The following is a 72,089-nucleotide window of genomic DNA, read 5'->3' as shown; positions in this document are numbered from 1 at the left end:
CAAGTCCACTGACAGGGGAGGTTCTTCTCTCCTTTCTGATCTTAGTCTATCAGTTCTCTTCAAACATGGCTGCATTGTCCTCTTCTGTGGCCTAGTAGAGCTGCTCCCCCTCAGGAGGAGGTGATCAAAGAGCAGGCCAATCAGATTATGTCAGAGGCAGTCGCTCTTCCCATTACTAGGTAACCCACTTGGACACTGACCTGCCATGGGCTACATCTGTGCAAGGGTTCTGGGTTATCTCCATGAATAGTCCTTGGTTGGAGTATGGGTCTCTGGGAAGTTCCCTGTGTTAAAATTTTCTTGTTCTGTTGTTCTCCATGTGGAGTTCCTGTCCTCTCCAGCTCTTATTATTTCCCATTTCTTACATAAAATTCCATTCACTCTGCCTGACAGTTGGCCATCAGGCCCAGCATCTGCTTTGATAGTTTGTAGGGCAGAGGCTTTCAGAGGCCCTCTGTGGTATGTTCCTAGCTTGTTTCCTGATTTCTTCTTCTGGCTTTCAGAGGCCCTCTGTAACAGGTTTCTAGGTTGTTTCCTATTTTCTTCTTCTTCTGATGTCCATCCTCTTTGCTTTCAGGTGGGGATTGAACATTTTAGTTAGGGTCCTCTCTCTTGCTTAGTTTCTTTAGATACATAGATTTTGGTGGGTTTGTCCTATATTGTATGTCTATATGAGTGAGTATATACCGTGTGTGTCTTTTTGCTTCTGGGACAACTCACTCAGGATGATCCTTTCCAGGTCCCACCGTTTTCCCGCAAATTTCATGATTTCCTTCTTTTTTATTTCTGAGTAGTATTCCATTGTATAGATGTACCACAATTTTTGCATCCATTCTTCAGTTGAGGGGCATCTGGGTTGTTTCCAGCTTCTGGCTATTACAAATAAAGCTGCTACAAACATGGTTGAGCAAATGTTCTTTCAGTGTACTTGAGCCTCTTTTGGATATATGCCTAGGAGTGGTATGGCTGGATCTTGAGGCAGCACTATTCCTAGTAGTCTGTGATAGCACCAGATTGCTTTCCAGAGTGGTTGTACAAGTTTACATTCCCGCCAGCAGTGGAGAAGGGTTCCCCTTTCTCCACAACCTCTCCAGCATGTGTTGTCACTTGAGTTTTTGATCTTGAACATTCTCATGGGTGTAAGGTGAAATCTCAGGGTTGTTTTGATTTGCATTTCCCTAATGGCTAGTGAGGTTGAGCATTTCTTTAAGTGCTTCTCTGCCATTCAATATTGCTCTATTGAGAAATCTCTGTTTAGCTCTGTTCCCCATTTTTTAAGTGGATTACTTGGTTTGCTGCTTTTCAGCTTGTTTAGTTCTTTATATATACTGGATATGAGTCCTCTGTCAGATAAAGGGTTGGTGAAGAATCTTTCCCAATCTGTAGGTAGTCATTTTGTTTTGATGATGGTGTCCTTTGCTTTACAGAATCTCTTTAGTTTCATGAGGTCCCATTTATTGATTGTTGCTCTTAGAGCCTGTGCTGTTGGTGTTCTGTTCAGGAAGTTGTCTCCTGTGCCAACAAGTTCAAGGGTATCCCCCACTTTTTCTTCCAACCGATTTAATGTGTCTGAATTTATGTTGAGGTCTTTGATCCACTTGGACTTTAGTTTTGTGCAGGGTGATAAGCATGGATCTATTTGCATTTTTCTACATGTAGACATCCAGTTAGACCAGCACCATTTGTTGAAGATGCTATCTTTTTTCCATTGTATGGTTTTGGCATCTTTGTCAAAGATCAGGTGTCCATAAGTGTGTGGGTTTATTTCTGGGTCCTCTGTTCAGTTCCATTGATCCACCATTCTGTTTCTATGCCAGTACCATGCAGTTTTTAAAACTGTAGCTCTATAGTACAACTTAAGATCAGGGATAGATATACCGCCAGAAGATTTTTTATTGTAGAGGATTGTTTTAGCAATTCTGGGTTTCTTGTTATTCCATATGAAGTTGAGAATTTTTCTTTCCAGATCTGTAAAGAATTGTGTTGGTAATTTGATAGGAATTGCATTGAATCTGTAGATTGCTTTTGGTAAGATGGCCATTTTTACTATGTTAATCCTGCCAAGCCATGAGCATGGGAGATCGTTCCAGCTTCTCATATCTTCTTCTAATTCTTTCTTCAGAGACTGGAAATTTTTTTCATACAAGTCTTTGACTTCCTTGGTTAGGGTTACTCCAAGGTACCTTATGTCATTTGTGGCTATTGTGAAGGGTGTTGTTTCCCTAATTTCATTTTCAGCCCTTTTGTCTTTTGTATACAGGAGAGCTACTGATTTTTTTGAGTTAATTTTGTATCTGGCCACTTTGCTGAATGTGTATATCAGCTGTAGGAGTTCCCTGGTGGAGTTTTTGGGGTCACTCACATATACTATCATATCATCTGCAAATAGTGATAATTTGACTTCTTCTTTTCCAATGTGTATCCCCTTGATCTCCTTCAACTGTCTTATTGCTCTAGCAAGGACTTCCAGCACTATGTTGAAGAGATATGGGGAGAGTGGGCAGCCTTGCCTTGTCCCTGATTTTAGTGGGATTGCTTTAAGTTTCTCTCCGTTTAGTATGATGTTGGCTATAGGCTTGCTGTACATCGCCTTTACTATGTTTAGATATGTGCCTTGTATCCCTGATCTCTCCAATACTTTAAACATGAATGGATGTTGGATTTTGTCAAATGCTTTTTCAGCATCTAGGGAGATAATCATGTTGTTTTTTTCTTTCAGTTTGTTAATATGATGGATCAAATTGATGGATTTCTGTATATTGAACCACCCCTGCATACCTGGGATGAAGCCTACTTGGTCATAATGGATAATATCTTTCAGGTGTTCTTGGATTCGGTATGTAAGTATTGTGTTAAGTGTTTTTGCATCAATGTTCATAAGGGAGATTGGCCTGAAATTCTCTTTCTTTGTTGAGTCTTTGTGAGGTTTAGGTACCAAGGTGACTGTGGCTTCATAGAATGAGTTTGGTAATGTTCCTTCTGTTTCTATTTTGTGGAATAGTTTGAAGAGAATTAATGTTAGCTCTTCTTTGAAGGTCTGGTAGAATTCTGTGCTGAAGCCATCTGGTCCTGGGCTTTTTTTGGATGGGAGACTTTTGATGACCGCTTCTATTTCTTTGGGGTATATAGGACTATTTAGTTGATTTTCCTGGTCCTGGTTCAGCTTTGGTAAGTCAAATCGATCAAGAAAATTGTCCATTTCATTTAGATTTTCAAATTTTGTGGCATATAGACTTTTGAAGTAAGTCCTAAAGATTGTTTGGATTTCCTCAGTGTCTGTAGTTATGTCCCCCTTTTCATTTCTGATTTTGTTGATTTGGGTGGAGTCTCTCTGCCTTTTAGTTAGCTTGGCTAAGGGTTTGTCGATCTTGTTGATTTTCTCAAAGAACCAGCTCTTGGTTTCATTGATTCTTTGAATTGTTTCATTTGTTTCCAATTGATTGATTTCAGCCCCGAATTTGATTATTTCCAGCCCTCTGCTCCTTCTTGGTCTGTCTGCTTCTTCTTTTTCTAGGGTTTTTAAGTGAGCCATTAAGTTGCTTGAATGAGCTGTCTCGAATTTCTTCTTGAAGGTACTTAGTGCTATGAACTTTCCTCTTTGCACTGCTTTCATTGTGTCCCACAAGTTTGGGTATGTTGTGTCTTCATTTTCATTGAGTTCTTGGAAGATTTTAATTTCTTTCTTTATTTCTTCCCTGACCCAGCTGTCATTCAGTAGCAAGTTGTTCAGTTTCCATGTGTGTGTAGGCTTTTTGCTATTTCTGTTATTATTGAGGTCCAGCTTTATTCCATGGTGATGAGACAAGATACAAGGGATTATTTCAATCTTCTTGTATCTGTTGAGGCTTGCTTTGTGACCAACTATATGGTCTATTTTGGAGAAGGTTCCATGAGGTGCTGAGAAGAAGGTAAATTCTTTTGTGTTTGGGTGTAAAGTTCTGTAAATGTCTGTTAGGTCCATTTGTTTCATGACCTCTGTCAGAGACATTGTTTCTTTGTTTAATTTCTGTTTTGTTGACCTGTCTTTTGATGAGAGTGGGGTGTTGAAGTCTCCCACTATTAATGTGTGGGGATCTATATGTGGTTTAAATTTTATCAATGTTTCTTTAACAAATGTGGGTGCTCTTGTATTTGGGGCATAGATGTTGAGGATTGTGATGTGTTCCTGGTGGAGTTTTCCTTTGATGAACATGTAGTGTCCTTCCCCATCTCTTTTTATTAATTTTGGTTGAAAGTTTATTTTAACAGATATTAGAATGGCTACTGCTGCTTGTTTCTTGGGTCCGTTTGCTTGGAATGTCGTCTTCCAACCCTTTACCCTCAGGTAATGTCTATCTTTGTGACTTAGGTGTGTTTTTTGTATGTAACAGATTGCTGGGTTTTGTTTACGTATCCATTCTGTTAATCTGTGTCTTTTTATTGGAGAGTGGAGTCCATTGATGTTGAGAGAGATTAATGACCAGTGGCTGTTAGATCCCTTGATTTTGATGTTGGCTGTGGTCATCAGGTTGTGTGCTTGGTTGCTTTTTGTTTTACTGTAGTATGGTTAACTATTCCCCGTGTTTTCTTGAAAGAAGCTACTTTTTGGGGGGTTGTATTTTCCTTTCCAGTGTCTTCTGTTATGCTGGATTTGTTTGTAGGTATTGTTGAAATTTGTTTTTGTCATTGAATATCTTGTTTTCTCCATCTATGAGGACGGAGAGTTTTGCAGGGTATAGTAGCCTGGGCTGACATCTGTGTTCTCTTAGGTTCTGCATGATATCTGTCCAGGCCCTTCTGGCTTTCATAGTCTGTGTTGAAAAGTCAGATGTGATTCTCATGGGTTTGCCATTATATGTTACTTGGCCTTTTTCCCTTGCAGCTTTTAGTATTTTTTCTTTGTTCTGTATACTTACTGTTTTGATTATTATGTGGCGGGAGGATTTTCTTTTCTGGTCAAATTTGTTGGGTGTTCTGTAGGCTTCATGTATTCTTATTGGCTTCTCCTTTAACTTGGGGAAATTTTCTTCAATGATTTTGTTGAAAATATTTTTTGGGCCTTGGAGAAGGGAGTCTTCTTTTTCCTCTCTACCTATTATTCTTAGGTTTTGTCTTTTCATATTGTCTTGGATTTCTTGGATGGTCTATGTCAGGAATTTTTTGGATTTAACATTTTCTTTGACAGATACATCGATTTCTTCCATTGTATCTTCTACTCCTGAGATTCTTTCTTCCATCTCTTGTAGTCTGTTGGTTATGCTTACCTCTGTAGTTCCTGTTTTCTTCCCTAGATTCTTCCTCTCCATTATTTCCTCCATCTGTGTTTTCTTTAATTTTTCCAATTCTATCTTCTGGTCTTGAGTTGTTTTGTTTACTTCCTTCACCTGTCTGATTGTACTTTCCTTTTTTTCTTTTAGTTCCTTTTCTTTTAGTTCCTTCTTCTGTTTCTTTTATTTCATTTAGTGCTTTAAGCATTTCGTTTCTAAAGGCCATAAACTGTTTGGCTGCAGCTTCCTCTATTTCTTTATGGATGGCAATATTCTGTTTCAGTTTATCTTCCTCTATGTCTTTATGTATCTTATTTGTTTCCTCTGTTATCATCTTCATGAGCATAGTTGTTAGGTCATCTACTTGGATTTCAGTTATGCTGGAGTGTCCAGGGCTACTTGCCCCTAGGTAACTGGGTTCTGGAGATGCCATATTGCTCTGTCTTTTGTTGCTTGAAATTTTACACTGGCCTCTACCCATTGTGCTATCTTAGGTGTTTGGGGTAATTTTCTGGTGGTTCCTGGGGATCCTATGGTGGAGAGAATCCCCTTTGCAGAAAGCTGGTTTTTCCTGAAGGATGTCTTCTCAGCTTTTTGGGTATAGTCCCTGGATGGCTGGCATTTTTTCAGGAGTTGCTGCTGCTCACCTCAGGGATAGAGACCTGAGTGGTAACTGTGGTCTTTGTTAGTCTAGAGGGTTCTCCTCTCACCCAGGGAAGTCCTGAGGACAGCTGCCCTGTTTCTGGGTTTCTTGCTGTAAATTTAATGATCAGCTGCTGTGACCCAGTTGGACATCTGGCACACAGCAACTGTTTGTGTCTGTGTCTGGAGCACAGCTGAGTGATGGCGGCTCGGTCCCGCTGGTCTCTGCTAGACTTTTTCCAGGGAAGGATTGGGTGATTTAAGTCAGTACAATTTTCTTCCTTCCCTGTGGATTCTCTGGAGACAGGGACTCTCAGTCTCTCTTTTTTTTTTTTTTTTTTTTTTGCCCTGGTATGCACTGCTCTGTCTCCATCAGCTGGCTGGCCACAGAATCTACCTGTGTCTGGAGCACAGCTTAGTGATGGCTGCTCAGTCTCCGCCTTTCCGGCCTTTGGGAGCCTGAGTGTTTGCCTAAACTGGGTAATTTTCCCGAGTCCTTTTCAGGGTGGGGGTGTCGGCTGAGTGCTCTGAGATCAGACCAGCCATTTCCCTCCCTGTGTGTTTGCACCAGACAGTGAAAACGCAGTCTCTGGTGCCCTGGTGCCCACAGTTCTATCTGACGAGTCGAATCTGGCGCACAGGCAGGCAGGGCTCTGTGCTGGAGCCTGTGTCCCTGGTTCTGGCTCCAGGCTGGCTCCTGGTGCGCCCTTGGAACCCAAGTCTTTTCCAGGGGATGTCTAGGTGACCTAAGGTCGGTCCCAATCATTTCCTGTACCGTGGGGTTATCTCTTGACTGAAAATTCCAGTCTCTGATAGTGTGGTGTGCACAGTTCATACTGGGACCGTGACCAGATACACTGGCTTGTGGCTCTGGGCTGGGGCTGGGGCTGGCGGCCGGCAGCCAAGCGTGTGGCAGAACCGGGATCTTTTCCGAGGTTTCGCTGGGTGAGTTAAAAGCTGATTGAATTCCCCACCGTGGGGTATCCTCTCACCTGGGAAACACAATGACTGTGTTTTATGGCCGCGAGTTCTGATTGCTGGTCACTGTGCTGATTCTGCTGCTTCTGCTCAGAATGAGAGTCCTCCCAGCGCTGCCATCTTGCCCCTCCTCCTCGCGTTCCTATTTCTATTTCCTTGATTTTTTTAGTTGTCTTATTGCTCAAGCTAGGACTTCAAGTACTAAATTGAAGCAATATGTAGAGAGTGGGCAGCCTTGCCTTGTCCCTGATTTTGGTGGAATTGGTTTGAGTTTCTCTCCATTGAATTTGATGTCGGCTATAGGCTTGTTGTATATTGCCTTTACTATGTTTAGGTACGTGCAGGTGGACACCAAGACTTGCTGCTTCAGCAACACTGAGCTTACTGTTAGCCTATACCTGCATTTGCCCCAGCAGAATCAAATCAGAGAGTAGAGAACAAGAGGACTGGTTCCAACTGGTTCTGCAAGGGAGAGAGTGTGCCTTCAAGGGAGTGTTTGCAGAGCCCTAGATCCAGGGCCCCTCTATGCAAGCCACCATGCACTAGATCCCTACCATCCACACCCCTAGTGTGGGTATCTTAAGGATTCATGAGACAGCAATGCCAACACTGAAGCCTCTGCTCTGCAGGGCTACCAGTGAATTCCAGGCAAACAATTCCTGTATCCTAGACAGAGCTGCATACCAGTGTCCTGTGGGCCACTGCAATAATTAGGGAATCCACGCTTCTACTCTGCATCCACTAAAAGCATCTGCGAATAGAGCCAGGGTCACATTCCTCACTTAGGTAAAGCTGAAACCACAATGCACACTCCCAAACTGGTGAACCTCTCTCATCTTCCTGAAAAACAGTCCAGAAAAGAGAAAGAAATTGTTATGGCCTGAAGTACAGACTCCAGGAACAAACAGTGAGGGTTACAGATAAGCAGATGGCCAGAGGTCAATGTAAGAAAACACCCAACAAAAATCAGTACATTATGACTTCTCCAGCAACCCCCCAAATCAATGGACACTTCAAATCACTAGATAAATAAGAAAACAACTTTAAAACTATGCTTTTCCAGCTATTAGATGTTCATAAAGAGGAAATGAACAAATCTGTCAGAGAAATGCCCAAACAATTTGAGGCAGACAAAGAGGAAATGAACAAAGCTCTCAAAGAAATACAGAAATACAGGCAAATACAGCCAAACAAGTAGAGGCACAATTAGCAATATGTAGAAAGGAAACAAACAAAAAATAGAAGCAATCATTGAAAAGCAGGACTCCAAATTCAAACAGATAAAGGAAGTGGTCTAAGACATGAAAACAGAATTAGAATCAATAAAGAATACACAAACAGAGAAAAACTTGGAGCTGGAGAACATAGAGAAAAGATCAGGAACCACAAATGTAAGCATCACCAACAGAATACAAGAGCTGGAAGAGAGAATATCAGTGGTGAAGATATAATTGCAGATATTGATACATCTCTCAAAAAATAAAAACTAAAATCAGAAAAGTTCCAAACACAAAACATCCAAGAAATCAAGAACACCATGAAAAGACAAAATCTAAGAATAGGAGTAGATGAAAAAGAAGATATCAGGCTCCAAGTTCTGGAAAATATTTTCAAGAACCATAGAAGAAAGTTTTCCCAACTTAAAGAAAGGGATGTCTGTAAACATACAAGAGACCTAGAGAACACCAAATAGACTAGACCAGAAAAGAAATTCTTACCTCACATCATAGTCAAAACACTGAACCTACAGAACAAAGAAAAAATATTAAATGAAGCAAGGGAAAAATGCCAAGTAACATTTGAAGGTAGACCTATCAGAATCATACCATATTTCTCAACAGAACCTATGAAAGCCAGAAGAGCCTGAGCAGAAATCATGCAGACCTTAAGGGACCACAGATGCCAAACCAGACTACTATACCCAGCAAAACTTTCAATCAACATAGATGGAGAATTCAAAATATCGCATGACAAAACCAAATTTAAACAATATGTACATAGTAACCGAACAGAAGTTACCGGAAGGGAAATTCAAAACCAAGGAAAACAACGACATCCAAGGAAACATAGGACATAGATAACTACAGAACAAAAAAATATCAAAAGAATACAAACAATAAAACACAGCAATACCACCAACCCCACATCAAGAGAAAGTAACATTCATTGGTCACTAGAATCTATCAACATCAACAGACTCAGCTCTCCAATAAAAAGACACATACTAACAGAATGGTTGTGAAAACAAGATCCAACATTCTGTTGCATTCAAGAAAGACACCTGTGCAACAAAGATAAACACTACCTCAGAGTAAAGGGCTGGAAAAAATCTTTTTCAAGCAAATGGATCCAGAAAACAAACTGCAGTAGCTATCCTAATATCTAATAAAATACTTTCAACCAAAATTAAGCAAAAAAGACAAGGAGGGGCACTACATTCTCATCAAAGGAAAAACCCACCAAGAGGACATCTGAACATCTATGCCCCAAATACAAGAGCATATATATTCATAAATGAAACATTACGAAAGCTTAAATCACACATTGATCACAATACCTTAATAGTGGGAGACTTCATCACCCTACTTTCACCAAGGTTCAGATCAACTAGACAGAAACCAAATAGGGAAATAAAGGCACTTAAATCAAATGGACCTAATAGACGTCTACAGATCTTTTCACCCAAACTCAAAAAAGTATACCATCTTTGCAGCACCTCATGGAACCTTCTCCAAAATAGACCATATAGTTGGTCACAAAGCAAGCTTTAATAGATACAAGAATATTGAAATAATCCCCTGTATTCTATGTGACCACTATGGACTAAAGATGGACATCAACAACAAGGGAAATAACAAAAAGCATACACACATATGGAAACTGAACAACTTGCTACTCAATTACAGCTGGGTTAAGGAAGAAATAAAGAAAGAAATTAAAGGCTTCACCTAGAATTCAATGAAAATGAAGATACAACATACCCAAATTTATGCGACACATTGAAAGCAATGCTCAGAGGAAAATTCATAGCACTAAGTGCCTTCAAGAAGAAATTTACAACATCACATACAAGCAACTTAATGGCCCAGCAGAAAAAAACTAGAAAAAAAAAAAAAAGGAAGCACATACACCCAAGAGAAGCAGATGGCTGGAAATAACCAAACTCAGGGCTGAAATCAATCAATTAGAAACAAATAAAACTATCCAAAGAATCAATTAAACAAAAAGCTGGTTCTTTGAGAAAATCAACAAGATAGACAAGCCCTTAGCCAAACTAACCAAAAGCAGAGAGAATCTATCCAATCAATAACATCAGAAATGAAAAGGGTGACAAAATTACAGACACTGAGGAAATTCAAAAAATCATTAGGTCATACTACAAAAGCGTACATTCCACAAAATTTGAAAATATAAATGAAATGGACAATTTTCTTGATAGATTTCATCTACCATAATTAAGTCAAGATCAGGTACAAAAATAGAATAGCCCTATATCCCCAAAGGAAAGTGAAGCAGTCATCAACAGTCTCCCCTTCCAAAAAAAAAAAGCCCTGGGACAGATGGTTTCAGTGCAGAATTCTACCAGACCTCCAAAGAAGTGCTAACATCAATACTCCTCAAATTATTCCAGAAAATAGAAACAGAAGGAACATTACCAAACTCATTCTATGAAGCCACAGTCACCTTGGTACCTAAACCACACAAAGACCCTACAAAACACAGAGAACTGCAGACCTATCTCTCTTATGAACATTGATGCAAAAATAATCAATAAAATACTGGCAAACCGAATTCAAGAACACAGAAAAGATATCATACCCCATGACCAAATAGGCTTCATCCCAGGCATGCAAGAGTGGTTCAATATACAGAAATCCATCAATGTAATCCACCATATAAACAAACTGAAGGAGAAAAACCACATGATCATCTCATTAGATGCTGAAAAAATCATTGGACAAAATCCAACCCCCATTCATGTTTAAAGTCTTGAGAGATCAGGGATATAAGGCACATAAAGTGTGGTCTTATTTAGAATTACTATTGTTATGATAAAACATTGTGACCAAAAGCAACTGGAAAGGATGGGGAAATTTATTCTTCTTACACTTCCAGGTAACATCATTGAGGAAAGTCAGGGCTAGGATTCAAACAAAGAAGGAACCCAGAGGCAGAAGCTGAGCAGAGGCCATGGAGGAGTGCTGCTTACTGGATTCCTCATCATGACTTCCTCAGGTTGCTCGATTGCAGGACTAAAGGTCATTATCATTAGGTGGCATCACCTACAATGGACTGGATCTTCCCCCATCAATTGCTAATTAAGAAAATTCCCGACAGGTTTGCCCAATGCCCAGTAGTACTAAGGCTTTTTCTCATTTGGGGTTTGTCCTCAGATGATTCTAGTTTATGTCAATTTGACATAAAAACTGATCAGTATTGGATATAGCTAGGGTTGTATAGCATAATATTGAAATAAGATTGCTTTTACAAAATCCATCATTATGTGTAATGAGTATAGGTCAGCACAGTTAAATTTTCAACAAGGATAGGATGACATGCAGGGTAAGTAGGCAGATGCTCTCTGGAGCTCTGCTATTACCCATGTGTGTTCTGTCCATATACAAAATACATGGAGTCTGTTGGATTTAGACAGGTAAATGTGCATCAGTTTCATAGTTTACTTATGCAGGGTCTGCCAAATTTTTGATGTATTTCTGCCTAGCTCAAGTGTACATTCATGTAACATAATTCCTTCTGATATCTGTGAGTACTTTCAGTATTACTAAATAGCTCAGACATGAAAAAATTTGCATACAAGTAATATTTATTCATAAGTATATCAAAAATTCAATACAGAAAAATTTGATCATTACTAAAATTTAAAGAATATCTATTTAAAGACTAACCATGATTAATATGAAAGAAAAAAATTTAGTTTTTTCCAAATTACTTATTCTGTCAGTGAACACAACCATAAAAATTAGAATATTTTAAGTCAAGTCACCTTTAAAATCAAGCTATCAAGAGAGGCAAAAGTGGTAAAAAATAATTATTTAACCTTGACTCAAAGTAGTATCTCCCATAAAAGATTAAAGTACCCAGTGGTCCTTGAATGCTCTCCAAGACTTGCAAGTCTAGTTGAGTAAGTCAAGATTCACTGATATTCACTGATCATTGGACAGAGAGGACAGTGCTTCTTTTCCAAATGTTGGTGTCCTTGTATTTGTGGCATAGATGTTTAGGATTTTGAAGTTCTCCTAGGGGAATTTTTGTTTGAAGAAAATGGACTGTCTTTCTCCATCTCTTTTGAATAATTTTAGTTGAAGGTCTATTTCATTAGGTATTTTCATAGCAACTCCAACTTGCTTGCCAGCCTTTAGTCTGTGGTGTATCTAACTTTGTTGCTGAGCTGTGTTTCTTGAATGCAGCAGAACGTTGGATCCTGTTTCTGCAACTATTCTGTTAGCCTGTCTTTTTATTGAAGAGTTGAGTCTACTGATGTTGATAGCTATTAGTGACCAATGAATGTTAGTTCATTTTGTAGAATTGGTGGTGATAGCCTGTTTGTATGCTTGTTTTCTTTTGCTTTTACTGTTCTGAAGATATCTATATCCTGTGTATTCTTGGATCTAATTGACCTCATTGGTTTGGAGTTTCCTTTATTCTATCTTCTGTAGAGCTGTGTTGGTTGATAAATATTGTTTAAATTTAGTTTGTGATGGAATATCTTGTTTTCTCCATCTATGGTGATTGAAAGTTTTGCTGGGTATAGTCATCTTGGTTGGCATCTGTGGTCTCTTAGTGTCTGCATGACATTTGCCCAGGTCCTTCTGGCTTTCACAGTCTCTGTTGAGAAGTCAGATGTGATTCTAATAGGTATCTTTACATGTTACTTGACCTTTTTCCCTTACCAATTTTAATATTCCTTCTATAGATTGTTCTGTAGGTTTACTGTTTTGATTATTATGTGGTGGGAGGAATTTCTCTTCTGGGCTAGTCTGCTTAGTGTTCTGTAAGCCTCCTGTGTGTAAGTTCTATAAGCATTTTTCAATATCTTATTTGTTTATATTAATTACAGGTTATTTACTTTGTATCCCAGTCATAGCCCCTTTCCTCATTCCCTCCCAATCCTACCCTCCCACCCTCGTCTCCTCCCTGCCCCTTTCCAAGTCCCCTGATAGGGGAGGACCTCCTCCCCTTCCATTTGACTCTAGCTTATCAAGTTTCTTCAGGACTGGCTGCAATGTCCTCTTCTCTAGGCTAGCAGGGCTGTTCCTCCCTCTGGGGGAGGTGGTGTCAAAGATCTCACCATTGAGTTCATGTCAGAAATAGTCCCTGTTCCCCTTACTGGAGAACCCACTTGTATACTGAGCAACCATGGGCTATATCCAGGCAGGGGTTCTAGCTTATATCCGGACATGGCCCTTGGTTGGAGAAACAGCCTCATGAAAGACCCCTGTGCCCTGATATACTTGGTCCTTGTGAAGCTCCTGTACTCTCCAGGTCTTACTCCCTGTTCTTTCATATGATTCCCTGTACTATGCTGAAGGTTTGGTTATGAATCTTAATATCTGCTTTGGTACACTGCTAGGTAGAGTCTTTCAGAGGCCCTCTGTGGTAGGTTCCTGTCCTGTTACATGTTTTCTCCTACCTCCAATGTCCATCCCATTTGTCTTTCTGAGTGAGGATTGATTATCTTACCCCGTGTCCTCTTTCTTGTTTGTCTTCTTTAGATGTAGAGATTTCAGTATGTTTATCCTATCTTATAGGTCTATATACGCGAGTATATACCATGTGTGTATTTCTGCTTTTGGGATACATCATTCAGGATGATCGTTTCTAGATCCCACCATTTGCCTGAAAATTTCATGATATTCTCATTTTTAATTTTTGAGTATAAGCTTTTTGTATGCATCTCCTTTTTTTTAGGTTGGGGAAATTTTCTTATATGATTTTCTTGAAAATGTTTTATGGAACTTGGAGTCTGGAACCTTTTATTTTTCATCTTTTTTTTATGACATTTCATGGTGTCCTTGATTCCTTAAATATTTTGTGTCAGGAACTTTTCTGACTTAATGTTTTCTTTGAGAGATTTGTTGATTTATTCAGTTGTATCTTCAGCACCTGAGATTTTCTCCTCCATCTCTTGTATTCTGTTTTTGATGCTTACCTTTGTAGTTCCTGATATCTTCTTTAAGTTTTCCATTTTCAAGGTTTTCTAGCTAGTTTTTTTTTTTTTATTTTCTTTCTGTTTTCAGTTCTTGAACTGTTTTATACATTTCCTTCACTTGTCTGATTATGGTTTCCTGAATGCTCTTGATGGCCTCTACTTGTTTGGGTGTGATTTTTTTGTATCTCTTTGCAACATTTATTTGTTTCTTATTTATATGCCCTCTAATCACTGCAAGATCACAGCTGTAAGCTCATTTTCCTGAGTTTCAGCTGAATTAAAATATCCATTGTTTTTTATGTTTTCTGATAGAGCCATGATGTGCTAATTTGTGTGGACTGTGTTCTGACACTGGCCTTTAGTCATCTGGGTATCCATAGCCTTAGATTTTGTTCCTTGAACCTGTACCTATGACTGGATCTGTCTGTCTCTGGTGTCTGGAATACTATTCATGATAATGGGAGAGTTCCAGAGAAACACAAATGGGTGCTGGTGTTTTAGAAGCAGCCATGCTGGGGTGGGTATTTCAGAAGGCAGGGCTCTCAGGCATGGGTGCCTTGGAGGGCAGGGCCCAGGTGTCTCAGGTGGTAGCTGGAGTGGGGAGGGCTTCAGGTTGCACATGCAGGGGATATGGTGACTCAGAGACAGCTGAGCTGCAGCTTACAGGCCTACCAAACACTGTAAGCCAAGTTGGAGGTTCCACCAGCTGCTTGCTGTTCAGGCACAGTCTGGGACAGTAATTTGTAGTGAGGTAACCCATTCCTGGCATTGAGATTCTTCTGTAATGACCCATGTTGTCTGACAGCATTCTTGCTCACTAAATCTTGAAAACTCCAATTTAACATACATTTTAATTAATGTGCAAACTATTAGGGTTAATGTTTTCAATGACACAACCCTATTACTCCTTCCTTAATACTTCTTTTCACATTTCCACTTAAACATTTATTCCCACTATTTCCCCATCCTTATTTTTTATATCACATGTGTTATATTATACCCTCATATTTTTAACTTTAATTGCAAAATCACAGGTTTACAAGTGGCTTCTTCATTTATACTTTGCTTGGAGTAACCTTATGACTATCCCTTCATTTCCCTACTGCTTCCCCTAATACTTACTGAACCCTTCTGCCTCTACCATCGTCCTTTTCTACTTTCATTCAACCTATAAGCTACTATTTTTCTTCCTAAATGGATGCCCCACCAAAAGCCCATTTCTAGTTTCCAAGAAGATACATGTACTCCCCAATAACACAGAATATAGAAGGTTTGAAGCTAGGACCCTCATATGAGAGAATACATGTGATGTTTGTCTTCTGGGATCTTGATGGAATCAGCATATTTTTTTTCATTTCATCCACTCATTTTAAAATTTCATAATCCCATTTTACTTTATAGCTGATTTAAAAATGAGGCTGCATTCTGAACATAACATGGCTATTGCATACATGAACTCATACTAGCTGTTTTTGTCTACACATGGTCAAGCTAGTCAAAATTCTTGTAAGATGATAAATTGACAGTTGATGTCTACTGAGAGAGGGAGAGGAAAAAGGCTTCTCATGACTTCATGGGTGGCCACATGGCTATATGGACAGCACTAACCAGACTAGGGAAATTGTTAATAATGAACAAAAGGGGAATAAACCTTGAAGGAGAATGGAACAGGGAGGAGTTGGAAGAAGGTAGCTGTGTACAAATATGAACAATATAATATATTTGAACATCTAGAACCAAAGAAAAAAATACTATTTAGAAAATAATAAAGATATATGCCTAGGAGTGGTATAGCTGGATCTTGAGGTAGCAATACTCCTAATCTTCTGAGAAATCACCAGATTGATTTGCAAAGTGGTTGTACAAGTTTACAGTCCCACCAGAAATGGAAGAAGGTTTCCCTTTCTCCACATCCTCTATAGCATGTATTGTCACTTTAGTTTTTGATCTTAGCCATCTGATGGATGTAAGGTGAAATCTCAGGTTGCTTTGATTTGCATTTCCCTGATGACTAAAGACCTTGAGCATTTATTTAAGTGTTTCTCTGCCATTCCATATTTTTCTATTGAGAATTCTCTGTTGGGGAGAGGCATGGGAGGAGGAAAGGGAGGAGGTTACAGCTGTGATACAAAGTACATAAATAGTAATAAAATAAAAAATAAAGGATCTTGAATATAGGAGCTGAAAGACACATAATAAATACCTACAAATCAATAACAATAAAAGTAGGAACAATGTGAAACCACTTAGCTTGGCATTTCCTGTTCCATAGCCTACAGGCTAAGAAATTCTGGGAGAAGCTAGCATGCTAGTACATGTAATAAATCACAGATTTTCTTGAAATATTTTCACTTCGTATGCCCAGGTAATACATAAAAAAAAGAAAATGCAAAGTGGTACTCACATTTCCAGAAAACTAAGAGAACTTATGTAAATTGAAGGAAAAAGAAAAATGCCAAGTGTGGTACCCATACGTTAATCCCCAGTGCTCTGGAACAGAAGCAAACAAGCATCTGTGAGTTCAAGGCTAGGCTGTCTACATAGTGAGCTCCAGGCAACCAGAGCTACATAATGACACCTTGTCTCAAAAACAGAACAAAACAAATAAAGCTTAGGGTAATAGTGTTAGCTGGTGTGGAAGGACTCTGTTTTCTCAAGGGGCTTGCTACTGGCAGTTTCACCATGCTTCAGTAAGAAAATAGGCAACACAAATAGAATTGTTTTCTTTAATTTCTCTTTGGAGCTTGTAGAAACTACAAACAGGTAAAGAAGCAAATCTGGGAGTACTGGGAAGAGAGTATAATCAGGGTTCATGGTGTGAAGTTCCCAAATAATCAATAAAAATATTACGAAAAAAGTATTAGCCAGCATCTGAAAGTCAGATCATTAACAATGTGTTTAATTATTTTACTTTTAAATGAGTGTGGAAAGTTTCCTTTAAGTTTTATATCATTGTCTAACTACAAAAATTACTAATTCTGAAAAACTTTTTTAAGAAATGGTAGTAGGGACATCATTTTTAGTGAGACTACTGTTTAATTACAAGATGTACAAGGGAAACAATACCCTCATGAGCTTGAAAATTTTCTGTTTTGTACTTTCCCTCCTTTTTCAAACAAGCCTTCTGCAGACCCCTAGTTGAGATATCTCATGGGAAAGACATCTGAGACACTAGGCTTCAGTGTACAACAAACATTGGAAGGTTTTTGCTTTGACATGGAGGGCTGTGAGAGGAAGTTCTAATCCCTGCTGACAATAGTAGGTTGCAACAACATCAGCTTCCACAGGATGGATGGTGAGGGTAAAGTTTAATTCAGCCTCATCAAAGCTGAACCTGGCAGGGACCCCAGACTCTAAATTGAACACATTAAAGATCAGGAGTTTGGGAGGCTATCCTGGTTACTGTTGATACCAATGCGTAAGATTTTTGCCAAATTAATTGACACTCTCCCTGGCCCTGCAGGAGATGGTGGCTTTTTGTCCTAGAGACACAGTCAAGGAAGCTGGAAATTGAGTCAGAAAATGTTCCTAGTGGAACCCTTATCGATAAACACATAAAACTACTGTTGCAGGTATACTGATCTCAGTGTGAGGAAAGTGACTCCTATGACAGTAATCACGCACATCACTCTGAGCTGTGAGAAAATATAAGGGATCCTGGGGAAAAAAAATCAGATACTGTAATTCCAATGATGTCAGAGGCATGGAAAGCATCCACAGCTACAGCAGATGTTTTTAACACTTCCCTGCACCCTCTCACCTCATACCCAGAACAGCAGCATCCACAGCAGGAGAGCCACTGACCCCATCTCTGAGAGCTGGACTAAAGACTGCTTCTTAAGACACTGACAAGCTGCTCTTAAAGATGTTTGAACAGTGTGGACCATTGGCTCTTGACACAATATGCAAAGCAACTCAGTAAATCTAGTGCTCAGCGGGACACCTGCTCTTGTTTCAGGAGTCCTTGGAATAGGCAAAACCATTCATAGAGCATCTCAACTCATCCTAAGGGATATCATGCCTGCCTAAAGGAATATTGGTGCCATTTCTTTAAAATAATTGTGTACAAAACATTTTGATTGTTTGTCTTCATCCAACTCTTTCTAGATCTTTCCCATCTCCTTCCCACCCAAATTGATATTCTCCCCACCACTTCTCTCTCTCTCCTCTGTCTTTCTCTCTTTTTTTCTCTTCTGTCTCAAAAAAATCAGAACAAATAAAATAAAATAAGTATGATAAAAAGTACTGTGTGGATGATCTATTGTAAAGAACAGAAAATTTTTAGGATCATTATGAAATTTCAGTAATATCAAACTCATCAAAAAACAGTGCATTTCACATTGGGATCTTTAGCAGGCATAGAAAGCAACTGGATTTTAGGCAATAAAGAGAGAATATGGATTTCTTTGGTTTCAAGGGAATTTGTATCACTAAGTACCCATCAGGTTAAGTCAATAAATATCCTCAGGAGCTAACACCTTAAGAGACATGAGCAGGGAACACAGATCAGTGTGAATACACAGGGTCATACCATATGACAGTCCAAAATCCAATGGTGGACCTAAAAGATACCCTAATGGCAAAGCAGCTATCCTACTGGGACATATTCAGAGTGGAGACCTCCTATTCACCCAGCTGAAACTTTTCCTGTTCTTGTCACTAGAAGTTAGAACTGAGGAATCTAAGTTATCTTTCACAAGATCTGGTGCCCCAAATATTAGGAACTACTATTAGATTGGTTTTCAGAACATTGAATCTAAAATATTAAATTTAAAACATATCCAAGAATATAAGAAATTACCTAATTTTTTTTAATTAATTACACTTTATTCATTTTTTATCTCAGCTGTAGCCCATACTATCATACCCTCACTTTCTCCCTCTTCTCCTCCCATTCCCCTACCTCAAACCACTGATAGGGGAGGTCGTCCTCCCCTTCCATCTGACACTATCCTATCAGGTCTCATCAGGACTATCTGCATAGTCTTCCTCTATGGCTGGTAAGGCTGCTCCTAACCTCAGGGGGAAGTGATCTAAGAGCCAGTCACTGAGTTCATGTCAGAGACAGCTCCCATTCCCCTTACTGGGAAACCCACTAGGACACTGAGCTGCCATAGTCTACATCTGTGCAAAGGTTCTAGGTTATCTCCATGCATAGTCCTTATTTGGAGTTTCGGTTTCAGAAAAGACCTCTGGGCCCAGATTTTTGGGTTCTACTTTATTTACTCATTCTATAATATACTCATGGAAAAACACATCAACCATCATAAAAATTTTCAACTATTGGAGTCTTTGCAACGGATGGAAAGCAAAAGAGAAAAATACAACCAATCTAAATTCAGAGTTGTCAAGCCAAGTCCCAATGAAACTTCTACCAAAAAAACAAAACAAAACAAAACAAAAAAAAAATCACTCACCTAAAGCTAAGAGTGATCAGAAATATTGTAAGAGCAGAGGATCAGTAGTTTGTTATGAGGTTAGTGTGTAGTGTGCTCAGAAGCTATGCCAATAATGTCTCATCCACATGACTGCATGAACACAAGCTGAACAAGAATAAAAACAATAGACAGGCTAATGGTAGCTGAAGAAAGACCACAAGGCCTCAACCCTATAGGCAACCCTGTAAGAACTACAGGCAACTTAGGAATGCTTAGTTGGGAGAGTATTCACTAGGGAAGAGCACACGAATTGATACCAAATGGTCAGTGCTGAAAATATACATACAAGCAGACTGAGCAGATTGTATTTAGGAAAAGAGAGACAGAGAGAGAGATTATAGATAGATAGATAGATAGATAGATAGATAGATAGATAGATAGATAGATATCTAACAAAAATTAATGAAAAAAAGACCTTTAATTTGAAAAAGGTAAGAGTGATATATGGAATAGTTTATAGGGAAGAAGGAAATTATGTAATTATATTCTCCAAAAATAAGAAGTAATAAAAAGTTGTATCTTACTACAATAATTGGCCAATTGGTTGCATGTGACTTTTCAAATTGTAATATAACTTTTATGTGTGTGTGTGTATGTGCATAATATCTATATCTATCTATCTACCTATCTATCTATCTATCCATCTATCTATAAATATATATCATATACATATAATTTTCCAAAATGTCATGTTTTCTTAATTAAATCTTTATTTTTTATATTAGTTACAGTTTATTTACTTTGTATCCCAGCTGTAGCCCCCTCTCTCATTCCCTCTGAAAAAGACACTGTTGTCAGAAGAAAGTGACAGCCTACAGACTAGGAAAAGATCATCACCAACCCCATATCTGACAGAGGGCTGATATCCAGAATATATAAAAAAATAAAAAAGTTAAAAAGCAACAACTCAAGCGACCAATTAGAAAATAGGGTATGGAGCTAAACAGAGAATTGTCTGTAGAGGAAAATAAAATGGCAGATAAACATTTAAATATGTCATGTTTTTTAAATGAACAAAATGTTAGGCACAATCACGAAAGAAATGAAGTGAATGACACAAACTAATTTCAGCCAACTTGAACCAAAATTAAAGTTTTACATTTTGCCATGTTTCTCCTCATGCATATGTGTGTGTGGTATGTCAGACAGAAATTAAACCCATATATATCACCTTCCACAAAACTAACTTCAAATGGATCAAATACTTAAAATACAAACCCAGAAAGTACTAGAAAAAAAGCACAGACAATACCCTAAATGATAAGCTATAAAAAAGGACTTCTGAATAAGAATATGCTTGCATAAATATTAAAGTCAACTATTAACAAGTGAAATATCATAAAATTAAAAACTTCCTAGACTGCTAAAGAAAACAACAACTGAGTTAAGAAGCCCACAAAGAGACAACCTTTGCCAGCTAAACACCTAATACAGCACAAAGAGCTCAAAAAAAAAAAGAGTAAAAAGAAATATAACAATCAAACAGTAAGAGCTCACTCAAAAAATTGGCTCCCACCAGCAGTGGAGGAGGGTTCCCCTTTCTTCACAACCTCTCCAGCATGTGTTATCACTTGAATTATTCATCTTAGTCATTCTGATGGGTGTAAGGTGAAATCTCAGGGTCATTTTGATTTGCATTTCCTTGATAACTAAGGACATTGAACATTTCTTTAAGTGTTTCTCTGCCATTTGATATTCCACTATTGAGAATTCTCTGTTTAGCTCTGTACCCCATTTTTTAAATTGGATTACTTGATTTGCTGCTGTTTAACTTCTTGAGTTCTTTATATAGTCTGGATAGTAGCCCTCTGTCAGATATTAGGTTGATGAAGATCCTTTCCCAGTCTGTAGGCTGTAGTTTGGTTCTGATGACAGTGTTCTTTGCTTTACAGAAGCTTTTCAGTTTCATGAGGTCGCAATTATTAATTGTTGCTCTTAGAGCCTGTGCTGTTGGTGTTCTGTTCAGGAAGTTGTCTCATAAACCAGTGAATTCAAGGCTCTTCCCCACCTTTTCTTCTATCAGATTTAGTGTGTCTGAGTCTGACTTTGTAATGAGGTCTTTGGACACTTTGACTTCAGTTTTGTGCAGGGTGATAACTATGGTTCTACTTTCATTTTTCTATATGTAGACAACCAGTTGGTCCAGCACCATTTGTTGAAGGTGCTATCTTTTTTCCATTGTATGGTTTTGGCATCTTTGTCAAAAATGAAGTGTTCATAAATGTGTGGGTATATTTCTGGGTCTTCTATTTGATTCCATTGATCCACCATTCTGTTTCTATGCCAGTACCATTGACTTTTTATTACTATTACTCTATAGTAAAGCTTGAGATCAGGGATGGAGATATCTCCAGAAGATCTTTTATTGTGGAAGTTTCTTGTTATTCTGGGTTTCTTGTTATTCCATATGAAGTTAAGAATTTTTCTTTCCAGGACTGTGAAAATTGTGTTGGTAATTTGATGGGATTTGCATTGCATCTGTAGATTGCTCTTGGTAAGATAAACTTATACAACCACTTTGAAAATCAATCTGGTACTTTCTCAGACAATTAGGAGTAGCACTTCCTCAAGATCCAGGTATAGCACTTCTAGGCATGTATCTAAAGACTCTCCAGTATACAACAGGACATCTGCTCAACAATGTTTGTAGCAGCTTTATTTGTAAAAGCCAAAAGCTGGAAACAGCCCAGATGCCCCTCAGTTGAGGAATAGATACAGAAATTGTGGTACATCTACACAATGGAATATTACTCAGTGATAAAAAAACAAGGAAATTATGAAATTTGTAGGTAAATGTGGGAACTGGAAAAGATCATCCTGAGAGAGGTATCTCAGAAGCAGAAAGACACACAGGGTATATACTCACTCAGAAGTGGATAGTAAACATATAATATAGGATAAACATACTAAAATCTGTACAGCTAAGGAAGCTAATCAAGAAAAAAGACTCTGGCTAAGATGTTCAACCTCCATTCAAAAATGCAAAGAGGATGGACATTGAAGGAGGGAGAAAACAGGGAACAGGACAGGAACCTACCACAGAGGGCCTCTGAAAGGCTCTACCCTGCAGGGTATCTAGGCAGATGCTGAGACTCATAGCCAAACTTTACACAGAGTGCAGAGAACCTTATGAAAGAAGTGGGATATAGTAAGACCTGGAGAGGACAGGAGCTCCTCAAGGACAGCAACAGATCCAAAATGTCTGGACACAGGGGTCTTTTCTGAAACTGATACTCCAGTCAAGGACCACTCATGGAGATGGCCTGGAACCCCTGCACAGAGGTAGCCTGTGGCAGTTCAGTATCCAAGTGGCCTCCATAGTATTGGGGACAGGAACTGTCTCTGACAGGAATTGATTGGCCTGCTCTTTGACCACCATCACCTAAGGGGGGGAGCAGCTTTACCAGGCCACAGAAGAAGAAAATGCAGCCACTCTTGATGAGACCTGACAGACAAGGATTAGAGGGAATGGGAGGAGGACCTCCCTAATCAGTGGACTGGGAGAGGGACACAGGTTAGGTAGAGAGAGGGTGAGATTGGGAAGTGAGGATGGAAGGAAGTAGAGGGGTGATACAAAGTGAATAAACTGTAATTAATAAAAATAATTAAATAATAAGAAAAGAAAAAGCAGAACCAAAAAAATTTGGCTTGAGATCTAAACAGAGACTTCTCAAAAGTAGAAATAAAAATGGCTAAAAAGAGTCTTTAAACTTTATCATTCCTAACAAATTAGAGAAATGCAAATCAAAAAACTTTTTAGATTTCATCTTATCCTAGACATAGTGACAATGACCAATGAAACAACCAACCTCAAATGCTGGAGAGAACATGGAGAAAAGGGAACTCTCACACATTTTCATGGGAATTGCAAACTAGGCTACTCACTCTGGAAATTGTTGGGGAGAACCAAATAAAGCTACTGAATATATCTACTATATGAACCAACTATTCTGTTCCTTCCATATGTCCAAAGAACTCTCAATACAAAGCTCCACAGATACTTGCTCAGTCATGTTCACTGGAAATAACCTGAATGCCATTTAACTGACACATGGATAAATACAATTTTGCACACATACACTATGTAACATTGTTCAGCTATAAAGAAAAATGACTTTGGAAGATACTGGAAGGAACTAGTAAAGTTCATATTGATGGAGGTAACCTACACATTGAAAGACAAATGGCACAGGTTCCCTCTCATTGGAAGTTCCTAGCTGCAAATGAACATATAACCAAGAGTAACTGCAGAAACTATGAAGGTAAAAGTCAGAGCTGGAGAGATGGCTTCAGTGGTTCAGAGCAATATCTAATCTTCCAGAGGTTCTGAGTTCAATTTTCAGACAACACAAGGCAACTCACAACCATCTGTAGTGGGATCCCTTGCCCTCCTCTCGCATGCATACGTGCAAACAGAGTACTCAAAAATGTAAATACATAAATCCTCTGAGGGGAAAAGCAACAGGTAGGAGAATAGAATGGTAAAAGTGACTTTTAATGAAAAATAGGTGCTTTAGCTAGGTGGGGAGTGAGAAAAATATAGAAAGAGATCAGAGAGTAACATAACAGTAATGGTGTCTGGGAAAGTCATAAGAAAACAAATAATAAAATATCTATAAAATATCTACCTAAAAATACCTATAAAACCTGTAAGTAGTTTAAGTGAAATTTCCCTGTTTAGGTTGATAACCTTCTGCCTAAGATCCATAGTACCTCTAAGAAAAAAATCATATAAATATATATGTATATATATGATTCTATATATACATATATATGCTCTTTTGTTTTGTTTTGTTTTTTGTCCTTTTATTTATTTATTCACTTTACATCTTGATCACGGCACCCCTACTCTCCTCAAAGCCCCCACCTACACTCACACTTCTCTCACATCTTTCCTTCCTCTTTACCTCAGAGAAGGTGGAAGTCCCCCATGGATAGCCACCCACCCTGGCACATTAAGTTGATGCAGGACTAGACACATCCTCTCACACTAATGCAAGACATGGCATCCAAGTTACAGGACAGAGATAAAAAAGGCAGGTATGAGAGTCAGAAACAGCCTTGCTCCAATTGTTGGGGGAAGAACACAAAGACAAACCTATGCATGTGCTACATATATGCAGGGTCCTAGGACCAGTTTATGAATGGCCTTTGGTTGGTCATTCAGTCTCTGTGAGCTCCCATTGCCCATGGTAGTTGACTATGTAGATCTTTCTGTGGAGTCTTGTACCACTCTGGCTCTCTCAGTCATTCCCTCAGTTCTGCCATAGGACTCAGAGAGCAATGTCTACTGTTTGGTTGTGGCTCTCTGCATGTGTAAAGCCTCTCAGGGGAATTGTATTAATTTCATGTCTACAAGCATAGCAGAGTAACATTAACAGTGTCAGGGATTGGTTTTCACTCATGGGCTGGTTCTCAAGTAGGGTCAGGCTTTAGTTGACCAGTTTCTCAGATTTTGTTCCATCGTTGTCCCTACATATCTTGAAGGAAGAAAATATTTTGAATCGAAGACTTTGTGGGTAGGTTTGTGTTATTATTCCTCCACTGGAAGTCTTGCCTGTCTACAGAAGGTAGCCATTGAGGTTCCATATGCTAGAAGCCTCAGCTGGGTGACCCCATAAGCTTCCTGGACCCTCTCCTATGTCAGGACTCTGGCACATCCCAGAGATACCATCTTCCTCTGTTTTCTTTTCTCTTACACAGGCCTCTCTGCCCTGTTCTCCTAATACTAATCTCCACCCATGCTCACTAACAATTCTCCCCTCCTATCCAGTTTGCTCACTCCATCTACATACAGCTACTATTTTATTTCCCTTTTTGAGTGAAAATCAAACATCTTCCCTTGCTACCTCCTTTTTACACAGCTTCTTTGGGTCTAGAGATTGTAGCATGATAACCTTTAATTTATTAATAATAAAAAACAAACAAAAACAGAATAGCTAAAACTATCCTGAACAATAAATGATTTTCTGGGGTTATAACCATCCCTTATTTCAAGCAATAGCAATAATAGTAATAGTAACTTCAGAGCAATAGTAATAAAACCTCTGTTATATTTGCATATAAACAGACAAGTTGATCAAAAGAATCAAACTGAAATTCCAGAAATAAACCCACAAACCAGTGAAAACTTAATTTTTTTTACAAAGAATGCATAACCACAGAATGGAGTGGAGAAAGTATCTTCAACAAATGCTGCTGGACTAATTGGATGTCTGCATGCAGAAGAGTGTAATTAGATCCATCTTTATCACACTGTACAAAACAAATGTCCAAGTGGATCAAAGACCTCAACATCGAACCAGACAAATCTGTCAAAAGACAAAAAAAAAAAAAAAAGGAAGAGCCTTGATATCACTGACACATTCATAAACACAACACTAACAACCAAAGAACTAAGATCAACAATTAATAAATGGAACCCCATGAAACTGAAAAGCTTCTAAAAGGCAAAGGACACTTTGGACTAAATGGTAGCTAAGACCCTTTACCCAAAAGAAGGCCAATACATAAAATATATAATGAAATCAAAAATTAAAAACCAACAATCCAAGTAATCCAATTAAAAATGGGGTACAGAAATAAACAGAGAATTCTCCACAGAGGAATCCCTAATGGCTGTGAAACACTTACAGAAATGTTCAGCATCCTTAGTCATCAGAGGAATGCAAATCAAAACTACTCTGAGATTCCATCTTACACCCATCTGAATGGCTAAGACCCAAAACCCAAGTGACAGCACGTGCTGGTAAGGTTGTGGAGAAAGGGAAATACTCCTCTGCTGCTGGTTAGGAGTACAAACTTGTACAACAACTGTCAAAATCAATCTGGGGCTTTCTCAGGAAATTGAGAATAGTTCTAACTCAAGACCCAGCTATACGACTCCTGGCCATATACCTAAAAGAAGCTCCTCCATACCACAAGGACACTTGCTCAACTGTGTTCATAGCAGCTTTATTCAAAAACTGGAAAAACTCAGATGCTCCTCAACCAAAAAAAGAAAGAAAGAAAGAAAGAAAGAAAGAAAGAAAGAAAGAAAGAAAGAAAGAAAGAAAGAAAGAAATGGAATTCCATCAGTATACAATGGAATCCTTCTCAGGTCTTACAAACAAAGATATCAAGAAATTTACAGATGAACAGATGGAAATATAGAAAATATCATCCTAAGTGAGGGAACCCAAACCCAAAAAAGATATACATGGTATATACTCACTTATAAGTGAATAGAAATTTCTCTTTATACTGCAAGCTATTGTTGTTTCCCTTGTGTGTCACCCAGAGGTAGAAAAAGCTAAGTCCCTATTGCACTTTGGAAAAAGGACCTGAAAAACTCAAGTGACCTTAAAATGCACTCTCTGAGGACTACCTTTCATGGTACCAGAAGACATCATACAAGATTCTAAATGAGGAGTGGAATCAATAATAATTTCCAGGGGGCTGGAGAGATGGCTCAGTGGTTAAGAGCACACTCTTCCAAAGGGCCTGGGTTCAATTCCCAGCTTCCACATGGCAGCTCACAACTCTCTGTAACTCCAGGTCCAGGATATCTAACACCCTCACACATACAAGCTAGCAAGCAGAACACCAATGTACATATAATAAAAGTAAATAATAAAATAAATAATGAATAAAAATTTTAATTAAAATAAATAATAAAATTATCATTTCCACTTATAATTCCTATGAACCAAAACAATGACCCACATACATGAAACCACTAAGGGTGGAATAATGACATACATACTCTGATTGAACTTAAAGTTCATTCAACAAGGGGTAAAGGAAGCTTAGTATTCAAAACCTATCCAACTACCTGGGGCTAATTAATTCATGGATATTGGAGGAGAACAACTGGGCCTTGTCTGAAACCTCACCAGAGCAGCCTTGGGCCTTATACTTCAGTCACTGTTGCAGCTAAGGTCTGCTGATGTCCCCACTCTGCAGAGGTGTTAATTCCTAAGAGCAATCTCCCTGGGACCCAGACTGCTGTTTACCCTAGAGGTGGCAGTGGCTGTCACACAATAAGCACAGCACCTGTGGCACTACCAGAGGAAATCCTCAGGGATAATGGTAAAGGCAGGCAATAGATGGAAGGTTGAGGTTAACACCAGAGGTAGGGGTGACCACAGCCCTCCATACCCTTGCTCAGCCTTCATCCTCATTGAGTTTGCATTAACATATCTCACTGGCCCCTGGCTGTGATCAGGAATTACAAATGGAGCCTTTTGTTGGTCCAGAGCATTCTCTGAAGCTTGAGAGGCATCAAGAAGGTGGCAGCTCACCTCCTCATCCTTCTACTCCTATGTGCCCCAGGTGAAATAACATGCCAAGATGACCTTGACCTCACAGATGCTTTGGAGATAGGTAAGGAGGAAAAGCCATTTGCAGCACAGGTCTGGCAGGTTCTGGCCTTCTGATAGTGAGAATCCCTGCTCTAACATCTCTCACAAACTCTGTATCCCCTGTACCTCTGATCACAGCTTTTAATGGGAAGAACATGCTCATCAAGTCAGCAGATTCCCTTCAGGTTTCTCAAGGAGAGAAAGTCTTCATCATCTGCAGGGCCATTCAGAGCCTCCTCTACACAGATGGTACCTATCCTGGGACCAGAATAGTCCAGGACAGACCATCAAGGCCCTCATTTACCACACTTCAGTCAAGATTAGAGGAGTCCCAACCAGTTTCTTTGGCAGCAGATCTCGGACAAACTTCACCTGGTCATTATTGCAGACTGTCAGCCTGAGTATTGTGCATTTTCCCACTATCTTGAAAGACTGAAAAGGCTTCCCACAGTGATTGATTTCTGAACAATAACTCCCCACAAACCTGCTTTATCCACCATCCCTGGACTCAGGGACTCCTCTGAGAGAAACAGCTGAGCATTTGTTGTGTGGACAGTGAAGAACAGCATAAGGGCACCAACACAGACAACTACATGGAGTTGTCTTGTCTCCTTAGTCTCCTCTGTGGTCTTCAGTGCTTTTCACAGAAAAGACATGTGATCAAAATAACTAAAAAATGTAAGAGAGAGAGACAGGGAAAGAGAGAGAGAGAGAGAAGGAAAAATGCAGGTTGGTTTAGTTCACATTCATTCTCTTTCACGCCCCCATTGTTCTCCTTCCTCTCCCACACATTTTCTCTATTAATCTCCTCTGGATACTGGGGCATCTCCACCTCACAGTCACTTTCGAACTTCTCTCAGGCACTCATTTCGGGATAGGCATTCCTTACCTGAGGGTTTGGTCCTTCATGATGTTGCATCCTGTTGGGACGCTGTAAAGCCACAACTCGGGCATAAGAAAATCATGTCCAGGATGCAGTATTCCCCAGAGTAATAGAAACTCTGCTGTTCCCCTGAGTCTTGTACACAGCAAAGGACTCTAAAGTAGAGAGGAGGTGAGCAACAGAACCCAAAATATCTGAGCACAGGAGTCTTTCCTGAGACTGATACTCCAACCAAGGACCATGCATGGAGATAACCTAAGACCCCTGCACAGATGTAGCCCATGGCAGTTCAGTATCCAAGTGGGTTCCATAATAATAGAAACAGGGGACTGTCTCTGACATGAACTGATTGGCCTGCTCTTAAATCACCTGACGGGGGAGCAACCTTACCAGGTCACAGAAGAAGACAATGCAGCCACTCCTGTTGAGACCTAATTGACTAAGATCAGAAAGAAGGAAAAGAAGACCTCCGGTATCAGTGGACTTGGGGAGAGGCATGTGTGCAGAGGGGGAGGAAGGGAGGGATTGGGACAAGAGGAGGGAGGGAACCACAGGGGGAATACAAAGTGAATAAATTGTAATTAATAAAGAATTAAAACATACTTTCCTCATGCCTCCTTCACATAGCAACTACAAGTTTGTCTTGGAGATTGTTAATCTGCTAACAGTAATCAATAAATCTTTTGATTATAACTGAACTGAGTCTATTGTCTTGTCCCAACAATCAGAAACCCATGAATATTGTTATATAGAGTAGTGCCCACTGAGCATCTCCCATTCAATGTCTCAGAATAAAAATTATCTTCAATTTTGATACTAGGAAGGTCTCTCATGAAACCTGGAAGCTGGAAATACCCACATAGGAAATTTATGACTTAACATATTAACTTCTTTGAATTGACCTCCAGCGTTCATTTTCATATTCAATCACATTTTTTTAATATTAGTTTCTGAGCTAATAAAGTAGAGATCTGATAGGATACTATTTTGTAAACCAGGCTGGCCTCAAACATGCATTCTCCTGCTCAGCTTCTCAAAAGTTGGGGTTATAGGTATGCACCTCTGTCATTCTAAAAAACAAAACTACCTTGTAAAGTATAAAATTCTATGTGTTTGGAAAAGTGTGTTGCTATGTATCCAAAACTGTATTCAATATATAAGCCATAGGAGCTGTCCTAGGATAGCGACAACCAGCACACACCATATCTGAAGAGCAAAGGATCCAAAACTCCAAAATTGGTGAGTGGAGGGACAGCTGAAGTGAGAACATCTACATTTGAGGCTGCCTGTGGGAGAGGAGACAACACATGAGCTTGGCCAGTTTGGATCCAGGTAACTCATGGACATCTCCAGGGACAGAGAATGGTGAATATTCAACCCCACTGTACTTACACTTGCCCTAAGAACAGGTCTGCCTGACCTTAAGAGGCAGGTTGCGGTGGCCTGGGTCCCAAAGAAGGACCTCCCTGCTCACCTGAAGCCTCAGTGGTTGCCCCAAGCATGATGATCTTTCATGCTCAGTGACTAAAATCCTGAAATGGTACAGGCAGGCCTCGCAGGGCTGCAGCTGCAGCAGGACGGCAGCTAGTTCAAGCATGAACCTCTGCGCTCTGGCACTCCATGATGAAATGGCACAGATGGGCCTTCCAGAGGTGTGGCTGTGGCAAGGCAGCTGATTCTCCAAGCAAGAACCTCTGTGCTTGGTGACTGATTGCAGAGGCGGCTACCCCAAGTACAGGCCTCCCTGCCCAAAGACAAAATAGTGGAAACTAATGAGCTGATGGATCTTCTATACTCTCATTTGCCCTGCAGACCAAAATCTGAGAGTAGAGAACAGGGGGATCCTCTGTGAACCTTTAAGTGATTGATTGCAGAGCCCCAGATCCAGGGTCTCTCTATGATAGCAGCCAGACATCTGATCCCTCCTACCCATACACTCACTATGAGCAACATAGGGATCATTGATACGGCATTCAAAACATTGAAGACCTGTTCCAGGGTCTGCCAGGGGAATCTAGGCAAACCAGTAAAATCAGAAAAGTCCTAATCACAAAACATCCAAGAAATCAAGGATGCCTTGAAAAGATGATTTTTTAAATTAATTACACTTTATTTACTTTGTATCCCCCCATAAACCTCTCTCTCCTCCCCTCCCAGTCCCAACATCCCTCCCCCTTCTCCATGCATGCCCCTCCACAAGTCCACTGATAAGAGAAGTCTTCCTCTTCTTTCTTCTGATCCTAGTCTATCAGGTCTCATCAGGTGTGGCTGCATTATCTTCCTCTGTGGCCTGGTTAGGCTGCTCCCATCTCAGGGGCAGGTGATCAAAGAGCAGGCCAATCAGTTCATATCAGAGGCAGTCCCTGTTCCCATTACTATGGAACCCACTTGAACACCGAACTGCCATGGGCTATATCTGTGTAGGGGTTCTATGTTATCTCCGTCATTGGACCTTGGTTGGAGTATCAGTTTCAGAAAAGACCCTTGTTCCAAGATTTTTAGATTTTGTTGCTCTCCTTGTGGAGCTCATGTCCTTTCTAGGACTTACTATTTCCTGCATCTGTCATAAGTTTCCCTGCATTCTGCCAAAGGTTGGCCATAAGTCTCAGCATCTGCTTTGATACCCTGAAGGCTGGAAAAATATTTTTCCAGCCAAACAGTCCAAATAACCAAGCTGGGATAGCTACCTTAATAGCTACTAAATTGAATTTCAACCAAAATTAATCAAAAGAGATGAGGAGGAGCACTTCATTCACATCAAAGGAAAAAAAAATCCAGTAGGAGGACATCAAAATCATGAACAGTTATGCCCCAAATATAAGGGCACTTGCATTTGTAAATGAAACATTATTAAAGCTTAAATCACACATTGATCCCAACATGTTAACAGTGGGAGACTTCAACAATCCACTCTCACCAAGGGAGAGATCATCTAGACAGAATCCAAATAGGGAAATAATGATACTTACAGTTGTCCTAAGTCAAATGGACCTAATAGAAGTCTATAGAACTGTGTACACAAACTCAAAAGACTATACCTTCTTTTCATCACCTCATGGAACCCTGTCAAAAATCGACCATATAGTTAGGCACAAAGTAAGCATCAACACATACAAAAAGATCAAAATAATTCCTCATATAGTATCAGACCACTACACCTAAAACTAGACTCAATAACAGCAGAAATAACAAAAAGCCTGCATACACATGGAAATTCAACAACTCTCTACTCAATAGCAGCTTGGTCAGGCAAGAAATGAAAAAAGAAATTAGGGACCTCCTAAAATTCAATGAAAATGAAGGCACAACATACCCAAACTTATGGGACACATAGAAAGCAGGGCTAAAAAGAAAGTTCATAGCACTAAGTGCCTCCAGAAAGAAGTTTGAGATATCACATACAAGCAACTTAGCCAAACAACTAAAACCTCTAGGGGGGAAAAAAAAGAAGCAGAAAACCAAACAGACATAGACAGTTGGGAATAGTAAACTCACACCTGAAATAATTGAGTTAGAAACAAAGAAACCAATTCAAAGAATCAATGAAACCAAAAGCTGGTTCTTTGAGAAAATCAACAAGATAGACAAACCCTTAGCCAAACTAACTAAAAGGCAGAGGAGAAACTATACAAATCATCCAAATCAGAAATGAAAATGGGGACATAATTACAGACACTGAGGAAATCCAAAGAATCATTAGGTCTTACTTCAAAAGCCTATATGCCACAAAATTTGAAAATCTAAATTAAATGTACAATTTTCTTGACAGATTCCACTTACCAAAATTAAATCAAGATTAGGGAAATAGATGAAATAGTCCTATATCCCCCACAGAAATAGAACCACTAATCAAAAATCAAAATCTCCCATCAAAAAAAAAAGAAAAGAAAAAAAAAAACAAAACAGGGCCAGTTTCAGAGCTGAATTATACCACACCTTCAAAGAAGGGCTAACTCAAATTCTCTTCAAACTGTTCCACAAACTATAAAAAGAAGGAACATTACCAAACTCATTCTATGAAGCCACAGTCATTTGATATCTAAACCACAAAAAGACCCAACAAAGAAAAAGAACTTCAGACCTCTCTCTCTTATGAACATTGATGCAAAAATACTCAATAAAATACTTGCAAACCGGATCCAAGAACACATAAAAGATATCATCAACGATGACCAATAGGCTTCAACCCAGGTTTACAGGAGTGGTTCAGTATACAGAAATCCATCAGTGTAATCTACCATATAAACAAACTGAAGGAGAAAAACCACATGCTCCACTTCTTAGATGACGAAAAAGCATTTGAGAAATTCCAACACCCATTCATGTTTAAAGACTTGGAGATATCAGGGATACAAGGCACATACATAAATATATTAAAGACAATATAGAACAAGCCTATAGTCAAAATCAAACTAGAGGAGAGACACTTAAATCAATCTCACTGAAAAGACAAGGCAAGGCTGCCTGTTCTCTCTGCATCTCTTCAACATAATACTTGAAGTCCTATCTAGAGCAATAAGACAAATAAAAGAGTTCAAGAGGATACAAATCAGAAAGGAAGTAGTCAAAGTATTATTATTTGCAGATAATATGATAGTGTACATTAGTGATGCCAAAAATTCAACCACAGAAATTCCTAACCTGATAAACACTTTCTGAAAACTGGCTATGTAAAAAAACAAAAACAAACAAAAAAAACTCAAAAAACAAACAAACAAACAAATAGTAGCCTTCCTGTATACAATAGGCAAAAGGGCTGAAAAAGAAATTAGGGAAGCAACACCCTTCACAATAGCCACAAATAACACAAAGTACTTTCGTGTGACTCAAACAAAGCAGGTGAAAGATCTGTTTGAAAAAACATTCAAGTCTCTGAAGAAAGAAATAGAAAAAGATATCAGAAAATGGAAAGATCTCCCATGCTCATGGATAGGCAGTATTAACACAATGAAAATGGCCATCCTGCCAAAAGCAATCTACACATTCAATGCAATTCTCATTGAAATACCAACACAATTCCTTACAGAACTTGAAAGAAGAGATCTAAACTTCATATGGAAAAACTAAAAACCCAAAATTGATTTTAAAATCCTGTACAATAGATTCTCAGGAGTTATCACAATTCCTGATCTCTAGCAGTTCTACAGAACAATAAAAAAAAAAAAAAACAAAAAAAAACTGTATGTTACTAGCATAGTAACAGAATGATAGATCCATGGAATCAAATAGAAGACACAGAAATAAACCCATACACCAACGGATATTGATTTTTGACAAAGATGCAAAACCACAAACTGGAAAAAATTCAACAAATAATGCTGGTCTAACTGGATGTCTACATGTAGAAAAATGCAAATAGAGACATATTAATCACCCTGCACAAAACTAAAATCCAAGTGGATCAAAGACCTCAACAGAAAATCAGACACACTAAATCTGTTAGAAAAAAAGTGGAGAAGTGCATGAACTCATTGGCAGGAGACAACTTCTTGAAGAGAACACCAACAGCACAGGCTCTAAGATCAACAATCAATAAATGGGAGCTTTTCATGAAACTGAAAAACTTCTGTAAGCAAAGGACACTGTCATCAAAACAAAGGGATAACCTACAGACTGGGAAAGGGTATTCAACAAACCTATATCTGTCAGGGAGCTAATATTCAGAACATATAAAGAACTCAAGGAGTGAAAAAGCAATAAATTGTGTAATCCAATTTAAAAATGGGGTACAGACTAAACAGAATTCTCTATAGAAGAATATCAAATGTCAGAGAAACACTTGAAATGCTCAATGTCCTTGGTCATGAGGGAAATGCAAATCAAATCAACCCTGAGATTTCACCTTACACCAAAAGAATGGCTAAGAACAAAACCTCAAGTGACAACACATACTGGAGAAGATGAGGAGAAAGGAAAATCCTCCACCACTGCTCTTTGGAATGTAAACTTGAACAACGACTTTGGAAATCATTCTGGTACTTTTTTAGACAATTAGGAACAGTGTTTCCTCAAGATTCAGCTTTAGCACTCCTAGGCATATATCCAAAATATGCTGAAGCACACAACAAGGACATTTGCTCAACCATGTTCATAGCATATTTATTCATAATAGGAAGAATCTGGAAACAACCCAGATGTCCCTCAAGTGAGGAATGGATACAGAAATTGTGGTACATTTCTACAATGGAATTGCAAAAGAAAAAATTTTAAAGGAAATCATGAAATTTGCAGGCAGATGGTAGGATCTAGAAAAGATCATCCTGAGTGAGGTATCCTAGAATCAGAAAGAAATACATGGTATATACTCACTCATAAATGTATATTAGACTTATAATATAAGGTAAACAAACTAAAATCTGTACACCTAAGGAAGCTAAGCAAGAATGAGAACCCAGGGTAAGATGATGAATCCTCTCTCAGAATGGCAAACAGTATGGACATTGGAAGAGAGAAAAAACAGGGAACATGACAGGAGCCTACAACAGAGAGCCTCTGAAAGGCTCTACCCAGAAGGGTATCAAAACATATCCTCAGATTCATAGCCAAACTTTGGAAGGAGTGCAGTTAATCTTATGAAAAAAAAAAGGGGGGGGGGAATGCTAAGACCAGAAAGGGACAGGAACTCCACAAGGAGAAAAACAAAACCAAAAAATCTGGGCACAGGGTACTTTTCTGAGACTGATTCTCCAACCAAGGTCCATGCATGGAGATAACCTAAAACCCCTGCACAGATGTAGCCCATGGCAGCTAAGTCTCCAGGTGGATTACCTAGTAAGGGGAACAGGGGCTTTCTCTAACATAAACACAGTGCCTGACTCTTTGATCACCTTCCCTGAGGGGGAAGCAGTCTTACCAGGTCACAGAGTAAGACAAATCAGCCAGTCCTTATGAGACCTGATTAGCTAGGGTCAGATGGAAAGAGAGGAGGTCCAACCCTATCAGCAGACTGAGGGAGGGGCATGGGAGGAGAGGAGAGTGGGATTTGGAGAAGATGAGGAAGAGGTCATAGCTGGGATACAAAGTGAATAAATTGTAATAAACAAATGTCAGATGCATATATGCAGTAGACACAGACATATAGACCAAAGCATACCACATGAACACTTTCCCAGAGTTCCTCATCTTTCTGTGTGCTGATAATGCAATCTGGGTCTTACAAATATATACAGCCTTCTATAATTGCAGGATTAAACTGTTTATTATATGAAAAAAAAAAACAATTCAGACATTTAAAAGTAACCAAGAGTTGGTTCTTTGAGAAAATCAACAAGATAGACAAATCCTTAACCAAACTAACTAAAAGGCAGAGAGAAAATAGACAAATTAACAAAATCAGAAACAAAAAGAAGACCATAATGACAGACACTGAAGAAATTCAAAGACTCCTTAGGTCTAACTTCAAAAGTCAATACACCAAAAAATTTGAAAATTTAAATGAAATGGACAATTTTCTTGATAGATCATTTACCAAAGTTTGAGGCTCCTTAATCTAAACAAATAATCACAGGATGATGTATTCTTTGTAAATGATTTTAAAGTCTATCCTATTTTATAGAGATTCATCATAGCGTGAAGGCATAACAAAGAGATATCTAAAGTCAGTATGACACCATAAACATCACTGATACTTTTACTGTATCCTCTCAGTGCAAAACCACACTTTGTAAATCTCTTAACTTAGCTTTTTTTTATTTACTATACACATTAGTGTTGCCAAAAATATGGAAGAAAGGAGGCAATCTCTTAATTAGTTTTCTACTGAAGGTTCCATCAATTAGTCATGCATAGCAGATCTCAGGCAGAAGGGGGAAGTGTGCAGGCCCAGAGGTGTTTGTGGTACAGGCAGCTGGTGAGACTCGCAAGGAGGTTTGTGTTGGAGGCTGAAGCACTGTGGGAGGAGTACTATAACTATTTTGACAGTAATAAACTGCCAGGTCTTCAGCCTGCACACTGCTGATGGTGAGAGTGTAATCTGTCCCAGATCCACTGCCTGTGAAGCGATCAGGGACCCCAATGTATCTATTGGATGCGTTCCAGATCAGCAGTTTAGGAGGCTGCCCTGGTTTCTGCTGGTACCAAGCTACATAACCACTCACACTCTGACTTGACTTGCAGCTTAGGGTGATTCTGTCTCCAACAGATGTGGACATGAATTCAGGAGACTGGGTCATCACAATGTTCCCCTCAGCACCTGCAATCAGAAATACACAATGAGTATACGCACATAAACACAAAGAGTTCCTGATACAAATGTTGGGATCAAAAATGCCTTTTCTAATGGCATTGCCTGCATACAATTGGATTCCTATAATAAATAGCTGTTTCTCTACAAGTGAATTACTTTGATGATATTCTAATAATCTTTAATGTCTCACCAGACAACCAGAGTAGCAGGAATATGAAGACCTGGGTCTGTGACTCCATCTTGGTGGTCCAGCCAGTCTGATGATTTTCTGTAAAGGCCTGGGTTTATAAACTATGGGCAGATGGGCTGTCTTGTAGGGACCTATGCAAAACAGTCATCACATGAGAAAGTAAATAGCCAGGGTACTGGGCTGTGAAAGAATCTAGGTTAAATCTTCAGCTAAAAATACCATCAAAGCAAATAAGCAATCACTGGGGAAAAAAGTCAACATAGAAGCTCAAGGACCAACTTAGAGCTCTCAATCTGAAAATATCAAGATGCACTGATGACAGGCTTCCATTAAAAATCAAAAGCATTTAAATAAAGTGAGTTTAATAGACATATACTAGAAAACCTTTGATTACAATCCTGAGGAAACAATAAATATCCTAATCAACAACAGCAGAAAGAAACAGGAGAAGCAGGAAAAGAAAGGAAACAAGAACTGGAAAGTAGAAGTAGAGAGGTGAGAGAAAGAAAAGAGAGATGGAGGGGAGAGGGAAATCTGGATTGGAGAGAGATTGAAAATGTGGAGAGGAGAGAAAAGTTGAGTGGCTAAAGGAAATACATATTAAAACAGAAAGGTTTGGGAAGAGAGTCAGGTCAGGAGTTATGAGCATTTGATTTTCTTATAAAACACTCATGTTTGATTCCAATGAATTGTTTGATGATTCTTAGTCATCTGTAATTCCAGTTATGGCATACACATGGTACACATACATACATATATAGATACATACATATCTAAATACATACATAGATTTTGAGATGTGTGCCCTGAGCTTCTGCTCCAGCTAAACCAAGTTCTGCCACCTGATGTCTTCATTCTGCTATCATGGATTCTAGTTCTCTGAAAGCCCCCAAAGAACCCTTTTCTTAAAAAGTGGCTTTGGTCATGTTGTTTTCAATTAAATTTTTATTTTTTCACATTAATTGTATTTTATTTGCTTTGTATCCCAATTGTAGCCCTTCCCTCATTCCCTCCTAATACCACCCTCACTCTCTCCTTCATCATTTCCTATGCCTTTTCTAAGTCCACCAATCGTGGAGTTCCACCTCCCTTTTGATCTGAAATGTAGCTAATCAGATCTCATCAGAACTAGCTATATTGTCCTCCTCTCTGGCCTGGCAAGGCTGCTCCTCCCTCGCTGGTGGGGTAACAGGAGTCAAAGACAGAGCCACTCAGTTCATGTCAGAGACAGTCCCTCTTCTCCTTACTAGGGAAACCCATTTGGATAATGAGTTTACATGGGCTGTATCTATGCAGGGGTTCTAGGTTATAGCCATGAATGGAGCTTGGTTGGAGTATCAGTCTCAGAAAATAGCCCTGAGCCCAGATATTTTGGTTCTGTTGCTCTCCTTGTGGAGCTCCTGTACTCTCCAGGTCTTACTAACTACCTCTTCTTTCATATGATTCCTTGCACTCTGCACAGTTTGGTTATGAGTCTCAGCATCTGCTTTGATATACTGCTAGGTAGAGTCTTTCAGAGGTCCTGTGTGGTAGGCTCCTGTCCTGTTTCTTGTTTTTTTCCTTCTTCTGATGTCCATTCCATTTGTCCTTCTAAGTGAGGATTGATCCTCTTACCCTGGGTACTCCTTCTTGTTTAGCTTCTTTAAAAAACAAAAAAAAAACAAACAAAAAAACAAAAACAAAAACAAAAAACCTCTTTTTTATTTTATTTTTCTATATTAATTACACTTTACTCACTTTGTATCCCTCCCATGGTTCCCACCATCCTCCCATCCCAATCCCTCCCTTCCTCCACCCACTGCATGCATGCCCCTCCCCAAGTCCACTGATAGGGGAGGACTTCTTTTCCTTCCTTCTGATCCTAGTCCATTAGGTCTCATCAGGAGTGGCTACCTTGTCTTCTTCTGTGGTTTGGTAGTGCTGCTTCCTCCTCAGCGGGAGGTAATTAAACAGTAGGCAAAATTGTTTAGCTTCTTTAGGTGTACAGATTCTAGTATGTTTTTCCTATCTAATAGTATCCACTTATAAGTGAGAATATTTCCTTGTTTTTAATTGTTGAGTAGTATTCCGTTGTGTAAATGTACCACAATTTCTGTATCCATTCCTCAGTTGATGAATACCTGGGTTGTTTCCAGGTTCTGGTTATTACAAATAAAGCTGCTACAAACATAGTTGAACAAATGTCATTGTTGTGGACTTGATCAACTTTGGATATATGCCTAGGATTGCTATAGCTGGATCTTGAGGAAGCACTTTTCCAAAGTGTCTGAGAAAGAGCCTCATGTGTTGTCACTTGAGTTTTTTATCTTAGCCATTCTGATGGGTGCAAAGTGAAAACTCAAAGTTGTTTTGATTTGCATCTCCCTGATGACTAAGAACATTGAGCATTTTTTTAAGTTTTCCTGCCATTAAATATTCCTCTAATGAGAATTTTCTATTTAGCTCTGTACACCATTTTTTAATTGGATTACTTGATTTGTTGTTTTTTAACTTCTTTAATTCTTTGTATATACTGGTTATTAGCCCTCTGTCAGCAATAGGGTTGGTAAAGATCCTTTCCCAGTCTGTAGGCTGTCATTTTGTTCTGACAACAATATCTTTTGCTTTATTTCCAGAAGATTTTCAGTTTCATGAGGTCCCATTTATTGATTGTTGCTCTTAGATGACATTTGTTAGCATATTGTTTACATGGGTGTCATGGGTTTCGATTTCATAAGTGTTAAATTTTCTCATCAATATAAGATAAAATCCTGGAAGACAGGGTCTATCAAGACACAGTCATACTTCTTTACTATAGAGTGAGTTTTCCGGGTCTCTATATTTGAGAGCAGATTGGGTGAATTCAGAGTGATATGTGACCCGAAAGGAAGAGAGAGAGGTAGACATGTAGCTTAGAAACAAAATTATTACATGTACCTTCTCACTTAAAAATCTTTTATTTTAAACATGAATATTTAAACATGAATACAACTGTAGTGGGTATATAGAAGGGGAACTAGGTGAGGGAAAGTAACTTGTAGTAAATGAAACATGGAATAGAGAGAAAGAGGAGGGTGAAGGGTGTGTCTTTTTAAGAATTATTATGGCTATGATAAAATGTCATGACCAAAAGCGAAAAAAAAAGGATGGAAAATTTTATTTTTCTTATACTTGCAGGTAACAGTCCATCACTGAGGGAAGTCAGGACTGGGATTCAAACAGAGAAGGAACCCAGAGGCAGAAGCTGAGCACAGACCATAGAGGAGAGATGCTTACTGGATTCCTCCTCATAGCTTGCTCAGTTTGCTTTGTTGGGGAACCTGGGTCACCATCAATGACTGGCATCACCTACAATGAACTCCATCCTCCCCCATCAAATAGTGATTAAGAAAATGCCCTACAGACTTGCCCAATGCCCAGTACTACTAAGGCTTTTTCTCTATTGAAGTTTGTCCCTTTCAGATGATTTTAGTTTGTGTCTATTTGTCATAAAATCTCATCAGTATTTGGTATAAATATGACTATATAAAATAATCTTGAAAGTAGATTGCTTTTATAGAATACAACTTTATGTATAATGTATATATTCCAGTACAGTTAATTTTTCAACAAAGACAGGATAAGGAGCAGTGTGGGTAGGAAGGTGCTCTCTGAGTCTCTCCTGCCGCCAATGTGTTTTCTGGCCATATGTAGAACATATGGAGACTGTGGAATTTAAATAGCTAAATATGCATCACTTTCATTATTTACTTATTCAGTGTCTGCCAGATATTTGATGTATTCCTGCCTTTCTCAAGTATTTATTTATGTAACACAATTCCTCATGATTTTTGTAAGTACTTTCATTTTTACTAAATAACTAGTACAGAAACTAATTTTATACAAAGGTAATATCAGAATTTAACAACAAAAATAAGGTCATTATTGGAATTTGAAGATTATCCATTTTAAATATATAGATTAAGATGAAAAGAAAAATTTTAATTAATTCTAAAATACTTATTCTGCTAATGAATACAGCCATAAAAATGAGAATAACTTTGTCAAATCACCTTTAAAATCATGCTATCAAGATAGGCAAAAGTAGTGGAAAATAATTATTTAATCTTCACTCAAACTAGTATATCCCATAAAACACTAAAGGATATATTGGCCCTTGAGTGCTCTCCTAGACTTTCAATTCTATTTGACTAGGGTAAGGCTGTCTAACTGACCATTGTACTGATAGGAGAGTGATTACTAGGCTAAGTAGAGATAAAAAAAAAATCTTTCAGACGCTGGATGTCAGGCTGAGCTCTAAAGGTTTCTGTATTACAAGCTAATGCACTGAGGAGGAGGATGAAACACTCTTCATGGTAATAACCTATCACCTCTTCAGTCTGAATGCTCGTGATGATGAAAGTGAACTCTGTCCTAGATTCAGGAGCAGTCAAGATGCCTGGGAGTTACCCAGGTGTACTAATGAGAAGACTTTCTCTGCCTTTGGTGGAATCAGGCTAAATAACTGGTTCTGAGAGCTGGGCAGATACCACTGATCTTGCAGCTGGTAGTGACCCTCTATGCTGTAGACATGGCCAGAGAGGATCTCTACTTTGACCAGGTTCCTCCACAAACTACTCCTCTCTAGTCTCCCCCAGAAGAAGCCTACAGTTCATAGCTACTCCTGGAGGTGACCAGTGGAAATTATGTTAGCCCCAAGCTCTGTTACAATGTTTTAATTTATGCACACAATCAGTAGTATAGCTAGAATACCAAAACATGTAGTATATAGATGGAGCTGTGTGTTACAATCACTTCCAATCTTATTAGGATTTACTGGAAGGATGGCTGGTAGTGGTGAGACACATGATAAAAAATGCTTAGGTTGACATCCTAGCCATCTTCCTAAGCTATTACCCCTACAACATTATTGGACTTAATTTGACATATATTATGGTATTAAGAGTTACATCTGTGCCCAGTTTGGTTGACAGGTGCCTATAATCTGTGAATTTAGGTTGCTGCCAGAGTAGAAACAGGCATGTGTCAACAACCTATGATAAATACTTTACTGACACAGAAACACAGCTAGACATCATTTCAAATGTATGTATGTACACACTCTCCTGTCTCCCACTGCATAGTTTCATTAAGATGTAGATATGTTGTCATTCAAAGGACGTTAACATGTAAATTTACTATTCCTTTACATTTATGACACAGTAGTTAGTACTGTTAGTCAGAAAAAAAATGCTAAGGTGATAGAAAATAAGATGAAAAGTGAATGAACTGGTGGGAGATGCACAGAAATAAAGTGAGAGGAATGCCATCTTCAGAAGCAGACCTGATGGAAGAGATTTGTCAGTTCAAAGTGCAGAGTGGAGCCCTTTACCTATGCATAGGGCTCTGTGTTCATGAAAGGCAGAAGTTCTTAAATGCACAGAACCTGGGAAAGCTCATCCTTGTAGAAACAAATAAAATGGCTTGTTCATAGAGGCCAGCATATAACTGAGACTGCCTGACATAGGAAGTCTCTCTGTAATTTTGAGGTTAATGCTAAGGGCAATGAGAGCCTGTGAGACAATGGTCACAGTGAGGATATGTTTTCCCTGAATACATTTTATTCAATGTTATGTTGACACACAAAGGAGAAGAAAATGTGGGGACTGTTATCATTTCTGTGTGGAGATAGAAAAGCTGCTATTTTAGACACTGGCTGACAGGCTGAACTCTAGAGGGGGGTTGTTCTGCAGGCTGACACACTTAGGACTCTAGATATTATCTTTTAAGAAGTATTTCCCATCCTTACATGAAATATAGGGAATGAAATTAATGGTAATGACTACAAATGCAAACATTTTCAAGAAACTATGTAGGTGATGGTCTTTGAACCTAGAAAAAAAGCTACCACTGTTTGTTTTATATTGATTTCTTAATGGACATGCATCACACTGCTTTCACATCCTTATATTTGAGCACATAGAATCATGCTATTCTTAGCATTCATCCTAAAACCTTCTTCTTACAGTACAAAGAAGGTAAGACAGAAGCTCACAATTGGTCAAAGTACAGAGAACATGTAACTGTGGAGTAGTCATATTAAAGAGAATGTCTCTGACCCAAGTCTTGGGGATGTTCATGGAGAATAAACAGAATCCACATATAGCACAGACACTAAACAAGGGGTGCAAGACAGCGCCTTTTTATATATTTTTATTTTTAGTAATTATAGTTTATTCACTTTATATTCCATCTGTAGCTCGGTCCCTCTTCCCCTCCCAATCTCATCCTTCCTTCCTCTTCTCCATCCATGCCTATCAGCCACTCCACTATTAGGAGAGATCCTCCTCCTCTCCCATCTGATCCTACAATATCAGGTCTCATCAGTAGAGGCTGCATTGTCTTCCTCAAAGGCCTGGTAAGGCTGCAAATCCCTGAGGATGAGGGTGATAAAAAAGTAGACCAAAGAGTTAATTTCAGAGACAGTCCCTGTTCCCATTACTAGGGAACCAACTTGGACACTGAACTTCCATGGGCTACATCTGTGCAGGGGTTCTAGGTTATCTCAATGAATGGTCCTTGGTTACAATATTAGTCTCTGAAAACACCCTTTGTGTCCAGACTTTTTGGTTCTGGTGCTCTCCTTGAAGCTCCTGTCCATTCCAAGTATTTCCATCTCCCCTTTCTTTCATAAGATTCTCTGCACTCAGCCAAAAGTTTGGCTATGAGTCTCAGCACCCACTTTAGTACCCTGCAGGGTAGTCTTTCAGAGGCTCTCTGTGGTAGGCTCCTGTCCTGTTCCAATATTCTTGCTTTTCTGATGCCCATCCATTTGTCTTTCTGAATGAAAACTGAGCATCTTACCCAGAGTACTCCTTCTTGATTAGCTTCTTTAAATGTACAGATCTTAGTAATGTTATCCTATATTACATGTCTAATATTCACTTATGAGTGAGTATATATCCTGTGTGTCTTTCTGCTTCTGGGATACCTCACTCAGGATGAACTTTTCTAGTTCCCACAATTTGCCTGCAAAAGTTGGTGATTTCCTTCTTTTTAGTTACAGAGTAGTATTCCATTGTGTAAATTCACCACAATTTTTGTATCTATTCCTCAAATGAGGATCTTCTGGGTTATTTCCAGCTTCTGGATATTACAAATTAATCTGCTACGAACATGTTAGACCAAATATTCTTCCTGTATACTTGAGCACCATTTGGATATGAGCCTAGGAGTGGTATAGCTGAATATTGAGTTAGTGCTATACCTAATTGTCTGAGAAAGTGCCAGATTGATTTACAAAGTGGTTGTAAAATTTCACATTCCCACCAGGAAGGTTCCCTTTTCTACACAAGCTCTCCAGCATGTATTGTCACTTGAGTGTTGATCTTAGCAATTCTGGTGGTTGTAAGGTGAAACTCTGGGTTGTTTTCATTTGCATTTCCCTGATGTTTAATGATGTTGAGCATTCCTTTAAGTGTTTATCTGACAGTCAACATTCCTCTATTGAGAATTCTCTGTTTAACTCTGTACCCCATTTTCTAATTGGATTACTTGATTTGTTGCTTCTTGAGTTCTTTATATAGTCTGGATATCAGCCCTTTATCATATAGAGGGTTGGGGAAGATCCTTTCCCAATCTGTAGGCAGTCATTTTGTTCTGACAACAGTGTCATTTGCTTTACAGAAGCTTTTCAGTTTCATGAGGTTCCATTTATTGATTGTTGCTCTTAGAGCCTGTGCTGTTGGTATTCTGTTCAGGAACTTATCTCTTGTGGCAATTCCCCACTTTTTCTTCTAACAGATTTAGTGTCTGGTTTTATATTGAGGTCTATGATCCACTTGGGTTTTAGTTTTATGCAGGGTAATAAGTATGAAACTATTTCCATTTTTCTACATGTAGACATCCAGTAAGGACTGCACCATTTGTTAAAGATACTGTCTTTTTTTCCATTGTATGGTTTTGGCATCTTTGTAAAAAATAAGGTATCCATAACTATGTAGGTTTATTGCAGGGTCTTCCATTTAATTCTATTGATCCACCATTAGGTTTCTATGCCAATACCATGCATTTTTTTACTACTATTGCTCTATAGTACAGTTTGAGATTAGGGATGGAGGTATCTCCAAAAGACCTTTTATTGAAGAGGATTGTTTTTGAGATTCTGGTTTCCTTATGGTTCCATATGAAGTTGAGAATTATTCTTTCAAGGTCTGTAAAGAATTGTGTTGGTAATTTGCTGGGAATTGCATTGAATCTGTAGATTTCTTTTGGTAAGATGATCATTTTTACTATGTTAAACTTACCAAGGAATGAGCATGGGAAATCTTTCCATCTTTTGCTATCTTCTACCATTTCTTTCTTCAGAGACTGGAATTTTTTTTTCATACAAGTTTTTGACTTGCTTGGTTTTGGTATAATGTTCTTTTGAAATGTATACACCTTACCCTTGTTCATTCAAATGTTGATTTCTCCTCCCAAACCGCTCTCTGGTTTCAATCTGGATATTGCATTGTGATACTCATTCTAAGCATCTTGTCTCAACTCTGTGTAAACAGGCTAAAATAAAGCAACTACACACAATGTTGAGCTGGGAGGAGCCAGAAGACAGGAAAGATGGCAGGAGCGAAAGGGCAGGAAAGGAGTGGGAGGAGAAAGGTTGAGGAGAGGTAGGAGAGAGAGAGGGAGGACAGATCTTAGAATTACATGGAGAGATGGACTGGACCTAAGATATCACTAAAAGCAAGTATAATGTGGGAAATCTAAATGTTAGGAAACTATGATGGCTTGGAGGTTTAGGATGGAGTAACTATTGCCCAGCAGTGTGTTCTAGGTTAACTAAGTAAACCCAGAGTCTGTGTGGTGATTTGGGTATACAGCTGTTTAGGATTAACAGCAAGCTTTACCAGAAGATAAATCAATAGTAAATATGAATCACCATTTTACAACAATTGGTACCCAACTAATCTAAGTATCCACATCCTTTAAATCATACTTTAATATAATTTGGTGGGGGGAATGAGCTCCAGTGATAAAACTCGAACTTAAAAAAACTAAAAAATCCTAGGTCAATTACTGTCTCTTTAAGACAGCCTCTTAAAGTACCGCAGGAGCAAAAACAGCCTCTGGTGGACAGACCTGAAATTTCCATAACAAAACTGGCTGCTGCTGCAGTTTAACTGAGGGATTAACAAGCATGGCTCCTTTTATACTGTTGGCTGTCTTAACTTCCTCAGCTCCATAGTCATGGCAGGAAAGAAAGGAACTGGAAGCAGACAAACCTCTAGACAGGGTTCGGCCTAAACTGCTTTAAAAAAAAAAATTTCCATGGCAGAGGTGTTTTAACCCATTTTAGCTTCATTTGGGCTGTCATATTCATGGATCTGGTTGCACTATGTTTAAAGGTGTTGGTTCTTCTCCATATCTTCTCCAAGAAAGTTGAAAGAGAAAATGGGAAAAAAAAAACAAAAACAAGGATTGGAATACTGAGTTACAGACAAGAAAATGGGTATTCTTCCTAATAATTAGATTAATAACGGCTAAAATTCAAAGCTCTCAGGCTGCAAGATACTTGTCAGCACTCTCTGGTAAGGGGCCACCAATTCAGGGAATCATCAACTTAAAATAAGCAACTAGAGGGACAAGATGGCATAGCCAGGAGAACACTGCATCTGAGGAGCAGGACAACATTTTCCATACAACAACCAAGAGACTGAACTCTGAGACCTAAAAGAATAGCAATCGTGTTTCCCAGGTGAGAGGAAATCCACAGGGTGTGGGAATCAGTCAGGTCCACTCTCAGGTCACACAGCCAGAACCCAGAAGGGATTATGAGTCACGCAGGCACTAGGTTGCCAGACCAGAGCCACACGCCTATGTGTCCTGATCATCTTCTCAGGCTGAATGGTGGGCACAAAAACACCAAAGACTGGGAGTCCCATTTTCGAGAAAAACCCACAGGGAAGGAAGTCAACGGGGCTGGCCACAGGTCACCCAGTCTTTTCCTTGAAAAACTCTCGCAGACCAGCGGGTACAAGCTGCCATCATGGAACTGGACTCCAGCCACAAGCACAGACAGTTGCTGTGTGCCCAGCTCTCTGGCACAGATGGTGCTGTGTGCCCCAGGCACCAGAAACGGGGAGATGCTATCAGAAGAAATTCTCAAAGGGAACGAAGCAAAGAGACGGACTTAGGGCACCCAGTTTATCTATGGAAAAGGTCCTGCAGAACCGCCAAACCCAGAGACCTGCTGTGCATCAGATAGCCTGATGTTACCAGGAGAGCGGTACACGCCCCCCCCCCCCGAGCCACAGATTAGAGCTTGGGCACTGGGGGACAGAGCCCCAACCTCAGACCTAAAAAAGCTCAGAATCCCTGAGATCAACCCCTAGATACTGCTCCAAGGGCAACCAGTTATCGCTAACAAAACTAACAAAACCACGAGACACACAGTTTACAGCAGCAGATCACTAAATTTACAGCAAGAAACCTAGAAGCAGGGCAGCTGTCTCCCAGATTTCTCCTGGTGAGAAGAGAGCCCTCTCAACTAATGAGGAACACAGTTACCACTCAGGTCTCTCTGCGTGAGGTAAGCTGTGGCAACTCCTGAAAAACACCGGCCATACAGTGACTATACCCAAAAAGCTAACAAGGCTTCCTTCAGAAAAAACCATCTTTCCTGTCAAGGGAATTCTCTCCATTACAGGATTCCAGGAACCACCAGAAACTAACTCCAAACATCTAAGATAGCCCAATGGGTATAGGCCAATGTAAAAGCTCAACCAACAAAAGACAGAGCAATATGGCATCTCCAGAAACCATTATCCAGGGGCAAGTAGCCCTGGACATGCCAGCATAATTGAAATCCAAGAAGATGACCTAACATCTATGCTCATGAAGAGGATAAAAGAGGAAACAAATAAAATTCATAAAGACCTAGAGGAATATAAGCTCAAATAGATTATGGCCATCCATAAAGAAATAGAAGGAGATAAAAACAGATTATGGACATCAGTAAAGAAATACAGGAAGTTGCAGCCAAACAGTTCGTGGCCTTTAGAAAGGAAATGCTTAAAGCACTGAATAAAATAAAAGAAAAAGAGGATTGTTCAAACAAACAGATGACTGATTTGAAGGAAAATGCAGTCAGACAGGTGAAGGAAATCAACAAAATGGCTGAATATCTGAAGAAAGAATTGGAAAAATTAAAGAAAACACAAATGGAGGAAATTGAAGAAAGAACTGAGAGAAGAAAGCAGGAAATACAGAGATAAGCATAACCAACAGACTACAAGAGATGGAAGAAAGAATCTCAGGTGTGGAAGATACAATGGAAGAAATTGATGTATCTGTCAATGAAAATGTTAAATCTAAAAAATTCCTGACACAGACCATCTAAGAAAATCAAGACAACATAAAAAGACAAAACCTAAGAATAATAGGAATAGAGGAAAAAGAAGATTCCCTCCTCCAAGGCCCAGAAAATATTTTCAACAAAATCATTGAAGAAAATTTCCCCAACTTTAAAGAGAGCCCAACTTTAAAGAGGTCTATAGAACACCCAATAAATTAGATCAGAAAAGAAAATCCTCCCACCACATAATAATCAGAACAGTAAGTATACAGAACAAAGAAAAAATACTAAAAACTGCAAGGGATAAAGGTCAAGTAACATATAATGACAAGCCCATTAGAACCACACCTGACTTTTCAACAGACACTGTGAAAGCCGGAAGGGCCTGGATGGATATCATGCAGACCCAAAGAGAACACAGATGTCAACCGAGGCTACTATACACAGCAAAACTCTCAGTCCTCATAGATGGAGAAAACAAGATATTCAATGACAAAAACAAATTTCAACAATACCTACAAACAAAGCCAGCATTACAGAAGACAGCAGAAGGGAAAATACAGCCCAAGGAAACTAGCTACTTTCAAGAAAACACAGGAAATAACCTCAATACAGTAAAACAAAAAGCAACCAACCACACAAACTTATGACTACAGCCAACATCAAAATCAAAGGATTTAACAGCCACTGGTCATTAATCTCTCTCAACATCAATGGACTCAATTCTCCAATAAAAAGACACAGACTAACAGAATGGATGCATTAACAAAACCCAGCAATCTGTTGCATACAAGAAACACAACTAAGTCACAAAGATAGATATTGCCTGAGGGTAAAAGGTTGGAAGAAGGGTTCCCAAGCAAATGAACCCAAGAAGCAATCAGGAGTTGCCATTCTAATATCAGATAAGATAGACTTTCAAAATTAATGAAAAGAGATATAGGACACTTCATACTCCTCAAGGAAAAATTCCACCAGGAAGACATCACAATCCTGAACATCTATGCCCCAAATACAAGGGTACCCACATTTGTAAAAGAAATATTGATAAAACTTAAACCATACATAGATCCCCACACATTAATAGTGGGGGAATTCATCACCCCACTCTCAACAAAGAACAGGTCAACAAAACAGAAATTAAACAAAGAAACAATGTCTCTAACAAAGATCATGAATCAAATGGACCTAACAGACATTTACAGAACCTTACATCCAAACACAAAAGAATTTACCTTCTTCTCAGCACCTCATGGAACATTCTCCAAAACAAACCATTTAGTTGGTCACAAAGCAAGCCTCAACAGATATAAGAAATAATCCCTTGTATCCTATCTGATCACCATGGACTAAAGCTGTACCTCAACAACAACAGAAATAGCAAAAACCCTACACACACATGGAAATGAACAACTTGCTACTAAATGACAGCTGGGGCAGGGAAGAAATAAAAAAAGAAATTAAAGTCTTTCTAGAACTCAATGAAAATGAAGGCATGACATAACCAAAATTGTGGGACACAATGAAAGCAATGCCAAGAGGAAAGATCATAGCACTAAGTGCCTTCAAGAAGAAATTCGACAGAGTTCATTCAAGCAACATAATAGCTCACTTAAAAAACTGTAGAAAAAGAAGAAGCAGACAGAGCAAAAAGGAGTAGACAGCTGGAAATAATCAAACTCAGGGCTGAAATCAATCAATTAGAAACAAATAAAACAATTCAAAGAATCAATGAAACCAAGAGCTGCTTCTTTAAGAAAATCAACAAGATAGACAAACCCTTAGCCAACGTAACTAAAAGGCACAACATCCAAATCAAGAAAATCAGAAAGGAAAAGCTGGACATAAAAACAGACACTGAGGAAATCGAAACCATCATTAGGACTTACTTCAAAAGTCTATATGCCACAAAATTTGAAAATCTAAATGAAATGGACAATTTCCTTGGACGATTCTACTTACCAAAGCTGAATCAGGACCAGGTAAATCAATTAAGTACTCATATATTCCCCAAGGAAATAGAAAGTCATCGAAAGTCTCCCATTCAAAAATGCCCAGAATCAGTTGTTTTCAGTGCAGGATGCAACCAGACCTTCAAAGAAGAGCTAACACCAATTCTCTTCAAAATATTCCACAAAATAGAAACAGAAGGAACATTACTAAACACATTCTATGAAGCCACAGTCACCTTGGTACCTAAACCTCACAAAGAAATAGAATTTCAGGCCAATCTCCCTTATGAACACTGATACAAAAATACTCAACAAAATACTTGCAAACCGAATACAAGATCACATCAAAGCTATCATCCACTATGACCAAGTAGGCTTCATCCCAGGTATGCAGGTGGGTTTCAATGTATGGAAAACCATCAATATGATTCACCTTATTAACAAACTGAAAGAAAAAAAAAACACATGATAATTTTCCAAGATGCTGAAAAAGCATTTGACAAAATCCAACATCCATTCATGTTTAAAGTTTTGGAGAGATCAGGGATACAAGGCACATACCTAACATAGTAAAGGCAATATAAAGCAAGCCTATAGCCAACATCAAACTAACTGGAGACAAAGTTCAAGCAATCCCACTGAAACCAGGGAAAAAGCAAGGCTGCCCACTTTCTCCATATGTCTTCAACAGAGTTCTGGAAGTTCTTGCTAGAGCAATTAGACAGTTGAGGGAGATCAAGGGTATACAAATTGGAAAGGAAGAACTCAAATTATGACTATTTGCAGATGAAATGATAGTATTCATGACTGACCCCAAAAACATTACCAGGGAAATCCTAGAGCTGATAAATACCTTCAGCAACGTGCGCGGATACAATATTAACTAAAAAAAAAAAAAAAAAAAAAATCAGTACCTTCCTGTATACAAAAGACAAAAGGGTTGAGAAAAAAAATTAGGGAAACAATGCCCTTCACAATACCCACAAATGACATAAAGTATCTTGGTGTGAGCCTAACCAAGCAAGTCAAAGACTTGTATGAAAAAAAATTTCAAGACTTTGAAGAAAGAATTAGAAGATATCAGAATATGGAAAGATCTCCCATGCTCATGGCTTGGCAGGATTAACATGGTAAAAATGGTCATCTTACCAAAAGCAATCTACAGATTCAATGAAATTCCCATCAAATTACCAACACAATTCTTTACAGACCTGGAAAGAAAAATTCTCAACTTCATATAGAATGACAAGAAACCCAGATTACTGAAACAATCCTTTACAATAAAAGATCTTCTGGAGGTATCTCCATCCCTGATCTTAAGCTGTAAAATAGAGCAACAGTTATGAAAACTGCATTGTACTGATGTAGAAACAGAATGATGGATCAATGGAGCCGAACAGAAGACCCAGAAATAAATCCACACTTATGGACAACTGACCTGTGACAACGATGCCAGAAACATACAATGAAAAAAAAAAAAGCATCTTTTTGGGGCAGGTCTAACTGGATGTCTACATGTAGAAAAATGAAAATAGATCCATACTTACCACCCTGCACAAAACTAAAGTCCAAGTGGATCAAAGACCTCAACATAAAACCAGACACATTAAATCATTTAGAAGAAAAAATGGGGAATACCCTAGAACTCATTGGTACAAGAGACAACTTCCTGAACAGAACACCAACAGCACAGGCTCTAAGAGCAACAATCAATAAATGGGACCTCATGAAACTGAAAAGCTTCTGTAAAGCAAATGACACCGTCATCAAAACAAATCAACTGCCTACAGATTGGAAAAGAATTTCCCCAATCCTTTATCTGACAGAGGACTAATATCCACTATATATAAAGAACAAAAGAAGCTGAAAAGCAGCAAACCAAGTAATCCAATTTAAAAATGAAGAATAGAGCTAAACAGTGAACTCTGTAGAAGAATATCAAATGTCAGAGAAACACTTATAGAAATGCTCAACATCATTAACCATTAGGGAAATGCAAATCAAAACAACCCTGAGATTTCACCTCACAACCATCAGAATGGCCAACATGAAAAACTCAAGTGCAAACACACGTCAGAGAGGTTGTGGACAAAGGGGAACCCTCCTCCACTGCTGGTGGGAATGTAACCTTGTACAACCACTCTGGAAATCAATCTGGCACTTTCTCAGACAACTAGAAATAGTGCTTCCTCTAGATACAGCCATACCACTCCTAGGCATTTATCCAAAAGAGGCTCAAATACATAATAAGGACATTTGATCAACTATGTTTGTAGCAGCTTTATTTGTAATAGCCAGAAGCTGGAAACAACCCAGATGCCCCTCAACTGAAGAATGAATGCAGAAATTGTGGTACATCTACACAATGGAGTATTACTCAGCAATGAAAAATAAGAAAATCATGAAATTTTCAGGTAAATGGTAGGACCTAGAAAGGAATATCCTGAGTGAGATGTCCCAGAAGCAGAAAGACACACAGTATATAGTCACTCATATAGACATATAACATAAGATAAACTAGTAAAAATCTGTACATCTAAAGAAACTGATCAAGAGAGAGGACCCTGACTAAAACGCTAAATCCCCATCCTGAAAGGCAAAGAGAATGGACATCAGTGAAGAAGAAGAAAACAGGAAACAACCTAGGAACCTGCCACAGAGGGCCTCTGAAAGCATCTCCTCTGCAGAGTATCAAAGCAGACGCTGAGACTTATGGCCAACTGTTGCGCAGAGTGCATGTAATCTTATGTAAGATGTGGGAAATAGTAAGAGCTGGAGAGGACGGGAACCCCAAAGGAGAGCAACAGAACCAGAAAACTTGAAACAGGGAACTTCCCAGAGACTCATACTCCAACCAAGGACTATTCATGGAGATAACCTAGAACCCCTGCATAGAAGTAGCACATGGCACTTCAGTGTCCAAGTGGGTTACATAGTAATGGGAAGAGGGACTCTCTGTGACATGATCTGTTTGGCCTGCTATTTGATCACCTCCTCCTGAGCGGGGAGCAGCCTTACCAGGCCACAGAAGAAGAGATTGGAACCACTCCTGATTTGTTCTGAAAGACTAAGATCAGAAGGAAGAAGAGGACCTCCCCTATTAGTGAACTTGGGGAGGGGCATGAGTGAAGGAGGAGGGCGGGTAGGATCTGGAGGGGAGGAAGGAGGGGCTTATGGGGGGATACAAAGTGAATAAAGTATAACTAATAAAAAAATAAAAGAAAAAAATAAAAATAAATGAAAAAGTAGGGAAGAGCATTGATCTCATTGGCACATTCATAAACACAACACCAATAACTCAGGAACTAAAACCAACAATAAATGGAACCTCATGAAGCTGAAAAGCTTCTACAAGGCAAAGGAAACTGTCAAAAGGTAGCTACCAGAATGGGCAAACATCTTCACCAACCCTTTATCAAAAAGAAAGTTAATATATAAAATGTATAATGAAATGAAAAAATTAAAAACCAACAAACAAAGTAATTCAGTTAAAATTGTGGTACAGAAATAAACAGAGAATTCTCAATGGAGGAATGCCTAATGGCTGAGAAACACTTAAAGAACTGTTCAGCATCCTTAGTTATCAGGGGAATGCAAATCAAGATGACTCTGAGACTCCATCTTACAGCCATCAGATGGAGGTTTTTTTTGGCTAAGATCAAAAACCAAAGTTACCCAAGATGGCACCGAACAGCACACACTGTTTTGGAGAGGCAGAGGACCTGAATCTCCAAAATTGGTGAGTGGAGGGACAATCGAAGCCAGAATTTAAAAGTTTTGGCTTTCTGAAGGAGAGGGGACACCACAGAAGCAGAGAACACTTACAGATTCAGATCAGGCTCAGACTTTTCTGGGAATTGAGAGGGGCACTTTGCTTGTCAGGGCCTCCCTCCACCCTCAGGGGAGCCTACACACAGCACCAGTGAAGTGAGCACAAAATTCACTAGCGGCCTGGTGACTGAGAAGCAGAAGAGTGGATTTTAGCTCCTCAGCCGTGGTGGGGAGCACACTGAACACCATCTCTAAGAGCACATTTCCAAGGAGCCCCCGCCATACCAAGCACCCTCTTGTTGAGTTCCCAATGGGCAGGGGGACCCGTTCCCCACCTCCAGAGATCCCGCCACATGGAGTGCCCACCGCTCCAGAGATCCTGTCTAGTGAAGCGCATGCCACTCAGGAGATCCCGATCAGAAGAGCGCCCGCCCAGCCAGAGTGCATGCCCAACGAGTGTCCACCAGATTCTCAGATCCGGAGTACAATCTTTCCCGGATCCCAAGTCTAGGAGCAGCAATTCTGACCCCACAGGGCCTCCCAGCCATTGAGTGCACTGGCCATGCAACCCCTCAGTGGCAGATAGCCAGCTGAACAGCTGTCAAAATCCTGCAGACCTGCAAAAACAATCCGCACCTACAATCATCAACAGCACTTGCAATATCTAAAGTGCCTGCAACTCCCTCGGTGCCTGCAAAACACCCCCTCTCACACTGAAAGCCTCTACATTCTCTAACACCCTGTCCCTCAGGGCACACTTCCATGCAAACATGCTCACACACTACCCGATATTTGCCCTTCTGCATCTGTGGACCTGCCTTCCACAGGTACAGCTGAATCAACAATGCAAACACTGAAACCACTGGATGTCTATCATTTTCCTGAAGAATTCTATAGACACCAGAAAAAGACCAGTCTGACCTGCAGAATCCAGGAATAAACAGTGAACTCCACAGATAACCAGATAAGGGCATTGCACCAGTCCTGAAGATACCTGATAAGGTAGGATCAGATGGAAGGGGAGGAGGGCCTCCCCTATCAGTGGACTTGGAAGAAGGCAGGGAGGAGATGAGGGAGGGAGGGTGGGATTAGGAGGGAAAGAGGAAGGGGGCTATGCCTGGAATACAAGTGATTGTCCTGTGATTAAAATTTTTAAAAATTAAATAAATAAGAACAAAATAAATAAATTTTAAAAAAGAAAAAGATTTTACTACTTAAAAAAATAAAATTATATCATCTCAAAAAAGAAAGAATGGAAGAAAGAAAGAAAGAAAGAAAGAAAGAAAGAAAGAAAGAAAGAAAGAAACTAAACTGATAGCACATCCTGGCAAGGTTGTGGCGAAAAGGAAATATTCCTCCATTTCTGGTTGGGAGTGCAAACATGTACAATGACTATGAAAATCAATCTGGTGCTCTCTCAAAAAATTGAAAATAGTTCTACCTCAAGACCAGCTATTACACTCCTGGGCATATACCCAAGAGAAGCTCCACCATACCACAATGACACTTACTCAACTGTGTTCATAGCAGATTTAACAAAAAACTGGAAAAAATTCAGATGCCTCTTAACAAAAAAAAAAAAAAAAACAACAATAAAGAAAGAAAGAAAACTGGCATATTTATACAATGGAAGACTACTCATTTATTAAAAACAAAGATATCAAGAAATTTGCCCTTGAATGGATGGAAATATAGAAAAGATAATCCTGAGTGAGTTAACCCAAACCCAAAAAGACATCCATAGTATATACCCAATTATAAGTGGATAGAAATTTTCTCTTTATATTGTAGGCTACTATTGTTGCCATAGGGTGTCACCCAGAGGTAGAAGAAGTTAACTCTCTATTGCACTTTCAAAAGGACCTGGAAAACTCAAGTGACCTTAATATGAACTCTCTGAGGACTACCTTTCATAGTACCAAAAGGCACCATACAAGCTTCCAAACGAGGAGTGGAATATCATTTCCAGGGGACTGGAGAGATGGCTCAATGGTTAAGAGCACTGGCTGCTCTTCCAAAGAACCTGGGTTCAATTCCCAGCTTCCACATGGCAGCTCACAACTGTCTGTAACTCTAGGTCCAGGAGATCTAACAGCCTCACACCCACATTCAAGCAGGCAGAACACCAATGAACACAAAATAAAAGTAAATAAACAATTTAAAAAGTTCATTTGCAGTCATAATTCCTATGAACTAAAACAATGACCAACATACATGATACCACTGAGGGTGGAATAATGGCACACACACTCCTACTGAACTTAAAGTCCATTCAACAAGGGGTAAATCAAGCTTAGTACTCAAAACCTATCCAACTACCTGGGCTTAATTAATTCATGGATATTGGAGGAGAACATCCAGCCACCCCTTCTTCTCACACTGGAAGGAACCTCAGGAAGTTGAATCCAAAAGAGAGAGAGGACCATCTAATCATCCTCTTCCTCAGACAACCTGTTTCATCCAAGGATGCAGAGAGACAGAGTGAAGAGAAAGAGCTTTTCAGCAAGCTAACATTACCAGAGAAGACTAGGAAACATGTATATAACATTATTTAAGAGTTTCTCACAAAATTGTGCAAATTGCTAGTTCACCTAAGAATAATGGGAAATAATTGGTCAGGTGGAAATGAATTCCATAGAGAAACATGATGACTATTTTGTCTGGATCCACTTTATTAGTTCACCTCATTTAATGAAAAACTTTACAGACCAAGGCCTAAGCCTGTCCTGGGGATAAATTAAGAAATAGTAGCCAGGAGATCCAAGGTGGCAGTGCCAGGAGGACACTGTGACTGAGGAGAAGTACAGCAGTGTCAGCACAGTGACCAAGAGACAGAACTCTGGGCCCTAAAACACCAGCGATTGTGATTCCCAGGTGAGGAAACCCCATGGTGTGGGAAGAAATCGAGTTCATTTTCATGTCACCCAGCTAAAAGCCAGAAGAGTTCCTGGGTCCCAACATGCACTCAGTTACCAGCCCAGAGCCACACGCCAGAATTTCCTGATCACCCTCTCAGGCTGAACTGTGGACACCAAAACACTGGAGCCTGGGATTTCCAGTTGGGAGAAGGAAACAATGAGGATAGACCTCAGGTCACCCTGTCAATACCTGGAAATGGTCCCAGGGATCACTGGGCTCATAGCCACCAGCCCAGAGTCGGGCACTCAGCTGCCAGCCCAGAGACCTGCTGCATCCCTGACTCTCCATCCCAGACAGAACTGTGTCCCAGGGCACCAGAGACTGGGGTTCACTGTCATGAGAAAACCCTACAATGAGGGAAACAGCAGGTCCCAGCTTAGAGCACTTAGCTGACACCCTCAAAACACACGCAGACACAGAAAGAGAGAGAGAGAGAGAGAGACAGAGACAGAGACAGAGACAGAGAGAAAGAGAGTGAGTGACATATACACAGAGAGAGAGAGAGACAGAGACAGAGAGAGAGAGAGAGACATACACACACACACACACACACACACACACACACACACACAAGGAAAAGTTCCAGGCCCCTGCAGGCACCCAGGAGCCAGCTTGGAGCCACCACTTGCCTTTGCCTGTGCACTCTACACAGCATCCCAGATGGAACTTTGGAACCTAAAACACCACAGCCTCGGTATCCCTGTTGGAAGGAAACGCCACAGTGCGGGAGGGAGGGACATCTTGTCCCATCTCAGGACACCCAGAAAAAGTTTCTGAGTCCTCACAGGCTCTGCCCTCTAGACTCCTGCTGCACACTTGAGAGCTGTGCTCATATGACACTAATTACAGCTTGAATACTGGTGCACAAAACTCCAACCTCAGAACTACAGAAGCCTGGGATCCCCGAGATCAGCCCCAAAGATACTGCTCCAAGGGACAACCAGTTATTCCAAAATAAACTGACCAAGTAGGGGGGTACCCAGTTACTTAAAGAGGGCTGTTCCTAGAAAACAATATAAGTACAACAGCAGCAGCTCACTGAATTCAGATCAAGAAACAGCAGCAGGGCAGCTGTCTCCAGGACTTCTCTGGGAGAATGGAAAGACCCCTGACTAACAAAGATGACAATTACTGTTCAGGTCTACATGCCTGAGGTAATTCTACATGCTATATGCTGTGGCAATTCCTGAGAAACACAGCCATTCAGTCACCATACCCAAAAAGCTGAGGAGGCCTTTTTCAGGAAAAGCAACATTCTGCCAAGGGGATTCTCCCCACCCCAGGATTCCATGAAACACCAGAAACTAACACCCAACAATTAAGATAGCCCAATGGGTAGAGTAGAGCATAAAATCTCAACCAACAGAATACAGCGCAATATGGCCTCTCCAGAACCCACTTATTCAGGAGCAAGCAGCCCTGGACACCCCAGAATTAATGAAATTCAAGAAGAAGAACTTACATCCATGTTTATGAAGAGGATAATAGAGGAAACAAATAAAATGCATAAAGGATTAGAGGAAGATAAAGTAAAATAGATTATAGCCAATCATAAAGAAATAGAGGAAGATAAAAGACAAACAGATTATGGCCATCTGTAAAGAAATACAGGAAGATGCAGCCAAACAGTTCGTGGCCTTCAGAGAGGAAACATTTTTTTAATTTTTACTTTTTATATTAATCACTGGTTATTGACTTTGTATCCCAGCCATACCTGTTCCCTCATTCCTTTCCAAACCCACCCTCACTCCCTCATCTCTTCCCTGCCCTGCTCCAAGTCCACTGCTAGAGGAGGTTTTCCTCCCCTTCCATCTGAACTTAGCTAATCAGGTTTCTTCACATCAAGCTACCATGTCCTCCTAGCAACATTGTTGCTAGGAGGACATGTCTAGTGGGGGAGATAAGAGAGCCAGTGGTTGAGTTCATGTCAGAAATACTTCCTGTTCCCCCTAGTAGGAAAACCCACTTGGTTACTGAGCTACCATTGGCTACATCACAGCAGGGTTCTAGGTTATATCCATACAGAGTCCTTGGTTAGAGAATCAGTCTCATAGAGAGCCCCCGTGCCCTGATATAGTTTGTCCTTGTGGAGTTCCTGTCTTCTCTAAGTCATACTAACTTCCCCTTCTTTAATACAATTCTCTGCACTCTGCCCGAGGTTTGGTTATGAGTCTCAAAAATAATTAAATCACTGAAAGAAATAAAAGAAACAGGAATGTTCACATAAGCAGCTGAAGCAATTGAAGGAAAATATAGTAAGGTGAAGGAAATCAACAAAATGGCTCAAGATCTGAAGAAAGAATTGGAAAAATTAAAGAAAACAAAAAGGGAGGACATCATGGAGAAAAATGACTTATGGAAGAAAACAGCAATTACAGACGTGAGCATAACTAATACAATACAAGAGATGGAAGAAAGAATCTCAGGTGTAGAAGATACAATGGAAGAAATTGATGTATCCATCAAAAAAATGTTAAATCTGAAAATATTCTGACACAGACCATCCCAGAAAGCCAAGACAATATGAAAAGACAAAACGTAAGAATATTATGAATAGAGAAAGAAGAAGATTCACTGCTCCAAGGCCAGAAAATATTTTCAACAAAATTATAGAAGAAAATTTCCACAACTTAAAGGAGAGGCCTAGAAGAACACAAGAGGCCTACAGAACACTTAATAACTTAGACCAGAAAAGAAAATCCTCCTGCCACATAATAATCAAAACAGTAAGTATACAAAACAAAATAATAATAACATCTGCAAGGGAAAAGGGCCAAATAACATATAATGGCAAACCCATCAGAATCACACCTGACTTCTCAACAGAGATTATGAAAGCTAGAAGGGCCTGGACATATATCATGCAGACATTATGAGAACATTGATATCAACCCAGGCTACTATACCCAGCAAAACTCTCAGTCATCATAGATGCATAAAACAAGATATTCAATGACCCACAAATCCAGCGTTACAGAAGATACAAGAAGGAAAAATACAACCCAGGAAAGCTAACTACATTCAAGAAAACACAGGAAACAAATAACGTCACTACAGAACAACTAAAAACTAAAAGTAGGCAAGAACACAAACACACTACCACAGTCAACATCAATATGAAAGGATCATTAATCTCCCTCAATATCAATAGACTCAGCTCTCTAATAAACAGACACAGACTAACAGAATGGATACATAAACAAGATCCAAAAATCTGTTTTGTACAAGAAACACACCTAAGTCACAAAGATAGACATTACCTGAGAGTAAAGGGCTGGAAGACTCTTTCCAAGCAAATGGACCCAAGAAGCAAGCAGGAGTAGCCATCCTAATATCTAATAAAATATATTTTCAATGAAAATTAATCAAAAGAGAAGGAGAAAGTCATTTGTGTTCCTCGAAGGAAACTTCCACCAAGAAGACATCAGAGTTCTGAACATCTATGCCCCAAATACAAGAACACCACATTTGTAAAAGAAACATTAACAAAACTGAAGTCATGAGTAGATCCCCACTCATTAATAGTGGGAGATTTCAACACCCCATTCTCTACAAAAGACAGGTCACCCCAAAACTCAGCTGAAAAACACTTCAGCAAACTGGCTGTATACAAAATTAAGTCAAAATGTCAGTAGCCATTCTGTATTCAAAACACAAATGGGCTGAGAAAGAAATTAGGGAAACAACACCCTTCACAAAGGACACAAAAGACATAGAGTATCTTGGTGTAACTCTAACCAAGCAAATCAAAATTCCTTTAAGTCTCTGAAGAAAGAAATTGAAGAACCTATAAGAAGATGGAAGAATCCCCATGCTCATGGCTCAGCAGGATTAACTTAGTAAAAATTTCCATCTTAACAAAGTAGTCTACAGATTAAATGCAAATCCCATCAAATTACCAACAAAACTCTTTACAGAACTTGAAAGAAAAATTCTCAACTTCATGTGGAATAACAAGAAGCCCAGAATAGCTAAAACAAATCTGTACAATAAAAGATCTTCTGGAGGTATGTCTATTCCTGATCTCAAGCTGTACTATAGACCAGCCAAATAAAAACTGCATGGTACTGGTATAGAAACAGAATGGTGGATCAAGGGAATTGAATAGAAGACCCTGAAATAAACCCACACATATATGGCCAGCTGATTTTGGACAAAGATGCCAAAATCATACAATGAAAAAAAAGATAGAATCTTTAACAAATGCTGATGGTCTAACTGGATATCTACATATAGAAAAATGCAAATAGATCCATACTTATCACCCTACACAAAACTAAACTCCAAATGGATCGAAGACCTCAACATAACGCCAGACACACTAAACCTATTTGAAGAAAAAGTGCAGAACAAGAGAACCAAAAAATCTGGGCCCAGGTTTTTTCTGAGACTGACAACCCAACCAAAGACCAGGCATGGAGATAACCTAAAACCCTTGCACAGACGTAGTCCATGAGAGCTCAGTCTACAAGTTGGTTCCCTAAAAAGGACAAAAGGGGCTGTCTCTGACATGAACTCAATGGTTGTTTCATTGTTCACCTTCTCATGAGGGGATGGGGAACAGCCATAGCAGGCCACAGAAAAAGACAATGCAGCCAGTCCTAATTAGACCTGATAGAAAAGGATCAGATAGAAGGGGAGAAGGTCCATCCAACCCTATCAGTGGACTGAGGTGGGGGTGTGGGAGGAGAAGAAGAAGGGAGGGTGGGATTTGGAGAAGATGAAGGAGGGGGACATAGCTGGGAAACAAAGTGAATAAACTTTAATAAATAAATAAAAATCAGTTGCATATATGCAGTAGACACAGACATATAGACCAAAGCATACCACATGAGCAGTTGCCCAGAGTTCCTCATCTTTCTGTATGCTGATAAGGCAATCCGGCTATTTCATATTTCTACAGCCATCTATAATTGCAGTCATTAACTGTTTATTATATGAAAAAAAAATTCAGAGAATCAATGAAACCAAGAGCTGGTTCTTTGAGAAAATCAACAAGATAGAAGAAACTTTAGCCAAACTAAATAAAAGGCAGAGAGACACTAACCAAATCAGCAAAATCATAAACAAAAATGAGGACATAACGACAGACACGGAGGAAATTAAAAGAATCAGGAGGTCTGATTTCAAGAGCCTATACACCACAAAATTTGAAAATCTAAATGAAATGGACAATTTTTTTCATAGATCTCATTTATGAAAGCTTGAGAATTCTTAATCTAAACTAATAACCTCATGATGATGTATTCTTTATAAATGTTGTTAAATTTTGTCCTATTTTAGACAGATTCATCATATCCTGAAGGCATAACATGGACATATCTAAAGCTAGCATGACACTGCAAAGTTGACTAATGCTTCTTGTTTGTACTGTATCCTCTCAGTGCAACAGCACAACTTCTAAATCTCTTAACTTAGCTTCTCATTTTTTATCTATATACACCTGTATTGCCAAAACTATACAAGAATGGAGACTACCTCTTTATTAATTTTCTGCTGAACATTTCATCAATTCGTCATGCACAACAGATGTCAGGCAGAAGGGGAAGTGTTCAGGCCCAGGGCTGTGTGTGGTACAGGCGCTGGTTAGACTCTCTAGGAGGTTTGTGTTAGAGGCTGAAGCACTGTGGAAGGATAACTGTTACCTTGCTGACAGTAGTAATCTGCCAGGTCTTCAGCCTGCACACTGCTGATGGAGAGAGTGAAATCTGTCCTAGATCCACTCCCTGTGAAGCGATCAGGGACCCCAGTGTATCGATTGGATGCATCATAGATTAGCAGTTTAGGTGGCTGCCCTTGTTTCTGTTGGTACCAATGTACATAGATACCCACATTTTGACTGGATTTGCAGTTTAAGCTGATCCTGTCTCCTATAGATGTGGACATGATTTCAGGAGACTGGGTCATCACAATGTCCCCTTCAGCACTTGCAATCATAAAAAGACAATGAGTATTCACATATACACAAAATGAATTCCTGATGCAAATGTTAGGATCAAAAATGCTGTTTCTAATGGCATTGCCTGCATACTATTGGATTCCAATAGTAATTAGCTGTTTCTCTACAAATGAATTACTTTGATAATATTCCAATAGTCTTTAATGTCTCACCAGACATCCAGAGGAGCAGAAATATGAAGACCTGGGTCTGTGACTCCATCTTCGTGTCACTGCCTGTCTGATGCTTTTCAGTTCTCACTGCAAAGGCCTGGTTTATAAAATATGAGCAGATGGGCTGGCTTGTAGGGACCTATGCAAAGTAGTCATCAAATAAGAAAGGAAATAGCCTGTTTTCTGGGGTGTGAGAGTATCCAGGTTAAATCTACAGCCCAAAGATCATCCAAGAAAATAAGCAATTTCTTGGGGGGTGGGGGGTGGGGGGATCAAGATAGAAGCTCAAGAATCAACTTAGAGCTCTCAAACTGCAAATACTGAGATGCACTTATGAGAGTCTTCCATTAAAAACCAAAGACCTTAAGACCAAGTGAGTTTGACAGAAATAATACTAGAAAACTTTTGATAACAATCCTAAGGAAATAATAAATATTCTCATCAACAACATCAGAAAGAAAAGGGAGGGAAAGAGAAGAAAGGAAAAAATGAAGGGGATTGGGAAAGATAAGATGAAAAAAAAACAAAAGAAAGGAAAGGACAGAGAGAAGGAGAGGAAAAGCTGGTTTCAGGAGGGATGGTAAATGTGGATAGGAAAGATTAATGGAGAAGATAAAAGAGTATAAATATTAAAACAGAAAGGTTTGGGGATAGAGCGTCAAGTCAGTGTTTAAGAACATTTGTTTGTCTTTTAAAAGACTCAGGTTTTATTCCAAGCTGTTGTTTGATGATTCTCAGACATCTGTAATTCCAGTAATGACACACACATGGTACACACGTATATACATACATACGTACATATCTATACACACACACACGTACATAGAGTTGGAAATGTGAGCCCTGAGTTCTGCTCCAGCTACTACTAGGGCTGCTGCTTGCTGCCTTCATTCAAATATCTTGAATTTTAATTCTCTGAAAGCCCCAATGATGCCTTTTACAAAAGCTGCTTTGGTCATGTTGTTTATTACAACAATAGAAAGATAACTGATGATAAGGGAGAGTCCATAAAGAGGATATTATACCTGTAAAAAGACACACACAGAACATGAGAAATTGTATCTGGTCTATAATACTGTCATACCCTCCAGTAGCCATGCCCTCCAAAAGCAGTTGATCACATTGGTTTTAGAGAATGGATGGATGGCATTAGTTAGCATATTGTTTACATTGGGCCTTGAGTTTCCCATTTCTTTTTTTATACAATTTTTATAATAATCACAGATTTTATACTTTGTATCCGAGCCGAGGCCCCTCCATCAGTCCCTCCCAATCCTACTCTCCCTCCTTCATCTTTTCCATGGCCCTTTCCAAGTCCACTGATAGGAGAGGTCCTCCTCCCCTTCCATCTGAACCTAGCTTATCAGGTATCTTCAGGACTGGCTGAAATATTCTCCTCTGTGGCCTAGCAAGGATGCTACTCCCTCAGGTTGGGGGGTGTTGGGGAAAGATTAAAAAGCCAGCTAAGCAAGATGGCAGCAAATAGTGTGCATCCTTTCTGAGAGGCAGAGGAGTCAAAACTCCAAAATTGGTGAGTGGAGGGGCAGCTGAAGCTGGAAAATCAACATTGTAGCTTCCTGAAGTCAAGGGACAGCACATAAGTCAAGGGAGTGGAGAACGCTTTGATTCAGGTCAGATACAGACTTCTCTGAGAAGGGAAAGGGTCACTTTCCTGCTTCAGGCCTCCCTCCTCGGAGGAGGAGCCAAGCCACAGCACCAGTGACACAGAACTGGCTGCTTGAGAACAGAGACAGCTCAGGCAGGGACACTAGCACCACAGCCTCAGTAGCCAGCCTAACCTACTTGCCAAGTCCAAGATCTGCATAAAAGCCTGCCTGGATCCCATGCTATACTGACTCCACAGAGCCTGACTGTATAGGGCCATGGGGCTGTGCAGCAGGCTGTGTGGCAGACCTACAAAACCACCCAGGTACAACAAGTGCTGAGCCAAAGTATTGGCTCCACAGGACTTCCTGGCAGGCACCTGGACACCCCAGTTCTGCAGCAGCAGCTGGACTCCTGGGTACAGGGACTACAACACCACTGAGCTTTCTGAGCTCATATTTTGCTTGAAAGATCCAAACCTGCCAGTAGAGAAGAGGAAGAACCCCTGTGCTTTATGATTTGACCTGCTAGAGAGTGAGTGTGCCCCCTAGTGCCTGCAGAGCCCCATATCCAGGGTGCTTCTAAGCTAGCAGCCAGACATCAGAAATCTCCCACCCACACATCAACTGTGGGAAACAAAGGGTTTCTTGGGACATGGAAACCCCGGCTCTGTGGTGCTACCAATGGAGTATAGGGAAATAACGCCTGGAGCTCAGTGAAAAATGAATACCAGTAGCCTGTAGGCCACTGACATCCTCAGGAAATTCACTCACTCAATTACCACCAACACTTGCAATAACTTCAGAACATTCTCTACATTTTCTAGCACCCTGTCCCTCAAGGCAAACCTCCATGCACATGCACGCATACATGCTTGCCCGCACCTGTCCTTCTGCTCCCTGTGGACTTCCCTTCCACAGGTACAGCTGAAGCACCAGCACACACACTGAAACCATTGGACCATTCTCGTCTCCCTGAAGAATTATGCAGACACCAGAGAAAGACGGTACCGATCTGAACTGCCGAATCCAAGAACAGTGAAGGTTGCAGATAAAGAAATGGCCAGAGATCGGGAAAAGAACACACCCAACAAAATTCAGGAAATCATGGCCTCAAGAGCAACCCCCCAAAAGAATGGTTACTCCAATTCATCAGAAACACAGGAAAATGACCTTAAAGATGTGCTTATCTAGTTATTAGTGTCTCATAAATAGGAAACAAACAAATCTCTGAGAAAAATATCCATGCAAATAGAGGGACAAGTAGAGGCAAAATTAGTGGCATATAGAGAAGAAACAAACAAAAGAATAGAGGCCATTGTACAGAGAAAGGAAACCACAGTCAAACAAATGAAGGAAATGGTAAAAGACCTAAAAATAGAATTAGAATCAATAAAGAAAACACAAACAGAGAAAACCCCGGAGCTGGAGAACTTAGAGAAAAGATCAGAAACCACAAAAGTAAGCGTCATCAACAGAATACAAGAGATGGAAGAGAAAATCTCTGGTGCTGAAGATACGCATACAGAAATTCATATGTCTCTCAAAGAAAAAGTAAAATCGGAAAATCCCAAACACAAAACATCCAAGAAATCAAAGGCAGCATGAAAAGGCAAAATCTAAGAATAATAGAAATCGATGAAAAAGAAGACTCCAGTCTCCAAGGTCCAGAAAATATCTTCAAGAAAATCATAGAAGAAAATTTTCCCAACTTAAAGAAAGAGATGTTTATAAACATACAAGAGATCTACAGAACACCAAAAAGACTAGACCAGAAAAGAAAATCCTCACATCACATCATTGTCGAAACATTAAATATACAGAACAAAGAAAAGGTATTAAAAGTAGCAAGAGAAAAAGACCAAGTAACATATAAAAGTAGACCTATTAGAATCATACCTGACTTCTCATCAGAAACTATGGAAGCCAGAAGGACCTGGGCAGAGGTCATGCAGGCTTTAAAGGACCACAGATGCCATCCCAGACTACTACATCCAGCAAAGCTTTCAATCAACATAGAATGAGAGAACAAGATATTCCATGATAAAACCTAAATTTAAGCAAGTTCTACACAGCAAACCAGCCCTACAGAAGACACTAGAAAGAAAACTACAATCCAATGAAAACAACTATACCCAAGAAAATATAGGATACAGATAATGTCCCTACAAAAATTAAAAGAAAACAAACAATGAATCACAATAAGACCACCAACTCCAAAATAAAAGGAACTAATGTTCATTGGTCACTATTATCTATCAACATCCATGGTCTCAACTCGCCAATAAAAAGACACAGACTAACAGAATGGTTGTGGAAACAGGATCCAACATTCTGTTGCATCCAAGAGACACACCTCTGCAACAAAGATAAGCACTACCACAGAGTGAAGGGCTGGAAAAATCTTTTCCAAGAAAAAGAACACAGAAAACAAGCTGGGGTAGTTGTCCTAATATCTAATAAAATAGACTTTCAACAAAATTTAATCAAAAAAGATGAGGAGGAGCACTACATTCTCATCAAAGGAAAAATCCACCAAGAGGACATGACAATTCTGAACATCTATGCCCCAAATACAAGAGTGCCTACATTCATACATTATTAAAGCTTAAATCACACATCAATCCCAACACCTTAATAGTGGGAGACTTCAACATCCCACTCTCACCAAAGGACAGATCATCTAAACAGAAGCCAAATAGGGAAATAAAGGCATGTAGAGAGGCCCTAATCTAAATGGACCTAATAGATGTCGGCCGAACTTCTCACCAAAACTCAAAAAAGTGTACCTTCTTTTCAGCATCACATAGAACCTTCTCTAAAATAGACTATATAGTTGATCACAAAGCAAGCCTCAACAGATACAAGAAGATTGAAATAATCCCCTGTATTCTGTCTGACCACCATGGACTAAAGCTGGACCTCAACAATAAAAATAACATAAAGCCTAAACACACATGGAAACTGAACAACTTGCTACTCAATGACAGGTGAGTTAAGGAAGAAATAAAGAAAGAAATTAAAAACTACTTTGAATTCAGTGAAAATGAAGATGCTACATACCCAAATTTATGGGACACAACGAAAGCAGTGCTCAGAGGAAAATTCATAGCACTAAGTGTCCTCAAGAAGAAATTTGAAACAGCTCATACAAGCAACTTTAGGACCCAACTGAAATCCCTAGGGAAAAAAAAAAGAAGCAAATATATCCAAGAGAAGCAGATGGCTGTAAATAATTAAACTCGGGGCTGAAATCAATCAATTAGAAACAAATAATACTGAAAGAATCAATGAAACCAAGAGCTGGTTTTTTGAGAAAATCAACAAGATAGACAAACCCTTAGCCAAACTAGTTAAAGGCAGAGACAAACTATCCAAATCAGCAAAATCAGAAATTAAAAGAGGGACATAACTACAGACACTCAGGAAAGCCAAACAATCATCAGGTCATACAACAAAAGCTTTTATGCCACAAAAACTGATACTCTAAAAGAAATGGAAAATTTTTCTACATATATTCCATCTACCAAAATTAAGTCAAGATCTGATAGAAAGACTGAATAGCCCTATATCCTCCAAAGAAATTGAAGCAGTCATTAACAGTCTTCTTTCCAAAAAAAGGCCTGGGATAGATAGTCTCAATGCAGAATTTTACCAGACCTTCAAAGAAGTTCTAATTCCAATTCTCTTCAAACTATTCCACAAAATAGAAACAGAAAGAACCTTACCAAACTCATTCTATGAACCTACAGTCACCTTGATACCTAAAACACACAAAGACTCAACAAAAAGAAGAGAACTTAAGACCTATCTCTCTTATGAACACTGATGCAAAAATACTCAATAAAAGAGTTGCAAACCTAATCCAAGAACACATAAAAGATATCATCCACCACGACCAAGTAGGCTTCATCCCAGGCATGCAAGGGTGGTTCAATATACAGAAATCCATCAAAGTAATCCACCACATAAACAAACTGAAGGAGAAAAAACACATGATAATCTCCTTAGATGTTGAAAAAGCATTTGTCAAAGTCCAACATCCATTCATGTTTAAAGTCTTGGAGAGACCAGAAATACAAGACAGATACCTAAATATAGTAAAGGCCATATACAACAAGCCCATGACCAACATCAAACTCAATGGAGAGAAACTTATATCAATCCCACTGAAATCAAGGACAAGGCAAGGCTGCCCTCTCTCTCCATATCTATTCATCGTGTAAGTACTACCTATAGCAATAAGACAAGTAAAGGAAATCAAGCAGATACAAATCGTAAAGGAAAAGGTCAAAGTTTCCCTATTTGCAGATGATATAATAGTATACATGAATGACCCCAAAAATTCAACCAAAGAACTCCTTCAGCTGATAAACACCTTCAGGAAATTGGCTGGATAAAAATTCATTCGCAAAAATCAGTAGCTCTCCTGAATACCCAAGACAATAGGGACGAAAAAGAAATTATGGAAACACCCTTGACAATAGCCACTAATAACATAAAGTACCTTGGAGTGACTCTAACCAAGCAGGTGAACAACCTGTGAAAAAAACTTCAAGTCTGAAAAAAGAAATTGAAGAAGATATCAGAAGATGGAAATATCTCCTGTGCTCATGGATCGGTAGGATTATCATACTGAAAATGGCCCTCATGCTAAAAGCAATCTATCTATTCAATGCTATTTCCATCAAAATAGCAATACAATTCTTTACAGACCTTGAAAGAAAAATACCCAACTTCATATGGAGGGAAAAAAAAAACAAAACAAAACAGAATTTCCAAAATGATCCTGTACAACAACAGATAATCTGGAGGTATCTTCATCCCTGATCTCAAGCTGTAATACAGAGCAATAGTAATAAAAATGGCATGGTATTGGCATAGAAGCAGAAAAGTAGGTCAAGGGAACCAAATAGGAGACCCAGAAATAAACCCGAACACCTATGAACACTTGATTTTCAACAAAGAAGCCAAAACCATTCAATGGAAAAAAGACAGCATCTTCAATAAATGGTGCTTGTCCAACTGGATGTCTACATGAAGAAAAATGAAAATAGATCCATACTTATCACCCCACACAAAACTCAAGTCCAAGTGGATCAAAGACCTCAACATAAAACCAGATACACTAAATTGGGTAGAAGAAAAAGTGGGGAAGACCTCCGAACTCATTGGCACAGGAGACAACTTCCTGAACAGAACACCAACAGCACAGGCTCTTGGAGCAACAATTGATAAATGGGACCTCATGAAACTGAAAAGCTTCTGTAAAGAAAAAGTCATTGTCATCAGAATAAAATGACAGTCTACACACTGGAAAAGGATCTCCACCAACCCTATATCTGACAGACTGTTTATATCCAGAATGTATATAATGCTAAAGAAATTTAGTGTCAAATCAAGCAATCTGACTGAAAAATGGGGTAGGAGCTAAACAGAGAATTCTCTGAAGAGGAATATAGAATGGCAGAGAAACATTTAAAAGAAATGCTCAACATCCTTAGACACCAGGGAAATGCAAATCAAAACGACCCTGAGATTTCACTTTAAACTCATTAGAAAGGCTAAGATCAAACACTCAAGTGACAACACATGCTGGAGAAGTTGTGGAGAAACGGGAAACCTCCTCCATTGCTGATGGGAATGTAAACTTATACAACCACTTTGAAAATCAATCTGTCACTTTCTCAGACAACTAGGAATAGTGGTTCCTGAAGATCCAGTTATGCCACTCCTAGGTATATATCTAAAATATGCCCAAGTACACAACAAGGACATTCCCTCAACCGTGTTCATAGCAGCTTTATTTGTAATAGCGAGAACCTGGAAAAAAACCCAGATGTCGCTCAAATGAAGGATGGATACAGAAATTGTGGTACTTTTACACAATGGAATACTTCTCAGCATTTAAAAACAAGGAAATCATAAAATTTGCACACAAATGGTGGGATCTAGAAAAGATCATCCTGAGTGAGGTATCCCAGAAGCAGGAAGACACTATACTGGACCTATAAGACAGGAATAAACATACTAAAATCTGTACACCAAAGAAGATAAACAAGAGGACCCTGCATAAAATGATCAATCCTCACTTAGGAAAATAAATGGGATGGGCATTGGAAGTAGGCAGAAAAAGTAACAGGACAGGAACCTACCACAGAGAGCCTCTGAAAGACTCTACCTAGAAGTGTATCAAAGCAAATGCTGGGGTTCATAACCAAACCTTGGGCAGAGTGCAGGGAATCATATGAAAGAAGGAAGAGTAAGTTGGATCTGGAGAGGACAGGAATTCTACAAGGATTAAATATACCTTGACACAGGGGTCTTCTCTGAGACTATTTCTCCAAACAAGTACCATGCATGGATATAACCTAGAACCCCTGCTCAGATGTAGCCCGTGGCAGCTCAGCATGCAAGTGGGTACCCTAGTAAGGGGAACAGAAACTGTTTCTGACATGAACTCACTGGCTGTCTCTTTGACATCCCCTCCCATCCCTGAGAGAGGAGCAGCCTTGCTAAGCCACAAAGGAGGATATAGTAGCCAATCCTGAAGAGACCTGATAACCTAGGGTCAGATGGAAGAGTAGGAGGACCTCCCTATCAGTGGATGACCCTTACAGTGGGCAATATGAGCAGGGTCTACCTGAAAGAGGGAGTGGGAATGACAGGGGTAGAGAATGAAGAATGGAGTCAAGAGAGGTTTCTGATCAAGACTTGTTTATTAAGCTCTTAAGCAGCTCTTTTAAAGAAAAAAAAAGCAACTTTCTCATGGTAACATGGTAAAAGCCCATTTGCTTCACTTGACAAAACTTCCAAGGATTCACTCAAGGTTACACAAATTTTGTTACCTAGTTCTCAGGAACAGAGCACACTGATGGAGAAACTATCAAGGTCAGTCTCTAAGAAACTGAACTTTAGATTAAACCCAATTTTGCCAAGGCCAAGAGGCAAAATTCCATTACCAGATACCTTCAATTGGACGTAGAGAGGGGCAGGGAGGAGGTGAGGAAGGGAGACTGGGGTTAGGAGATAATGATGGAGAGGGCAACAGCTGGGATACAAAGTAAATAAACTATAACTAATATTAAAAAATAAAAATTTAAAAAGTATAAGTAATAAATTAAAACTTTTCAAAGAGAAAAAAGAAAAATAAGATCATTACTTAAAATCATTATTTAAAGATTATCTACTTAAAGAATAAGGATCTGATCTCAAGTGTACTACAAAGAAATAATAATAAAAACTGCTTGGTACTGGCATAGAAACAGAAAGGTGCATCAATGGAATGGAATAGAAGATCCAGAAATAAACCCACACACCTATGAATACTTGATTTTTGACAAAGA

General features: G+C 39.3%; 1 long non-coding RNA gene and 2 gene segments (V, D, J or C); all 3 read right to left on the bottom strand.

Annotated features, from left to right (window-relative positions):
- Positions 1 to 25,641: 25,641 nt before the first annotated feature.
- Positions 25,642 to 29,379, bottom strand: LOC132653937 (uncharacterized). 2 transcript variants are annotated; one of them, XR_009591755.1, is made up of 3 exons: positions 28,707 to 29,379; positions 28,302 to 28,486; positions 25,642 to 25,786 (listed from the first exon to the last, which is right to left on the bottom strand). It is a non-coding gene; the product is annotated as an uncharacterized LOC132653937 (long non-coding RNA). The 2 variants fall into 2 exon arrangements; XR_009591756.1 differs by having other exon boundaries at positions 28,302 to 28,454.
- A 7,094-nt stretch (positions 29,380 to 36,473) lies between these two features.
- Positions 36,474 to 37,150, bottom strand: LOC110566549 (immunoglobulin kappa variable 4-1-like). The segment is given in 2 exon segments: positions 36,474 to 36,891; positions 37,076 to 37,150. Coding segments are annotated over 2 exon segments (462 nt in total).
- Positions 37,151 to 62,623: 25,473 nt separating this feature from the next.
- Positions 62,624 to 63,199, bottom strand: LOC110566546 (Ig kappa chain V-V region MOPC 21-like). The segment is given in 2 exon segments: positions 62,624 to 62,898; positions 63,140 to 63,199. Coding segments are annotated over 2 exon segments (324 nt in total).
- Between the last annotated feature and the right edge of the window lie 8,890 nt (positions 63,200 to 72,089).

Source organism: Meriones unguiculatus, chromosome 5 (assembly GCF_030254825.1).
Source record: "Meriones unguiculatus strain TT.TT164.6M chromosome 5, Bangor_MerUng_6.1, whole genome shotgun sequence".
NCBI lineage: Eukaryota > Metazoa > Chordata > Mammalia > Rodentia > Muridae > Meriones > Meriones unguiculatus.
The sequence above is the reverse complement of the archived record's forward strand: the minus strand, read 5'-3'. Positions and strand labels throughout refer to the sequence as shown.